Source organism: Rattus norvegicus, chromosome 19 (genome assembly GCF_036323735.1).
Source record: "Rattus norvegicus strain BN/NHsdMcwi chromosome 19, GRCr8, whole genome shotgun sequence".
NCBI lineage: Eukaryota > Metazoa > Chordata > Mammalia > Rodentia > Muridae > Rattus > Rattus norvegicus.
Genome location: NC_086037.1, coordinates 41,535,750 through 41,599,313, shown reverse-complemented (window position 1 = coordinate 41,599,313; position 63,564 = coordinate 41,535,750). Strand labels below are relative to the sequence as shown.

The window sequence follows — 63,564 nt, the reverse complement described above, 5'->3', positions numbered from 1 at the left end:
TTTATATTTTAATATGCCCTAGGCAGCACAATAGCACGGCGGCTGCCTACCCTCCATGCTGCTCAAATCTACCTTGCCATCGATAATCCCAAACCATCACTCTCTGTGTTCTATCTGGGATTCTTAGCTCCAGTTGGCCAACCAACATGGCCACATTTCCTTTACTCCTACCCCATGGCAGCTTGCTCTCTCTCCACCGTGGTCCATCTTCTTTTTTCACAGTGGCTCCTCCTCTTTCCTTCCCGCCATCACTCCTCTCACCCAAGCCCACACATCTCTCTCCTGCCCAGCTATTGGCTGCTGGCATCTTTATCCACCAATCACAATTAACTTGGGGGCAGACTCCAGATCTTGGGGCCATATTTAGCATTACAATAGGCAGTAAAAAGCAAAATCTCAACAGGAAGTGCTGGTAGAAGATGAGCCACTGTGATGGGTTCAGTGTACCATAAAACCTAGAATTCTCCAAATGGTTTCATCGGGCCAGGGAGGCTCAGTGGGTAAAGGAGGAGATAGATATCAGAGTTCCAAAGTTCTCCTCCGAGGAGATATGTGTGTGCATGTGTGTTTAAACTAGTTTTGCATTTAATAGAAACTATTCAGAATAGTCAACCCATAACTTACATTCTGGCCACCTACCTATATGGTTCTCTTCTAGATTTTGGATGTGTGTTTTACCTTTAGCATGATGTAGAGATGAAATATAGGGTGACTCAGACAACTGTTTAAATGTTTTATATTAAATAATTTACAGAAAACATATTTCCAACAATCTTCAATCATTTATTCCCAAAGCATATAGGTACCATACTTGCCTATGAGGTGATTAGGAAATGAAGCTCTTAGGTTTTGTTTGTTTGTTTTTGTTTCTTTTTCTACTGCTATAATAAGACTCCATGACCAAGGTACTTACAAAAGAAAGTTTTTAATTGGGTTTATGGTTTCAGCCAATTACATGCCACAATGGTAGAGCAACGGCATGGCGATGTAAGAGTTGGAAAATCGCTGAAGGGAGACCCCAGACAAAGGCACACAGGCCTTCTCATAGGGAACCAGGGGAACTCTCTAGAAGGGTAGGTCATCTGAAATTTAACTGGTGGATGCTAGGGGGTCACAGATGGGCAGTGGTCATGAAGGCTTAACCACAGGAGGAGATGGGCTGCCCAGCACAGACAGCCCATTCTGAGGTAAGATAGTTCCCCGTGTTTGTAGTTATCCCAGCTGTTCTTTGTGAGGGCGTTTTATGATCTTGTTCTGGATTTTATGGTCTGTCCCTGGAGCTGGTGTCTGATGGCCTAGTTTCTGGGACTTAGGAGCTGTTCCTGGAGCTAGTGCCTTATGGCCTTTCTAGTGAAATCAGACCTGGTCCTTAAATGGAGACGAATGGGGTTTATGTTGTCCTTACAGTAGCAGGCACTGCTGCACGCTCACATCCTGGTCTGCAGCAGGAGGCAGAGAACACACTGGGAATGGCACGAATGTTTTGAAACCTCAAGGCCTAGCCCAGTGACACACCTCCTCCAACAAGGTCACAACTCCTAATCCTTCCCAAACAGTTCCACCATCCGGGGACCAGGTATTCAAATATATGAGCCCATGGTGGCCATTTTCATTCAAAGCACCACAAATGCCTCTTGGCAGGTTAGATGAGGCAGGCTGATGGAGGAGAACGTGAACTTAGAAACATTGAAAGGTTTTATTGGTTTTATGTTGTTTTGTAGTTGTGTGTATGTCTGCACGGGGTAGTGTGTACCTGGGCACCCCCTGGAGCTGTGGTTATAGGAAGTTGTGAGCCGTGCATTCAAGTGCTGGGAACTTTGCAAGAATGGCATGAACTTAACCACTGAGCCTTCTCTGCGTTGTCTTTGGAAACATTTAGTGTCTCTGAAGATTCTAGTGCACAGACAGTAAGGACAGTCTTAAGTAGGCACTAGGACAACTAGAAAACCATCTTTTCATACCTACCACAGTATCTTACACATTTTGGTGTTAAATGAATACAGACTGCATTCTTTGTTATCTTAGGGTTATCTTCAAGTTTTATAGCAAACACTTGGTAATTCTTCTGTAAGCCATGTAACAAGATAAATACACCGTATGACTGATTACAGTGTGACTTCAGCTCTGTCATCACTCCTCAAAACTGTCTTAAGTCAGATACACCCTGGGCTGAGTACAGTGGCACACATTTAATCCCAGCACCTGGGAGGTAGAGGCAGGTGGATATCCCTGTGTTTAAAGCCAGCCTGGTCTACACAGTGAGTTCCAGGGCTACGTAGAGACCCTGTGGTAGAGTGACATAGCCTTTGTTATAGTGAATTTGTCGTGTAGATTTCATTAACTTCCGGCCTTAGTGGAGTGGACTGCAGTTGTTTTCCGGAAGAAGTAGCTAAGAGGCTACCATTCACATCTGTCCATCTAACAGTCCCACTCAACATCTACCATTCACAGCTGCCATCTAACAGTCCCACTCAACATCTACCATTCACATCTGTCCATCTAACAGTCCCACTCAACATCCACCATTCACAGCTGCCATCTAACAGTTCCACTCAACACGCAATTCTAAGAACGAAAGCAACCTCTGATACTTGTTGGTGGTCATCTTGGTTATGACAGCGTTGAAGAAGTTCCTAGCAACAGTCAGGAATGAGGACTAACTCAAGGCTGAAGAAAACATTATCAAACAGTAACACTTTACAGGCTCAAGAATTAAGACCCAATTTTTCTTTGCTTTTGATCATAAAACTAATGTTAGGTTCTAAAATTCCACTCTCACTTTATCCTATGGGGGGAAAAAACCACATATCAGCAGGGGAGGCTTGACCAGGAATAAGGGTGAGGTGTTATGACCTAGCTGGAAGTAGATGCATAAGTGACTCTGACGAGAGTTTACTGCTTTGTACAATTTGAGAAAGGAAAGTCTACCTCTGTTCAAGTAACTTGACAGCAAACCTCACCTAGCAGCCCAACCTGACCTCCCAGGCAGACTCCCTTTTCACCCCATTTACCATTCATTTTGATGGATTCTCACACAAAAACAAGTTGCCAATAAATCATAACATTTTATAAAATCTGGAAAATGCCAAGCTCTGGAGCATCTGGCCCTATAAGCTCCAAACAAGAGATTGTGGTGTGCAGCAAAACTGTAGTCAGCAGTGGGAACAGAGTGTCAGCATCGAAAGCTCTTCTTTGGGACCCAGGGGGAGGAGCCACCAACCAGTGGGAGGAGCCACCAACTATCTGACTGCTATCAAACTACTATAATCTAGGTGACTTCTAAACATTTATTTCCACAGTTCTAGAGGCCAAGGTGAACTAAGTGTCTTGGTGTTCTATGAAGAGACACCATGACCAAGGCAAGTCTTACAAAGAACATTTAATCGGGGCTGGCTTACAGGTTCAGAGGTTCAGTCCATTATCATCACGGCAGGAGCATGGCAGCACCAGGCAGGCATGGTGCTGGAGGAGCTGAGAGTTCTGTGTCCTTTTGTTCATCTTTTTGACCTTTGATTGTTCGTGAATCTCATATTTTGCACCCCAATCCCACTCATCTCCCCATCCCTTCATACCTGCCCTCACCCTTGCAATCTGCCTCCCCCATAAGAAAAGTCTTGTTATGGAAGCTCTAGTGTTGAGACTGTGTCCCACAGCACACCCTTTTGCAACGAGTTCTTGGGTCTGTTTTGAGGCCTGCTACACTCTCAATAATGGATCCTTACTAGGACTCCTCTCGGATATCCTGTTTTCACCCCATCTCAGAGATCCTACAGCTTCCAATCTGCAGGACCTGTCCCAAACGAGCTCCAGAAGTTCATAGATGATGGAGATGTTGCGGTGAGCCAACTTAAAGCCCTGGATTTGGGCCTGGGTTGTAGCTGAGCTGGTCAGTCCACCAGCTCTCCAGCACCCAACCCAGCAGGGCAAACCCTGGCTTACCCACTGCCACAGTCAGAAGGGGCAGAGCCAGCTCTTCTACTCTCATGCCCCTGGGTGTCAGCTCACCCACAACCACTCCAGCAGGACAGCTTTCTTGTGCTGCCCTGACAAGGTGCAGAGCCCACTCTCCCAAAGTTGCAGTTGCAGCTGGTGAGGGGCACGGCCGCCTCTGCAGCCCCGAGGGCCGGCTCTCCCACCTGCATTTCAGTTGGTCCTAAGGTAGACTCCTCTGTTAAGAGTCAAGTCCTAGAGGAAAAAAGCTTATGAGTCAGGGCTAGAAGAGAGTTTGACTATCCCTGAGAGAGTCCAAAACAAAAAGGCTTCAAAGCAATATGGCTTTGGTTGTGGTACAGCCTGACTATAAGAATTTTGGTCCCCAGAAGTCACATGGGGGAAGAGAGGGCAGACTCCTGTAGGTTGTCCTCTAACCTCAGTGCATACAAGGAAGCAGAGGGAATGGATGTAAATGAGGTAAAAGACTTCTGTTTTCTTGTTTGAGAAAGTTATACTAGCAAAAGCAACAAAAACCCTGAGCTTGACTTAAAATAATGGGAACCATGCTCTGCCAACAAGGGGACTATTTCCTCAACCTGAGGGGTGGAGGTGAGGTGGGTATGGAATAACTTTGAAGGAGGAAGTTACAGGAGCTAGTGGGAAAGGAAAACCTTGATCAGCATTGGTCTACATCAAGGGACTTGTCTGTCTCCAAGTACCATCCCACAATCACCCCAGATCCGAGTACCTCTTCACTTTCCACACTGAGAGCTTTTTACTTGGCTATCCTGTCCCATAACACTCTAGACCAGGCACAGGGTGAGAACAGGTAAGATGAGGAACCTCAAGGTTGATCTTGGATTTTGAGTTCAATCCTTGGCTGGATGGGGGGTGCTGAAATGCTTTCTCTGTGAGGGAAAGTAGTTCCAGAAACCGTGGTGAGAGGTCACGCTGCAGAGGGGCTGCTATGATAAGTCCTCCACTTCTTCCACAAGGAAGAAATCACACTGCTCAGCCAATCCAAGGCTTTGGATGTAAAGAGGCTTGGACCATTTCAAGACAGAGCCCTTAACCCCTAGATTCTGTAAACACTCACACTAGATTCCTCACCACTTTTTCCTGCAAATGCAATAATGTAACTGGTGGTGCAGAAGCCATGGCTGAAAATGACAGAGCAATCTATGCAGCAGAGCCCTCTATCCTGAGAACAGGAAGGGTAAGGAGCCCAACCCAAACACAGCCCCTTCCCTAGAACTTCAGTAGAAGGGTAAGCTTCTGCAACACTGGATTACGCCTGTAGCAGTCCGGGTGCTTAAATAAGATACGCTCTTACAATATGATACTGCAAAGGCCGGATTCTGGATACACAATGCACATGTACTTAGCAAGTGTATCCAAACACACACACACACACACACACACACACACACACACACACGCACACAAAACCTCTGAAACAGCTTTTTATTAAACAGCAAAGCAGAACTTGAACACAATTTTAAATAGTTATAACAAGGTCACAAAAGGGTTGCAAAATGTCTGCAATGTAAGGATTACACGTCCATATAGCTAAGTCACTCAAGGCTCACACTAATACAGGAGATGATCCAAGTCAAGCTGCATTAGTGGGTCTTTCCTGTTATAGACCTTACTATGATTTCTGATAGCAGCTCCTTATCAAATGGAAGCTACAAACTCAATTTTTAAACTTTGTTAAAAGAATGACTAAAATTCTGCAAACTAAGTAGTTGAGTTTACAGAAATTCTGAGAAAACAACTGAGATAAAATACTAAGGTTAATAATTATCACATATACAAAACTCTCTTATATTCATGATTCTTATACTAATATACTCTCAATTAATTTTGCAAAAGTTCATCTCCTGGGTACAAACAAACCTTGAGACCAAACTCTTAACTGGTCTCTCTTAATCCACTTACATTAGACTCAGTCCACTTTCATATATGTCCCAAAAGTGCAGCTGTGGGTCAGAGGTAACACACATCTGGAGGGAAAACATTGGGAGTTAGTTATTTCTGTTTATCCAGTTTTCCTTCCTATTTCTATCTTTCCTCACACACCAGCATTCCTATCTTTTCAACACCAAATGGACTATTTTTTGCAGTAGGGAGTTTTTACCTTCTCAATGTAACAGTTTACATTTCAAAGAAAACCCTTAATTTTTTATAACTTCAATCTATTTTCAATTGATTAAATAGAAACCAGCAATCCTATCTTATTACTAAATATCACAAATGGCAAGCCATAGATAAGAAAGTGTCTCATTGGTTAAGTGTCAATGATTACAGTTCAGGTTACTCTTGTAGGAGACGAAGTTACTGTCAGGGAGGGAGATGGGAAGGAGGAGGCAGACGGAGGAGGAGAGGCACAAGATGGTGCACAAGGTACAGAAGCTGTGCATTCAGTACATGGTTTTGGTCACTTTTTCACAACATGGTTATTTTCTTGTATATTTTACTAATTAAGCATATGATAAGACAGTGCTAAACCTATATATATAAGCAAATTGGCAAAACATTCATCTTCAAGTTTCATAAATATCTGTAATTGTAATATAAAGTCTCTACAAGTGCACACTCATAGACTACCGTATACACAGGACGCTACCTCTTCTGTTAGGCATCAGTATTACCGAGATCTGACATTCTCTTTATAAATACTCAGGGAAGCAAACAAAGGTACTCTAACTTTTGGGTCATATCCAAGCCTTAAGGGGAAGGAAAAAAGCAGCAATCCACAGAAGAGAGGGAGGGGAACCCTTTACTTCCTTTTGCTTTTTGTATCAGTTGTTTGAAAAACACTAGAAGCAGACATGAGGTTTTCTATATATTGTCCAAGAACTTGATTTTCCGATTTTAGCTTCAGATTTTCTTCCTTAACTGCATCTACTCTTGCAGAAAGATCTATATTAAAAAATAAATAGATAAAAATACAATTATCAATAAAATCATGGTAATGACTCCATGTTAGAAATGTAAGAGCAGATTAAGGGGGACACACTGCTATAGCCCTTGCCTGGTATGTGTGAGACCCTGAATTCAATCCCTAGCACTAACAATAAAATATCACAATTTGTAAGTTTTCTGTTTTTTAATTCAGATTACTTGGGGGAAAGGCTTAGGTTAAAAAAAACTTTTACTGACTACAAATCAGAAGACAGTCATTGTTAATGGTGTTTCCCATGGACTGGGGCGTCTGGAGAGCATTTATGCGAGTTAGCTCTTACAGTGGTTAAGAAAACTGTTTATAAAGTGTGCATGTCCTCCCACACAAAATGACAATGTCTTTCCTGGAAATGTTTAAGATGCACAGCTTAACACAACTGGATTCCTAAGCTGGATAAAAAAATCCAACTACCTGGTCTTTTTACATTAGTTAAAAATTCACAAGATGAAAAAAGTTCAAAAGACGCAGGTCCTTATGAACAAATAAAAAATTACGTCCATTCACATATTTAACAAATGTATATTGACCAGGAGAAGCAGGCACCATTCTAGAAACAACAGAGAACAAACTTAGTTGTGTGTGAGCACCTGTGCATTCAGTAACATGGGGTGCAGGGGTCAAGAGTACACACTAAACATGTCAACATACAGTATGTCACAACTTTTCTAGAAGTGCTGTTTTAGAGTTCTCTCTTTGGCTAAGGGTAATCTGGCCAGAGGTCTGAAGGGACTCAGGAAACAAGCCACACAGTTATGTGACTAAAGGAAGAAACTACAGCGACTGAAAGGGAACAGCAGCAGCCATGTTCCCAGATAATCTCAGGTGGAATGTATGACTGCTACAGTCAAATGAGAAGCGACTGCTCACTTTGTGCCCCAAACAAAGTAACAATACTTAATGACATTAAACATCAAAAACCAGGTTGGTGGTAGTATTAATTTTATGGAAGGAAGTTAAGAAATGAAGAAAAAACCCTAAGATCAATTTTAATCTCTAGAAGTAGTGTTTCTTTTCATTTTAATAGAGCTTTCTTGAAACAAGCTTAGTAAGACACTGCCAGGATTTAAAAAGAGCTCTCACACTAAGTCAGCACATTGAAGACCTTAAAGAAGAGACCAGTGACTGGTCTGAGTGAGGTACATGTGTCCTGTCAACCACAGGCAAACTGCAGACAACAGGAAGAAGGGCAATCAATGACTGGGGCAGCAACGTGACCCCCTGGATAGGATACCTTGACCCAAACCTCCTGACCTGAGCGAAATTCCAAGATCCAAATAATAGAAGGAATGATTCCCACATGTAAATAAAATATTAACATGGACTTTGAAGTTAGCTAGATGTCATTCTTGAAAACTACTAAATACAATCTAACCTTCAAGTGTGTGCTGGAGCTCCAACACCTGATTAATGAGTCGAGTCTTTTCTTCCAGTTCCACTTGATTTTCAGCATCAACTGCTGTAATAAAAAAGTGTTAAATTTACTATTAACAAACACTGTGCCAGCTGTGGCATGTAACACTTAAATTCTGTAGAACATTTTCAAACATTATCTTAGCTGTCTTAACCCAGTCCTCAACTGACGACAGAGCCTCTACATAAAGGCACTAAGCAGAAAGTAACACATGAACTCGCCACACAGTTACAAAATGGAAGCCACCTTGGATGCTTTCTAAAGTAAAGGGAAGAAATTAGTGAAGACCTAAAGCTCTACAGACTGTTTCTCTGCTCTTTCCATTGCTAACGAAGCACCCACAGCCCCAGAGGATGAAGACCTCACCGTCCATGTCAGCATTCATCATCTTGGGGAACAGACGTTCAGCTCCCGAATGCAAACTCTTTAATGAATGGTCTGTAGAAAGAAAAAGGAACACAAAACAGTAAAATATAAGCTTGCTTTTGAAGACAATGGAGTCAGCGTGCTCCAGAGGAAGGCCTGCTCTCCATGCTTTATGCTCTGAAGTACTAAGTGTGCACACGAAGTTCAGCAAAGGACACAGCAGCATAGCTTACAGAACCACATAAGGAAAGATGGTGCTGAGCTGCTCAGTAATCAAGTACCTGAAGCTAAATGCTGCACACGGGATTATATCATGTGGCATGTGCTAGCAAAGGGAGATGGAAATATAAATACTCAAAACAGGAAACACCTTAACTGCAATCTTGGGAAAATACGATACTACTTTTAAAGATTCAGAAACATTGTGAATCTTTTTACTAAGGACAGTCACAAAGAAGAGCAAAGGTACACAGAGAAACCTTTCAGAGGCAGAACAGCCAGGGTACAAATATGAAAGTGGCAGCTCAGTCTGAAAGGTACTGAGCATACTGAACAACTATAAGGCTAAGCCTGCTCCTGAGTGCACAGAAGCCTACTTTCTCCCGCTTTCTACCTCAGTTTACAGAGTCTCTGCCCTTCAAATAAAGTAAATTACTAAGTTTTTTTCAAAATTCTATTTTTAAGGTTATTCAAACTATTATAGTATTTAAAAATCACACTTGAAGAATTCGTCTAGTCAACCAAATGAAACAATGCAGGGTCATTTTTTGAAAGTAGTATTCCTCTCCATTTAAACAACGTTCAACTTTTAATTAACAAAGTTGTTTTATGTGCATATTTATATTTATATTTATGTGCATGTCTTTGTGCACATGTAGAGGCCATAAGTCAACCTTGGCTCTCTCAATCCTTCTCCACTGTTTTGTTTTATGTTTAAGACCTTGAACCTGGAATTCACCGGTTCAATCAGTGTTTGTGAGCAAGCTCCAGAGGTCTTACCTCCATCTCCCAAACACATGCGCACTGCCAAGCCTGTAATTTGTGGGTTCACTAAATGCAGCACACGTGTGCTCACACAACCTTACACAATTATTTTGTAACTTACCAGCCACCCTGGCTCTGAAAGAGGCATTATTCTCTGAGATCTCTATGTCAGCGCTTTAAAAGACTTTTCTTTGAAAATCACAAGAAGTCTCACTGCCTGTGTGTATCTAGCTTGTTAGTGAATGAGAACCTTTTATAACTTAAATCCAGAATGCAGAAAGGGTAGAAGAGATAGTAAGGCTTCAGGGATATGACAAATGCTAGTCCAGGTTTAATCTAAATTACCCTCACATGTTCACACTGTACCTTCTAAGACTCCTTCAGAAGACTCACAGTGATTTAAAAATCCTCACTCTCCATTAAGGCTCTGAAATTTGGTCACGTTTAAAAGTCTCAGCCTCAGTATCCTCATCCACAAAATGGAACTATTAACTGCATTTCACGGGTTTGTTCTGAGAATTTAATACATTCAATTATGTGTTTGCGTACTTAGTAAGTATTCAACAGATGTTAATGGACCTTTTCATCACCACTCACTTGTTTGGACCACAGAAGAAACTTTTAAAAAACCCATGTGGCTGAAGGCCTCATATTAGAACTCAGGCCTAATCTGAAAGCAGCTTAATTCACAGCACAGTATGCATCCAGAGTCAAGGGTACAGTCAATATCTAGTCTGTCTTTCTCATCATGGCACCTAGGCTTGCCTTAAACTCTCAGAAATGAGTTTGACATTTCCCTAATATCCATCCAAACTCAACCACCAGACATCTCTGAACCTGCAACTGATGTTTTCCACCTGTCACCCACTCATCAGAAACAGTTTTTAAAAATGGAAAGTCCAATGCACTAGTCATGCACTAAACACTTTACAGACACAGTTTTACCGAAACAGAAAGAAAATGCAATTCACAGATGTGGTACTAATTAGGCCTTATAAAGGCCAGACAGAGGCCTTGTCTCATGTTTCATACCCAAGACATAATTACGGTCCTGGGCTGGAGAGATGGCTCAGCCGTTAAAGGCTAGGCTCACAACCAAAAATATAATTACGGTCCTAACCTGAGTTGGAAAAACTCGACTCCCGTGGCGTTTCCACAAAGTAAACAAATATAAAATTTTATCTGCTTCGAGCTGCATCCACTCCATTGTGATCTGTTTCTATCCGTTCATGTTCTCCTTTGACATTTTGGAGGTTTCAAAACCGATGGAAATCGATTGACGAACTACATCGTCAATAAAGATTTCAAACTTAAGTTTAATCACTGGAGCACAGAGAAACTAGGATTCCTACGCACAGCTTTGAGTCTCAAAAATGAATAACGGTTTGGGGATCTCTGTCCTTACGGCTATTACGACACCAGTCTCTGATGGTGTAACAGAAATCTTGGTTTTCCAGAACCTATGATTCCTCCTTCCAAAACCTTACTCTTCAATATTTGTTCCGCAGGACGCTTGAGAAAAGCTGACAAAGAAACAAACCCAGGTTCTAGCAAAGACGTCCCACCCCAGACAGGCATAGGCCACCACGCCTGTAAACCAATCCTAGCACTCCAGAGGCTGAAGCAGGAGGATTGCGGCGAGCTGGAAGGTAGCTCAGACTGCAGAGCGTCGACTCCCACCACCAGGTCCCATCGCGCCCCGACGCCGTCCCTGTTCGGCAACGTCAGGCTCTTCCCACGGAGCCCAGGGCGTGTGGCCGGGAAGGCGGCTGCGCAGCGCTCGGCGGGGCGTCGGGCCTCGCGGCCCCGCGATCCAGTCAGCCGCCCGGGACCCGTTCCATCCCGCCCCGCCCCTCAGGGACTCGGAGGTCTCCCGGCCGGAGCCCTCGCCGGCCTGGGTCGCCTCACCTTGCGTTTGAGGCGCCGGGAAAAGGCGGGATAGGTAGGACGCCTCAGGCCGCGGCTCTCCGACCAACTGACAGCATCAGCCCCGCCCTTCCCGCCCACGGAGCGTGCGCCGAGCGAGGAGGCGGACTCCCACCAATCCTTACTCGAGATTGCACGCCTGCGCACTTGCTGCTGGACGCCGCGACTAGCCCTTGGCAGAGCACCGGGGTCCACCTTTGCCCTAACAAAAGGGCATTGACGCCCAATCAGGCGTGTTGGGCGTGTCCTAAAAAGGCAGCAACCAATCACGACGCAGAAGAGAAGACGCGCCAAAGAAAGAGGCTCTCGCTGCAGATCTTTTGTCTCGCCGGGATCCTGGAAAGTGAGGTTGGAAGTCACTTCACCTTTAAGAACGGAGTGAGCAGAGCAGTGTCATCGGCTGTCCCTCAATACTAAAAGCCCACCATCCCTATTTCTAAGATTAGAAAACGCACAAAGTGTATACCACTAATGGATGTTCCTCTCCGTACCCCATATTCTAGACAATTTTTTTAACTTACCGTTCACCCGACCACTTCATGATCCCTTAGAGCAACAGTCGCCTGATCTCAGGCGCAGAAAAACCAAGGCTTAATTAAAATTGTGTTTCTTACTCAAGTGTACATGTACAATGGGTTGCCAGATAGTTTTCGCGACACTTTATTATAACCTAACCTTTGAAACAAAAGTATCTTGCTGTTAGTGGTCAGTGACCACAGTATATCCCCACCTGCAAAGCACAGTATATTCCCACTTTCTGAGCTGCAGAGGCGAGCTTACAAATACTTTCTTCCTGGCTTTTCTTTTTTATATAAGATTTTATTTTTAATTGCATGAATATGTGGCGGCGTGTGTGCACGCGTGTGCAAGGTGCCTGAAGATGCTAGAAGAGGGAATCAGATCTCTGGAATTGGGGTTACAGAGGGTTGTGAACCACCTGATAAGGATGCTAAGACCCCCAACATAGCTTCCCGTGCAAGAGCAGTAAGTGCTGTTAACTGCTGAGCCATTTCTACAGCTCCCAGGTGTCTCTTCCCCCACTTAGTAGGACTTGCTAACCGTCACCGTAATCCTTTATAAATAAAGTATCTTCCATTTGGTGTTTGAGACGAATATATTTGGCTCACACTACTACTCGGGTTTGAGGGAAGAATACAATGAATACAAGAAGAGAGGGAAATCCCAGGTAACTCTAAGAGGAGTGCCAACAAAGTAACAGAGAGAATGAATAGGGGCAATAGTCAAAAAACTACGGCATTTTCCAAAGTAGTGAAGAACACACTTTCTTTTCAAATGCGAATGCGCTGGTCATAGAACTGGGCTTTTTTGTTTTGTTTTGTTTTATTTTTTTTTATTGTATGTGTATTTTACTTGTATGTATTTCTCTGAAACACTTGGGTACCTGCCTGAGGAAGTCAGACAAGAGTATTGGATCTCCTGGAACTGGAGTCACTGAAAGTTGTGAGATGCCATGTGGGGCTGGAAATTGAACCTGGGTTTTCTGGAAAAGCAGCCAGTGCTCTTAACTGCTGAGCTATCTCTCCAACCCCTTCATTTTATTTTTTAATTGTGTGTGTGTGTGTGTGTGTGTGTGTGTGTGTGTGTGTGTGTGTGTGTGTGTGCATGCGCGCATGCGCACGGGGGCCAGTGTACACATGAGTGAGTGTTGTGGCCTCTGAGTCCAGACAAGATGTTATCTGATCGCCAGGAGCTGGAGTTACAGATTTTTGTGAACCACCCAGCATTGGTGTTATGACCCTCTACCAGAGGAAACAGTTCTTGTTCATCTTTCCAGCCCCCCAACTGACAGCTTGCCTGAAAAGAATCATCATTACATTTAGAATAGCTTACATAGTTGGAATCATACAAATTATTTTCTCTGTCCACTTAGAAACTAAATTTGAAATTAGTAAGAGAAAGATATTTTGAAACTCCTGAATAATTTGGAATTAAAATACATACTTCAAACAAACTGAGTCAAGAGGATAGTCATGGAAAAATATTTTAATTAAGTTTAAATATGAACATATTAAGATATTTTAATTAATGTAAGCATATTAACACATTTAATTAAGTTTAAATGTAAACATCTAAATTTGTGGATGCAACTGAAGGGATGTTTAGGAACTTTTTTTTTACTATTACAGGCTTATTTGAGAAATCAAGGAAGCTTTCAAATTATAAATCTAAGTATTCCCTTCAAGAAATTAGGAAAAGGGGCTGGAGAGATGGCTCAGCGGTTAAGAGCACCCGATTACTCTTCCAGAGGTCCTGAGTTCAATTCCCAGCAACCACATGGTGGCTCACCATCTGTAAAGAGATCCGATGTCCTCTTCTGGTGTATCTGAAGACAGCTACAGTGTACTTATATATAATAAATTAATAAATCTTTAAAAAAAGAAATTAGGAAAAGAAGAACAATTTTAAAAACAAGCAGAAAGAAGGAAATAATCTAAAGTCAAAACCTTTTGTTCCTAAGTTTCCAGCATCTAGTAGATGAAGCAGAAGGGTTATGAGCTCCAGACCAGTCTGGGTTGCACAGAGCCTGTTTCAGTATTCCCCACCAGCCCCCATCAGATGAGAAACCCATCAAATCAATATGGGAAAAATGAAACAGAAAGACAGTATCTTAGTTACCTTTCTACTGCTGTGACCAAACACCGTGACCAAGGCAAATGCTAGAAGGAAGGGCTTCTGTGGAGCTTACAGTGCCAGAGGGAGGAGAGTCCATCACCATCATGCTGGGGAGCATGGCAGGAGGCAGTCGAGCATACCACCAGGATCAGCCACTGGACACCTATATCCCCTCCTCAAACAGAAGCATCAGGTGCAGTGGGGATGGCAAGAGGCTTTTGAAACCTCAAAGCCCACCTCCAGTGCTGCACCACCCAATGAGGCCACACCTCCTGATCCTTTCTGAAGAGTTCCACCAACTAGGAACCAAGAATTCTAACATATGAGCCTATAGAAGGCATTCTCATTCAAACCACAAAAGACAGTGTGTGCGTGCGTGTGTGTGTGTGTGTGTGTGTGTGTGTGTGTGTGTGTGTGCATGTGCATATGGTCTGATGCTGAATTGAAGTCCCATGCAAGCCAAGCACATGCTTTACCACTGAGTTACAACAGTGGGTTTTTTTGGTTTTTGGCTTTGGTTTTGGTTTTGGTTTTGTTTTTTTGAAGTGGTAAAAATTTACAATCAAGGAAGATTCATCTGGAAAGAGAGAAGAGGACTTTACAAATTACCAACATGAAGATGTCAAAGGCTATAAAGACAGCAGCCTCAGAGCAGGGTGCAGAACTTGAAGGAAACTGACGATTCTTTGAAAGAGAAAACAACACCAAAGCTCACAAGAACAGATGACACCCAGAGCCTATATCTCTATTTTAAACTGTTGGTGATCTGTATCCACAAAGAATATTCCAGATCCAGAAGGATCTGTGGAAAAAAAGAAAGAAGGAAGGAAAGAAAGAAAGAAAGAAAGAAAATCCAAATGATTTAATAAAATTCAATTCTGTAGAAAGTTTTCCAGGAAACACAAGAGGAGAGACCATTCTTCAACTCAATTTAAAAAGCCAGCCTTATGCTAAGACAGTGATTCTTCAACCTGTGGGTCACAGCCCATTTCACAGGGGTTACCTAAGACCATTGAAAAACATAGATATTTACATTACAATTCATAACAATAGCAAAAGTGCAGTTACGGGCTGGAGAGTTGGCTCAGCGGTTAAGAGCACTGACTGCTCTTCCAGAGGTCATGAGTTCAAATCCCAGCAACCACATGGTGGCTCACAACCATCTGTAACGAGATCCAATGCCCTCTTCTGGTGTGTAAGACAGTGACAGTGTACTCATCATATATAAGATGAACAAATAAAATCTTTCAAAAAAAAAGTGCAGTTACAAAGTAGCAACGAAAATAATTTTATGGTTGGGGGTCACCGCAACATTAGGAAGTATATTAAAGGGTTGCAGATTTAGGAAGGTTGAGAACCACTGAGTTAAGAGTTAACATGAAAGACACAAAGCAAAGTGAACACAAAAGACCTTAAAAGATGATCAGGAAATCCCACAGATAGACAGTCTGAGTCACTGGGATTCCTCCCATGGCATTCAAGGGGACTTAAGGTCTATCTCTCAGAACATGACAACTCCATACGATACGAAGGACACAGTGTACACAAAATAGTTTTGCGTGGGAATAGAGGGCACACCCTATATTATCTCAGTACTTATTTTTAACCTAAACTGATGAGATCAATACTGGTGTTGGTATAAAGACGGTCTCACAGAAACAAAACAGAATAGGGCCAGGAAGAAGTGCACACTCTGATTCACATAGCTAACTGATTTTCACAGTGGGATCAAAGCAGTTCCTTGGAGTGAGGCTTATCCTCAACAACAGTGCTTCAACAACTAGATATTAATCAGCACTGGATGTAAGCCTGAACCCTTACCTCACAGCATACACGAAAAATGTTAATTCAAATGAACATGGTCTAAAATGAAAGCTTAGATTATCAATCTTTTAGAAAATAGAGAAAGCATTATCAGATTTATACTGGCAAATCTTTTTTTTTTAACTTTTTAAAAAGATTTTATTTATTTTATGAGTGCTCTATCTGCATGTACACCTGCATGCCAGAAGAGGGCATCAGGTCCCATAACAGATGGTTGTGAGCCACCACGTGGTGGCTGGATGTGGAACTCAGGACCTCTGGAGGAGCAGCCAATGCTCTTAACCACTGACCCATCTCTCCAGCCCAGCAAATATTTTTTTAGTCATAAAGAATTATAAAAAACAATAATAAAAATAACTTGATAAAAACTAAAATGTTTGCCCTTTGGAAAAACACCAATAGGAAAATGAAAACTCACAGATTTTTAAGATACTTGAAGCGTTATCATTTAACATAAGCTTGAGTTCACAATGGAGGAGGCCTAAGTGGAAGCCGTTGCACAGCCATGCACCAGATGAGGAAGAAATTAATCAGAATCAAACAGAGAAGTTCTGAGATCACTGCCATCAGGGGTTGGAGAGCTGGCTCAAAGGTGAGAAGTTCCAGCTGCTCTTGCAGAGGACCCAGGTTCAGCTCCCGGCACCCGCAGGGAGATTCACAACTGCTTGTGATTCCAGCTCCAGGGAATCCAGGGATTCCCACCTCAGCCCTTCGTGGGCATTTCATGCCAGCGGCACGCAGACGCACACGCAAGGAAAATAGGTGTACATACAAAAATAACTAAACGGTTCCTTTAAACGATCACTCTGACCTTTCGGCCTGACACACTCTCGTGATGGGCACACACACACACACACAGTGCCTTAAGTATTTAGAAGGATCCCAACCACAGTGGAGATTTCAAGGTGAAATATGCAAAGAGGAGGTGTTGGGGTACCTTCAGGTGGGGCCAGTGTGTCCCCCGATACTTCAAACTCGCCAGTTCTCAAAACGCGCTTCATCCTGGTTCTCAGTAAGAAGTTAGGCTCTCTTTTCGTGCTAATTCTTTTTTCCCTCGCAAGGATTTTTAATTCACTGGAGAGTGAGGGCTGTCTTGAATTCAGTGACTGAAGACTGTACTTACTGAAAACTAAACTGAGTAGTATATTCTGGAACGATTACCACAGTGAGCCCTGTTGGCCTGTGGTAGGTTAAATCACGTCTGCGCACCTTCCTCCATCCGGCTAATTTCATAAGACATTTTCATCCATTTCTGCCGTTGCCAGAGCAAGCATGGAAGCTGCCATTGCATTAAAAAAAAAAAAAAAAAAAAAAAAGATAGTTTTTCAAAGAATTAAGGACTTCAAGATCTACCCGGTATTAAATTTTGAATAAAAATTAAATTGGGAAAAAATAGAAAAGAATACGAGGTAATGTAGATTTTTTTCCTCACAAGTGACTTCTATCCAGATTTTCTCCCAAATTCGTTTATAGCTCACACAATGTGTTTCTTTATAATAGAAAATTAAAGAATAATGTAATTAGCCCTTCGGCTGCAGATGTGGCTGCTGAGGACAAAGCCATATTCGCAAATTATTTCAGTGATTGATTTATTTCGAGAATGTCAATTTGATATGCAAATGGATGATTTGGAAACGCTGACAAGGTGCGACAGAGCCGCCTGGGTGGTATGCACCTGTAATCCCATGAAGGGAGGCGCAGGCAGGAAGTCGGTAAGATCACGCACAGCGTGGGCTACGCTGTGAGGTCCAGGTCAGCCCCGAAGCCTGAGAGCCTCTCCTTACAGGTTATCTTCTGCCTGTAACAATGTCACGATTCTATAATTCCCTGCACACAAACATCGTGAGTAATTTCAGCAGGGAAACATGCTTCATTGAGTTTTATAGAAAAAAAAATCTTTAAAATCAAGACCAATCATCTGAACGTTGTAGCATTAAGAGACTTCTGTTGTGGTTTGCCCTGAAGTTACTGTATTTTGATGCTAATTCCACTGCCCCAAGGACAGCTGCCTAGTCAAGGACTCAGAACTCAGGTGACTTCACCAGAACCACCTCCCCGTTGAATTTGTAAAGTACAGGTGAGGGGCAGGTACAGGATAGAAGGAGGCCTGTCATTGGAGGAGAAGGAAGGATGGGCAGGAGAGAAGTTTGAAGGAAGAGGAGGAGACTAGGAGAGAAAGGAAGAGACAGGACAGAGGAGAGAGAGAGGGGACAAGCCATGGCAGGTGATAAGATTCTGCTCTGTATATTTACAGGTTGTTATTAATGTTCCTAGGGATGGATGGTACCGGGCTTTGTATGTTTAAGTGGGCAATTATATCTTACCAATTGGGTCAAAGATTATTGTGTTGTGTGTTCTTTATGTGAGGGTTTGAGTGTAGGATGTGTTTCCGCCAAGATATCTAGATATCTTGATATCCAGAGCGGGTAAAAGACAACTATACCTTTTTATTTTTATATTTTTACAACAATAGACTTCTGTTTTGTTTTGCTGCTGGTGCACGCCTTTAATTCCAGCACCGGGCAGGCAGAGCCGGGGAGAAGCCAGCCTGGTCTACATACTGAGTTCCAGCACAGCCAGGGCTATGTAGAGAGACCCTGGGTCTGAAAACATTTTTGAAAAGGAAAATTCTGTTTTTAATACCTGTGAAGCGATGCTTTGAAGAACACAAAGAAGCCAGGGTTACAATTTTATAACAGAATGGTCCACTGGGCGGCAAAGCTTTAAAATGCTGGGTTGCTAAAAAGGTTTTCTTCAAATTGTCCTAATTCATAGTTATCTAAGAGAGGAGATAAACTCCCCGTAACCCTTGAACGTAAACGAGGTCAGTTCTTGGAGTTCCCTCAGCTTCTGTCAAGATCTGGGATCCCAAAACACTTGCAAGCTGGTGAGCTTCTTGTTTTATGGTTGCTGAGAGGCCTGGGTCAGAGACTCCAGCTTCTACTCCTCACACCCCCTGCATGAACTACATTTTGGGCTCCCCCTCCATGTCTCTGGGTGCAGGGAGGCTGCAGCATGTTAAGATACAGGGGCAGAATGTTGCTCTTGGAAATCTATTGCTTCTACAGAGAGTGAAGCAAGCTTCTCTTGGACCAAGAGTGGTAATTACCCAGGCACTGAACAGTGCTCTGGAAACACCATCCATCAAAGTCCAAGAAAGGGGTTCACACTCTTGGTGTGCCCACCAAAAATACAGTGGCCCCCCAGGGTCCATGGCAAAACCTCTCTCAGGAACCTTCTACCTGAGCTGTCTTCAGTCCTGTCGCAAACTCCTGTCCCCACTCCTCCATTACATATCGATAGGGAAATTTCTCCAGATGTCTCAACCTGCGAGGGTTCCTTCAAGTTTATAAGGGAGGAAGAGTCCACTGGCCAGAGGCTGGTGAGACAGCAGCAGGAGTGATGGCAGCTTAGGAATGCCTGGGGCATGACTCAGGTGCATTTTGTAGCTCATTCCTGACCCTTCGCTTACACTATTTAACCTAACTTCTCCACACTTCCGAGTAAGAGTCCAGGCTGCAGTGGAAGTGCATTACCATGCTAGTATGAGGACCTGAGTTCAAATCCTATGACCGGTGGGAGACAAACCCATGTGTGGGGGTGAGAACTTTTAACTGCCTTACTGGGGAGGAGAGGACTACAGACATCCAGAGTTTGCTGAACTGGTGAAGTCCCAGGCCAGGGAGGCATCCGAAGGAATGTCTCCCAAGGTTGACCAGTGACCTCTACACATTTACACAGGTGTGTGTGCACTAACATAGAAACACATACACACAAGGAGGGTGTAAATAAAAACCTACATGTGATTTGTTTTAAACAATTTCTAATCACAGGGAAGCAGGGCCCCCTCTGCTTGTCCTGGCAAAGGCAGAAAACCCTGAAAAGCCACCAGGGGGCCAAGGCTGGCCTAAATCCAGTGGCAACCAGAGACCTGAAGAGACCTTAAGCTACAGGGGAATTCCTGCAGTTAACCACAGAACCCAGTATTTCTCAGGTTCATTCCCGACAAGAGTCATGAACCCAGGTTTCCCTTGTGACAGTGGGAACAGATCACAAGCAAGCAGCTCTCGGTGGGAAGAAACGTAACATGTCTCTTCCATGCACAGATGAGGACGTCTTGGTGATGGTCATTGGTACAATGTCCCTTCCATCCAAAGAGCTTTGTGCCAAAGTAAATGTCACTAGATATTTGCTGACAGCCCTCATAGACCACAGTCCGATCGGCATTTTAACATTTCATGTTATGTATTTGTGGATCTTTTAGATTTGGTGTAAATGGCCTGTCATGTCCTCTTAGTATTGTAGAAAAATGACAGCCCCAGACACAGGCAGACACACATTATAATCCCAGCACTTGGGAGGCAGAGGCAGGAGAGTTTCAGATTCGTGACCAGCCTGGACTGCATCGCAAGACTCTGTCTTAAAGAAAGCACATGGACCTTCGCTCGCTGTGCCGCCTCAGACTACAAAACCAGAATTCCGGTTTCGCCTTTTATGTCTGCAGGGAAGATGAGATAAACAGGAGGGAAGTGTTTTAGCCTGCATGAGTTCCAACTGGAGCTGAACAGAAATCCCTGCATCTGGTTTCTTATATCCCTTGAGGACAGCCACTGTGTTCTGTCCAGAAATGGAGCTCCACTGCCCAGCACCTACATGCAGGTCCGTAAATTCCGTCTGGACCGGTATTCCCCTCTGAGGTCTTCACTTTCCTGGGTTGAGAGAAGCAAGTATATTTAGCATGACGTCCATGTTGGGGATGGTACACTACTGACCTCTAATGGTGACACTGATTTAAAGTAAGTTTCTCCACACTCGAAACTTTATGTTTCCTAATTTACTCATGATTTATGTGACATTTTCTGCTTGTTAAATGACCTTACCGATACATGACAATTTGTGTCTGTTCGTAATCAAAAGGCTTGATTTTGGCATTTCTTGTAGAACATTTTAACTGAAGAGTTGTCAAAAAAGATCTGTGGGGTCTGGGAGTTTTGTTTTTTTTTTTTGTTTTTTTTTTTCCATCCTGTATAAAAATGAGCTCAGGAGAATAAAGTCCTCCCTGACTCTCTGCAGGATTGAGACTGAAACTCTTAAGGGTCTAATCACTCTTCCGCTGTGGCTGCCACTTGCCAGCTGGCATAAGCCCCCTGCTGAGGAGAAACAACCTTATTTACAGCTCTAGTCCGAGCATGCACATGGCCACCATCCTCGCCTGTGGCACCATTGTATGTGAGTGTGAGTGAAGCCAAATGTTTCTCTAAATCACACATCCCCTGGTGGATCGATGGGTGTTCTTCAGGACTGAACAGAAGGGGCTTTGTTATGCCTGTGGATCTGCACCAAGACCCCACATCTGGAGCCTGCACATGGCATCATACTAACTGAGACTTCGAAGGGGAGATCTTTGAAGAAGTCGAGTGTATTCTGAATTTGGGAGACTGTAAACAGCCTTTTCAGCAGGTCCAGAAGACCAACTGACTAAATAAATGGACGGTGAATTCTTCGGAATCCTCCCAGGCATCAATACCCATATTCCGTCCCACTTTGAATCTCAACGGGGTTGAATTGCTTCCTCCCGGGGAATGTGACTTGCTCTGAGGAAAAGTCATCACCAAGAATAAACAGGACTTCCCAGAGACCCTTGTCCTGAAAAGGCCACGTTTGGGGCTCTGATTGACAGCTCCAGCTGAACAATCAGGCTACATCAGCATCCAGTACTAGCTGTGTGGAGACACCATCATGGACGCCTACTCATCCAGCTTCCGGTGACTGCAGCCACAAGTCCCACAGGGGAATCAACCACCTACACAGCTACCGGATCTCTGAACGCCACCCGCAAGGGTGTTGCTTACAATGCTACGGAATATGTTGCCACATGGAAGTAGTGATCAGAACAACAAGGAAAAGATTATTTATGAAAGAAATGTATCTCATTCTATAAGCATACATGAAAAACGCAGAATACTGTGTGCCTCTCAAGCACCGGCAGAATCTGTTGACATAGGGCTAGGCAGTGTTATGATCAGACCAAGGAGTGGCGCTGTTACGAGGCGTGGCTCTGTTGGAGTAGGCGTGGCCTTTCGGGACAGTGTCGCAGTGGTTATGGGCTTTAACATCCTCATCCTAGCTGCCTGGAAGTCAGTCTTCCACTAGCAGCCTTCAGATGAAGGTGTAGAACTCTCAGCCCTGCCTGCGCCATGCCTGTCTAGACGCTGCCGTGCTTCCCACCCTGACGATAATGGACTGAACCTCTGAACCTGTAAGACAGCCCCAATCAAATGTTGTCCTTTCTAAGAGTTGCGGTGATCATGGTGTCTGTTCACAGCAATGGGAACCCTAAAGACAGTCACCCTGCCTTATTCTTACTGGAGATAAATCTGGAAGATAGTTTACAGAAATGGCGTGAATGCAGATGAAAGATTCGAACAATTCAAGGTAGTGGGATTAGAATCTCTGCACACTTCTTCAAAATGTTGTCTAAAATTTATGAAGCACTAGTTTATACATTAAAACCACATATAAAAATTTAACTAGGAAAAATACACATGAAATACATCTTTTTTGGAAAGAGAGAATTCCTTTTAAAATACTTGTAAATCTTCCATAAATTGATCTTTTCAAATATAATTTTAAAAAAAACTGGCAAGACATGATTGCTTTTAGAGGAGAACTTTCAGCCTACCCTGTATCACCTACTTTCTCCTCATACCTCATGCTGAGTTCCCCGCTTCCTAGCATTTTTTCCTAAGACAACTGTTACATGCATTAGTAAAATGCCAGATGAATATAACATAAGCACCATTGCTTTGTTTCTCAAAATCTGATCACATGTTAGAATTGATTCCCTGCTCCCATAAATCAGTCTTGATTTTTTTTTTTTTTTAAGGAACGTGTTGTGGTCTGACACCACCACCACCGCCACCCCCATCGTAGCTGTAGATCTTTTGTTCCATGCCTGCCAGCTACTTCATATTGCTGCTGTAATATGCCTGCCAGTCGTTGACACAGAGAAATAGCTTGACTCAGAGCAAGGCCATGCTGATCACGTATTCTGTTAAGTTCTGTATGGTAATCTTATGAAATCCCGCAAAGCTTTACATAGGTCACATCAATTCAAGGTCAATATGAACTGTTTATGAATATGTCTAAAATGGCTTGAGTCAATCACCAAGCAGAATGTTTTGTACCTGTGTATGACCTCATTGTGTTTGTGGGCTTTTTCCTTTATAAGCTGACTGAAAAAGATGCTTGTTGTCATAGCTCAGATAATTCTGAGCTATGTCCCTGACACTCAGTTTTAGGATGTGCATTCAATAAGGCATCCCTGTCTGACTGAGATCGGTGTTTGTATGGTTTGTGGAGTGACTCTCAGACCACAGCACAATGTAGATCAGGCACTAAGAACAAGAGCTAATGAAGGAGATGTCGTGAAAAGGAAAAACTTCTCTACAGCAAAGGGCACCATCATTCAGACAATATGGCAGGCTACAGAATGGGAAGCAATTTTTAACCCACCACACATCCAATAAAGATATCTAAGATATATAAAGAACTCAAAAAAGTGGACATCAAAAAAAAAAAAAAAACCCCTCACAAATAACCCATTTAAGATTTATTTATTTATTTTATATATAGCATTCTGCCTGCATATGTGACTGCAGGCCAGAAGAGGGCACCAGTTCTCACTACAGATGGTTGTGAGCCACCATGTGGTTGCTGGGAATTGAACTCATGACCTCTGGAAGAGCAGTCAGTGCTCTTAACCGCTGAGCCATCTTTCCAATCCAATAACCCATTTAAAAACAGGGTACAGAACTAAGCAGAGAATTCTCAGTCGAGGAAACTCAAGTGACTGAGAAACACTTAAAGAAATGTTCAACATTCTTCGTCAATAAGGAAATGCAAGTCAAAAATACTTTGAAGATTTCGCCTCACACCAATCAGATTCAGCAACATCAATAAGACAAATGGCAGCTCATGCTGGTGATGGTGTGGAGTAAGAGAAACGCTGGTCCATTGCTGGGGGGAATGCAAACTTGTGCAGCCACTGTGGAAACCTGTGTGGCTGTTCTTCGGGCGCCTGGGAATAGACCTACCTCAAGATCCAGTTATATCCAAAGGACTCTACACCCTACATCCTACTGCAGAGACATCTGCACAAGGTTCATTTCTGCTCTATTCATAATAGCCAGAAACTATAAACAATCTAGACGTACATCAACAGATGAATGAATAAAATACGGTATGTTTATATAATGAAATATTACTCAACCACTAAAAAAATGAAATCATGAAATTCACAGGTAAATGGATGGAACAGAAAGAACAGAAAAACACTACTCACTGAGATGGAAACTGAAGGGTTCTTTGGAAAGTCAGTTGTGTCAGGTGGGATTTTGTTGGGGTAAACACGTGAAGGAACATTTCGCTGAAGCAGACACACGTGAAAGAATGTTCTGTTAAAGCAAGCATGTAAAGGGACATGTGATAAAAGTATTTTTTGCTAATGACATGTATGTGTTGGTCTGCCTTACATTGCCTATTTGAGCTGCATTTGTTGGGACTCCATAGAGAAAAATGCACCAAAAAACTTCTGGTGGTGTGTCAGCACTTTTTGTCATTTTTGTACTCAGGCTGATTGGCAGAGTGATGTCAGCTGAGACAGGCTCACAGACTGAGACAAGACCTGTAACAAACACATGATGTTTGGAGGGAGAATAAATAGGACTCAACAGACAATAAAGAAGGCAGAGCTTGGCTTGTTTATAGAGCTAGCTGTGCAGTGCTTGTTGGTCTCGTGTCTTCGCTGATCTTCACTTCACTGAGAGAGGCACAGCTGAGAACTTCTCTTGAAGTTCCTGTTGACCTTGGTCCCTCCTGCTAACTTGTGATGAGGCAGAGGCCTGGATATTTCTGCTAGGTTCTGTCACTGCGGTGGATTCATGTTTGCTATCCTAACTCTACCAAATGGAACTAGACCGTTGGTATATCCATGAAGTGTCTGTGAGTGGATGGAGCTGTCACTGTTGTCCTGTGAACTGAACTGTCAATTTCCTGACAACACGGATGACATTTACTCCAAAGAATCATTTCTAAAGAGGCCCACTTCCCTGTAACCTTTCTTTAACAATACCTCTCTCTGTTGGGTGGTAGACAAGAAGGGAGGTTAAAGCATTTAAGAACCATTGTTAAAAGTAGACATTTAAAAAATTAAAGTTATGGGGTTGGGGATTTAGCTCAGTGGTAGAGCACTTGCCTAGCAAGTGCAAGGCCCTGGGTTCGGTCCCCAGCTCTGAAAAAAAAAAGAAAAGAAAAAAAATTAAAGTTACAACTCACTATCCTGAATGAGGTAACCCAGACCCAGAAAGAGAAATATGGTATGTATTTACTTATATGTAGGTGTTAGATATCAAGTTATTGATAAGCTACAGTGTGTATAACCACAGAGGTTATGCATATAGGAAGGGGTTGGGAGGATGGATGGATGGATGGATCTTGCTAGGAAGGGGAAATAGGCTAAATAATTATGTGTGGAAGGATTTGGGAGTGGTGGTGGCTGCAACTGAAGGACCAAACACTGAGGGGAAGAGAAGAGGGATTGAGGGAGGGAATGTGGGAAGAGACAGCTAAAATTAAAGGCTACTTGAGGAGTCATAAGGTATGTCAATACAGTAGAAGTTTCCTAAAATATACACATATGTGAAGGTGGTCTATATAAAATCACCAAATCCTGGGGAAAACAGGGCCTCATCTGGAGATCTCTTCTCACCACAGGAAGCTTCCAGTACCCAGACTGAGCACTACCTGACTGAGTTGTTAGCCAAAGGAGTTCCGTGAGAATCTCCAAGCGGCCCAGATTAAGGTTTCCCTCAAGCTGACAGTAAGGTCCTATTGCTCAAGACAACACCTTCACAACATGGAGAAGTCGCAAGGTACGCCAGTGGTACCGAGCTTGCAGGAATAACCAGCCAATAAATGATTTGTGTTAATGCCCACCCCATGGGGTGGAGCTCACATCCACAATGCTTGGGTGACCGACAACCTGAAACTAGATAAGACAGGAACCTAAGGTAAAACCAAATACTACTGTTCTGCTAAAGGAATATAACAATAAAATGAGTCCTAGTGACATTCTGCTCAACGGATTGGTGCCTTGCTCAGCCATTATCAGAGAAACGTCCTCCTGCAGTGCATGGGAACAAGCATGGAGACCCACAGCCAGAAAATATGCCGACAGTAGAGACGTTAGGACACTCAGCCCTAAAACGTTTAGGGCTTTTAGGCTAAAAAGGATGTCTCCATCAAATCCCTTCCCTCTGGGCTCAGGGAGCTCTGTGGAAGACGAGATAGAAAGAGTGCATGAGCCATCTCCAGCCCCATGCACGCACTTCCTAGCAGCCATTTCTCATTATCCGCATTTATCTTGCAGACATATATCTCGCTATAAAACATGGGCTTATTTCCAATATTTACTTTAGTGACTTTCTTCATTTTGTGATAATAGTTTCTTTTCAATATAGGAACAGTTATATGCATTTCTAAAGAAGTCAAGGGATTTCCTAATTGTCAGGAGGACCAAGGACCTTCAGGGGAACCACAATGACACTAGATGGCTCATCTTTCTGCAAGGCCTGCCTGGATTTTTCTGCCTCATAGGAGTTTATTTTAAAAAAATGGCCTCCAACATACAGTCATAGGAACATGATGACATCTGCCAGCTATGACTTCACCTAATTTTTCTTCAACAAATGATTATACATTAAGAAAAAACGTCCCAAATCACAAAGTGTACAAATAAAAGGATTAGAATTTATGTTAGCTTTAAAATAACATGAGGTACCAAAATTGTTCTTGGAGAAACCCTTTGAAATACAGGTTCACCCTGGACAATTTTCTATAGACACACTGGCTGAGAAATTTACTTTTCTGAGATCAACAACCACTACCAAGTAAAGAGTCCCTCAGATTACCCACCGGAATCAATTCTGTGAAAGGGCTCAAAGCAAGAACAGAAACCCACTGTGCAAGCGCTGTCTGAGGAGGCTCATACTAGCAAGAGGCTCAAACCAGTAAGAACTTCAAAAGATTTTTAAAGTGCTAAGAAACATGGTTGATAAAACGCCTTCTAATTCTTTTGTAGTAAATGAAGCCTTCTGCGTAGAACATGATCTCTTCCGTGGTTGTGCTGGGGTGAAAGCTAAATAGTAAACTTCTCTCCCTTCCACTCTCCTCTCCCCTTCTCCCTTACACTCTCCTTTTCCTCCCCCTCGTCCCCCAGGACCCTGGTGCATGGTTAGCCAGTATATTGAAGTAAATAAAACTACAATCTTTGCGGGTCTCCCCTGAGAGAAAAACTGTACCGAAATTATCAAAGAATATGAATCAGTCAACACGAAAAGAAATCTAACTCTGCTTCTGCTTCTGCTTCTGCTTCTGCTTCTGCTTCTGCTTCTGCTTCTGCTTCTGCTTCTTCTTCTTCTTCTTCTTCTTCTTCTTCTTCTTCTTCTTCTTCTTCTTCTTCTTCTTCTTCTTCCTCTTCTTCTCCTCCTTCTCCTCCTTCTCCTCTTTCTCCTTCTTCTTCTCCCTCTTCTCCTTCTCCTTCCCCTTCCCCTTCCCCTTCTCCTTCTCCTTCTCCTTCTCCTTCTCCTTCTCCTTCTCCTTCTCCTTCTCCTCCTCCTTCTCCTCCTCCTCCTCCTCCTTCTCCTTCTTCTTCTTCTTCTTCTTCTTCTTCTTCTTCTTCTTCTTCTTCTTCTTCTCTTCCTCCTCCTCCTCCTCCAAGTACTTCCTCTTTTTCACAGTCATCTTCTTCTGCTTCCTTCTTCTACTACTACTGCTTCCTCTTCTTTTTCTTCCTCCACTTCCTTCTTCTCTTTTAGAAACATCATCATGTAGTCCCAGAACTGGCTCTGTAGACCAGCTGGCTTTGAACTCATGATCTGCCTGCCTCTGCCTCTGCCTCTTGAGTGCTAGAATGAAAGGCTATGCTACCATGCCAGATCCATGGCTGGGTTTCTACATACGTGCATGGGATCAGAGTACAGATCCTCATGCTTGCATGGTGTATTATTTTCTATGATAAAGCAAGAGCATCTTGGGGAAAAGGGGTTTTTATTTCATTATATTCCTACACCGAAATGGATCACTCAGGGAAGTTAGGACAGGAATTCAAGGAAGAAACTTGAAGCAGAAACCACAGAGGAGTGCTGCTGACTGACTTGCTCTCCATGGATTGCACAGCTTACAGGCCAGCCTAAGGGGGCCACCAGCCACAGTGGTCCCACATCAGTCATTAGTCAAGAAAATGCCTCCACAGACTTGTCTACAGACCAATCTGATGGGGGCGATTCCTCAATTGAGGTTCTCTCTTCCCAGGTGACTCTAGTTTGTGTCTCTGGTTGACAAAAACTAACCACTCCATGTGTGGCAGTGACTAAGTCATCTCCCCAGCTCCCTGAACTACCTTTTAAGTTACTGTTCACGGACAAATTCTATAGGGGATGTAAACAGACACAACACAAGGGAATTCCACTAATTCTGAGCAGTATCCCACCCCAGCAGACATATGGATGACATTCTCTGCATACCTAAGTTCTTGTTCAATCATATGTCCATTCTAGAATGCTCCTTAGCATGCTGACTCCCAGGGTGCCCATTGTAACCCAGCAAAGCCATTTACAGCCACACAGTAGACGTGGGAGTGAGGTGTTGGCTACAGATGCTGGCTCCCTTTAGCGCCAAGGCCTCTTCATGAGCAGGATTTCTGTTAGTGCTCAGGGTCTCTTTAGGCCAGACAGCCACAAATCTATTTCTTAGCTCATGTTATGTTGATGAGATGCAAAGGAATCCAGGCCCTTTCTACCTTGTCCTTGGAATGCTAACTGATCTTCAACTTAGCAGAGGAAACAGGAGACGGTTTTCTGAATTTCAAACCAGGGTCGTTTTGAGCCATAGTGGGGGGACTCTAGTTACACTTTCTGAATGGTGGAAGAAAGCCGTACTAAATAAAAAGCACACAGCCATTATGCCACTTGCCTGAGAAACACATTGCAACCTGACAGTGGGGGCCAGTTGGCTGATACCAACCACAGCTTTGAATATAATTAAAGAGAGGTTTCAGAAAACAGTCAGGAAGGAAGTTGGAGCATAGCAGAAGGGAAGGGAAGGGAAGGGAGGGAAGGGGAGGGGAGGGGAGGGGAGGGGAGGGGAGGGGAGGGGATTGGGGCTGAGCACTGAGCATAATGATGAAGAGAGGAGAGAAGCTTTATTGTGAGAATCAACCTATGCTCCTGTATGAAGAGCTGACACACATCCACCTCTCCCAATCCTCTTCAGCAGGACTACATCAACAGCAACTCCAGGCTTGCAGCACAATGAGACCCCACACTGCAGTTCCCATGAAAACTGATGTGCCCTCTTCCAGCCTTTTAGGAAACGTTGGTGTTGCACCTTGAAGGGAGAGTGGAGGAGCTACAATGTGCTCGCTGGATGGCAGGCTGCCTCAGGACACCTCCTTAGGTAGCTCAATCTTCAGAGGGATTCTAGGGCATTTTTTAGTCATTTTGCATTGGTGAGTCCAGGCTCTGCAGTGCCCACTAACTACTCAAAGCCTCACTGACTCAAATCTTGGAATCTCCTACTCCAGAGCTCGGGCCCTTCCTGCCACCCCACCCTGTGCCAGGTCTTTAGCTAAGCACGACCCATCTACTGCCTGGCAGATGACAACAGATAATCAATATTTCCTGAAAGCGAAACAAACTGATCCAAAAGCAAGTATAGGAAAAGGCTCTCCAATAAAAATGCAGAAATAATTTAGGAATGGCTACCTGACTTGTTCTCAGTTGAGCAAACACAAATCCAGTCAGAATTCTGCAGCAAAAAAAAAAAAAATGTATTAAGGTCCCATTGTGTGCCTGACTCTGTGCTACACGTCTGAGGGACAGACATGTGAAGCCCGTGTTGTGTCTCCTAGATGAATGCTCATAATCTATTGAGTGGGAGATACATGCATGTCATATGTATGCACAACATGCTTACATTGCTGAAATTGTGTGTGTGTGTACAACACCCTGGCATTGTGTACTTTCCTTGTTATGAGCAAATCCCTGGGAAGAAGCAAGTAAAACAAGGGTGTTTGTTTGGGTGCACAGTGTCCAACACGGTAGAGAAGTCATAGCAGCAGAAACGGAGGCACCTGCAGTCAGGAAGCAGAGGCCTGTGCTCAGCTCACCTTCTCCCTTCTATTCAGTCTGGGACTCCAGACTGTGGAAGGATACCACCCACATCCATTAACCCACTCTACAGATCCCCTCACAGGCAAAGGCTTGCCTCACAGGTGGGTCTAGATCCTGGCAGTTTGACAGGGCTATCACACTGTTACCCAGCAATACTGATAAGGAGCATTCAAGGTCTTTAAGGCGGAAAGAAGAAAGTCGCCCAGTCTGAGACAATCAAGGAGGGCTTTCTGGAGGAGATATTGCCTGAGTGAAATCTTATGGGAAAGTAGGAATTAGCCAGCTCAAGACAGGTCAAGCAATAAGAGGAACCACTTGAAGCCCAGAGACATGAAATAGGCATCATGTACAGGGAATATTAAGTGTTCCCATTGAGCCCGTATAATGTGGCAGGAAATGACACTGAAGAGACAGGTGGAACCAGGAAATAGAAACTCTGAATAATAATTAAATGTCTTGAAGATTAGTCAACAGAGATGGAGAAGCAGACACTGTAAGTGAAGAGATAAAACTTGGACTAAGAAGAGCTGAAAAGCTGGTGCTGTGGCTACCCAGAAATGGGGGCAGTGTGGGAGAAGGTCATATCTAGTTATAGCTAACAGGTTGGGTGGGGTAGGTAACAGGGTGGGCACAGAGACCTTTGCTAGAATTCGTATACAAATGTGGGAATAGATTTGAGAGATGGAAGATAAGTTAACACCTGTGTCTATTGACAACCAAATTAACAAAGGTCTTGGTTAGGGTTTCCATTGCTATAAAGAAACACCACGACCAAAGCAGCTCTTATAAAGGGCAACATTCAGCTGAGGCTGGCTTACAGGTTCTGAGGTTCAGTCAATTATTATCATGGCAGAAAGCACAGCAGCATCCAGGTAGTCATGGCATTGGAGGAGCTGAGAGTTCTACATCTTCATCCAAAGGAAGCCAAGAGCAAATTGCTTTCCAGATGGCTAGGAGGAGGGTCTCAAAGCACACATTCATGGAGACACACTTCCTTCAACAAGGACATACCTACTCCAACAAGGCCACACCTCCTAGTAGTGCCACTCCCTGGGCCAAGCATATTCAAACCACCACATTCCACTCATTGTCCCCATAGGCTTGTTCAAACACGTGAGTCTGTAGGGGTCATACCTAGCCATAACATAATGCAAAGTACATTTATTTCAACTTCAAAAGTCTCCACAGACTATAGCAGTCTCAACAATGTTAAAAGTCCAAAGTTCAAAGTCTCTTCTGAAATTCATCCAATCATGCAACTGTAATCCCTTATAAAAATCAAAATCAAAAAAAGGTAGATCACATACCTCCAAACATCTCAAGATATACATTACCATTCCAAAGTGTCATGGTGAGAAAATATTGGACCAAAGCAAGTCCCAAACCAGCTGGGCAAACTCAAAACTCTGCATCTCCATGTCTGATGTCAAAGCAAGCTTTAGATCTCCAACTCCTTTCTGCTTTATTGACTGCAACACAGCAGTTCTTGCTCATTGGCTGGTTCCACTCCCTGATAGCATCTCTCCTCAGCAGATATCCCATGGACCCCTTCAGTCCAGAGCCATCAACTACAAATGAGGCTGGACCTTCACTAATGGCCTTCCCTGGCCTCTCTCAGTGCCAAGCCTCAAGGAGCTCTCTATAACCCCTTCATGCCTTCAAAACCAGTATTACCTGACTGATTTTTACAATTACCAAGTCCAGCTGTAGCACAAGGTACAACCTTGGCTATCTCTAGAACACTGCTTCTTTGTGTTCTCAGGAAACACTTCCTAGAAGGTTTCACCTCAGTGATGCTGGTCTTGTCTTAATCACCACTAATTTCTTAGTTCCAGCTAGGCAACATAAATTGTTCCTGTAACCCCTTCTATTTCTTGATTCAAAAGCTAGAGCCATATTGCCAAAGATGCCAAGTTCTGCTGCTTGCTAAGGCTGGAACATGGTACTCCTTGCTCTATTACATCCTCGGCAGCTTCATTGTTGTCTTCAGTGACTTCATTCACTGCCTAAGCTTGGCTGTCCTGGAACTTGCTCTGTAGACTGACCTTGAACTCAGAGATCTGGATGGCTCTGTCTCCTGAATACTCGAATTAAAGGTATGTACCACTCACCACCATTGGACTTAAGCTTTTCTTCACCTAGAACCTGATCTGTTCCCGGCTGGCCTTTAACTTAAATATCTGCTTGCTTTTATCTCATGGAATTAAAGGTGTGTACCACCATGCCTGGGCCAAAGCTTTTCATGGCCGCTATTCCTCAAGATCCAGAGCAAAAGCCTGTATCTTCCAGCCTCAAGATCTGGATCACAAGTGTGCCTTCCATTTCTGGATTTTAATAACCAGGTAATAATACCTAACAGGGTATAAGTATCCCTTGTTCAACTGCTAACACAAACAGTAAGCTTATCTGGGTGGGATCCTGCCCTGAGATCACCACTCCCTTAACCTGTTCATTTCCTTGAACACAGGACTCAGCTCCATTTCACTTCCTGGTGCCCCTTTCATACATGAACCATACATTTGGCATTTTTTTTCATAAGCTTGTTACACTTGATCAAAATGATCTTCATGAGAGTAAACCAGAAGACAAAGTCTATGCTGGGCGTTTCTGAGACTTTCTTTGTCAATGCAGTTAATCTGAATCTCTTTACATTAGCCTCAGGCAGACTATTCAGACAAGGGCAAAAAGCAGCAATATTCTTCACCAAAACATCATTAGAACAATTTCCAGAGTTCAAATCATCCTCAGCACCAATGTCTTTCATACTGTCTCACTTAAAGCATTCCATGGTTTTCCAAATCCAAACTCCCAAAATCTACATTCCTCCTAACAAAAAATGATCAGGCCTATCACAGAAATACCCCAGTCCCTGGTACCAACTTCTGTCTAGGGTTTCATTGCTGTGAAGAAACACCATGACCAAGGCAACTCTTATAAAGGACAACCTTTAATCTGAGTTGGCTTATACTTTTAGAATTTCAATCCATTATTATCATGACAGGATAATGCACAGCAGCACCCAGGCAGGCCTGTCACCTGAGAGTTCAACATCTTCATCCAAAGGAAAACAGAAGCAAACTGTCTTCCAGGCAGCTAGAAGGAGGGTCTCAAAGCCCACTCCCACAGTGACACACTTCCTCCAACAAGGACACACTACTCTAACTAGGCCTAATAGGGCTACTCTGTGGGACAAATATAGTCAAAGCACCACAGGTAGTGTACAATCACAGTGAAATAGTGTTCAGCCTTAAAAGGAAGCTGTGTTAACATGGGTGAGCTAGAGTGGGTTTGAAATGTTCTCATCATTAAGAACAGAATATGTAGCTGAATTTTTTAACATGTTTACATAATACTTTATTTGTATATTTGTTTATTTGTTTATTTGTTTATTTGTATATTTGTAATAACTAGAGTGTGAATGAGTGGGGTGAAGAAAGAGGGGGAATATTTCAGAAAGTCTCCCTTCTCTCAGGTTCAGCCCCTTCACAATGCACAGAGAATGTGGCCTGGCTTCATCCAAGGAGTCTCCCAGATCAGAGTACTGAGACTTGGCACGCACCATCTGTTCACCCAACCCTCTGGAAGCCAAGAAATGAGCTTCCTCTCTGTCTTCATGTGCTGCTTTCCACTGCGAAAGGCGGTGAGCAGTGCCCCACTCTGTCCCCAGGCCTGCACCTTGTTTCTTTCTCTCAGTAGGAAGGTACAAAGTACTCTGAATTCCCAAGAGCCCAGCATGTTTATAGCAGGCTTCCCATGCTGGACTGGTGCCCTGTGTTCATTGTCTGGCTGCACTTCAGAAAGACACTTTCTGAATTTGAGTATTCAGGGAGAAAGTGAAGAATACTTAATGTTAAGTATTCAAGCTTTTCATCCAAGCTAAACACAGTAACCACCATGGCTTAGCTGAGGTCCTGCTGGCTTTCTTACCATGATTGTGCTAGAGAAACTTAGAAAGCCATTGCATCTCACACACACACACACACACACACACACACACACACACACGCACACGCACGCACATGCACGCGCACTCAGCAGATTGTATTTCTGGATAGTTCCAGCAATATACAGTTCAGCAATGTCTCTTTTTCTCTGAGAAGTTGGGTGAGTAACAGTTCTGGGTTTCCCCCTCCCCTATGTTAAATTTGGCAAACTTTGCCCTTGCTTAACACTAAACATTTCTGACACAGGTCTTAAAGCTACTTGTAGGATATTCAGACATTTTTTCAGAAATAATAAAAACTATTTGAAAAAGTAGAGAAGAAATAATCAAAAGAAGAATAATATCACAGACTTAACAGCAACTTCGAGATCATGTTTCCTGAACCAGGAAATGAACACTTTATAGTTTGGAGATTTTCTTATTTATTTTTCAAAAGTCCATCTAATAAATGTAACCACGGGAAACAGGGCTATCCGTTCATTTGAAAGGAAAAAGAAAACCTGCTCTTAATTAAATGTTGGCTTTTATAGCTATATTTTTCAAGTATTTTCCAATGAGTATGTTTGGCTGCTGTAATTAGGTTATATATATTTTTTAAAGGTTATATTTTTAACCACCTAGCAGTCACAGAACTTTCTGTCTGAGCATCTATCTACGTGTTTCTTACCTGTGTCATCCGTGAGAGAAATGCTGGTGAATGCGCTGTCTTCCTCCTCCCCTGTGTTCAACCCGTCCATCTTGTTCATGAGCAATGCCAGCCAGGACTGGCGGCTGTCCCTTGTGCTCGCCCTTGAGGAGCGGCAGCTGCCCCGTGTGCTCGCCCTTGCTGAATCATTAATAAGTACCCTAGCAGGAGCTATCTGATCCTCCACCCTTCTCAGCCTCTCTCCGCTTTCGACTTGAGCTTTGTATTCTCAACCAGAAACCAGTCCCGAGTTAAAGAGTTACAGCGCTTCTTCCGGCAAAGCTGATTGGCCCTGCTGACATAGCCTAGCAGACAGTGGCACCCTGTCTTCAATCCCACAGTGTAGTTTCCGTGGGCTGGATTGTGGGTTGGTTACAGAAATTACCCAGAAAGCTTTGGAATGAAATTGAAGGAAAGAGATTGAGTTAGTTTGATTGATGTTTTTTGGACACCTCTCTAACAAGAAACTTCTCAGGGACCTGATAAAAGAACTTGGCTGACTTGGGGTGTGGGGGATGTCAACCTGCTTGTGCTGGCCAAAGACCAGTATTGACTGTCTTTCTCAGTCCGTCTCCATCTTACATTTTTGAGGCAGTCTCTTACCAAGAGCCTACCTGTTCACTAGAGGGGTGACCAGTGTACTCCTGGGACCTGCTTACCTTCACCCTATCCCAGTTGCATGCTACCATAACCAGATTTTAGGGTGCTGGGATTCCTAACTCAGGTCCCTATGCTTGAAAGCAAGCACTTTATCCACTGAGGCATTTGTCAACCCTGGAGGCAATATTTTTTACAATGGTTTTTCCTAGTCCACGCCCGTGTACGTAAACAAACCCAAAACTATTTTAGAATTCAAACCATTACTCTTCCCCGGGGCAGGGAATCAAACAAATTTAGTGAAGCATTTTTCAGCAGATATTCAGATAGAATTGCGACATGCTGTCTTCCGCACCAAGTGTTTTGATGCATAGAATCTTTTTCACTCTGGTGCATTGTTGCTCCATCTAGTAAAATGGAGGTGTGAGCTGTAGGAAATCGTAAGTGTGAAAAATTAAATTCACTGGAATAGAATTCCCTGGAATTTTTCAATTACATTTTCCAACTATTGAGTTGTCTAGTCTATATGAGCTGAAAACATGAGGACTCACAGAGAGATTTGTTTGCTGCTATTAATAAGCCCATGAAGGAGTTAGAAAATATGTGCCCTGGAAATTTAAAAAGAAAAAGTTCAACAAGTCTGCCAGCATTTCTACCCTCCTGTGCTGCTTTGAATATGTATGCCCCCCCGCACCCCCCCCCCGTAGTCTCCTAGTTTGAATCTTTGACCCATGGGGAGTGGTGCTATTAGGAGGCCTTGTTAGAGTGGATGTGGCCTTGTTGAAGGAAGTGTGTCACTGTGGGGGTGGGGTTTGAGATCTCCTAAACTCAAACTCAAGTGTGGAAGATAGTCCTCTTCTGCAAGAAAGTAATCTTGCAACAAACCCAAAAGAAGAGAGCCACGCAAACATAACTCCACCCCTAACAACAAAAATGACAGGAAAGGACAATCACTATTCCTTAATGTCTCTTAACATCAATAGACTCATCTCCCCAATAAAAAGACATAGACTACCAGACTGGATATGTAAACAGGACCCAGCATTTTGCTGCATACAGGAAACGTACCTCAGTGACAAAGACAGACACTACTTCAGAGTAAAAGGCTGGAAAAAATTCCCAAGCAAATGGTTCCAAGAAACAAGCTAGAGTAGCTATTCTAATATCAAATAAAATCGACTTTCAACCAAAAGTTATGGAAAAAGATAAGGAAAGACACTTCATACTCATCAAAGGAAAAAAAAATCTACCAAGATGAACTCTCAATTCTGAACAATACAAGGGGACCCACATTCATAAACGAGACTTTACTAAAGCTCAAAGCATACATTGCACCACACCCAATAATAGTAGGATATTTAAACACCCCACTGTTACCAATGGACAGATCATGGAAACAGAAACTAAACAGAGACACAGTGGAACTAACAGAAGTTATGAACTAAATGGATTTAACAGGTATCTATAGAACATTTCCATCCTAAAACAAAAGAATATACCTTCTTCTCAGCACCTCATGGTACCTTCTCCAAGATTGACCATATAAGTGGCCACAAAACAGGCTTCAACAGATACAAGAAGATTAAAATAATCCCATGCATACTATCATATCACCATAAACTAAGTCTTGTTTTCAAAAACAACAAAAACAACAGAAAGCCCACATATACATGGAAGCTGAACAAGGCTCTACTCAATGACAACTTGGTCAAGGAAGAAATAAAGAAAGAAATTAGAGACTTTTTAGAATTTAATGAAAATGAAGACACAAGATACCCAAACTTATGGGATACAATGAAAGCTGTGCTAAGAAGAAAACTCAGAGCTCTAAGTGCCTCCAAAAACAAATTGGAGAGAGCATACACTAACAGCTTGACAGCACACAAGAAAGATCTAGAACAAAAATAGGCAAATTCACCCAAGACGGCTTAGGGTGGCATGGTGTGAAAGGAACCCTGATTCCTGGTCAAGATAGGTCGAATCCCCGGGATGAACCCTAAAAGAGATGGCAGGTGCATTACCAGTCTCCCAGGAGATCAGGGCCTTCTCAGTCCGCACAGACCCCTGTAAGAAAGGTTTGAGACAGATCAGTCACAAAGGACAACACCCCACGACCCTCTTCCACAGGCGAGGACATGACCACAGGTCACATAGGCTCAAGACGGATCAAAGAAGCAGGATCACACCCCCAAATATGTAGATGAAGTCTTCCCAAGCTCTCAAGCCAAACCATTAGGAAATACCTGCTGTCAGACACTGGCACATCCAAAAACTGTATTTAAGGATCATGTTCAGGATTAAAAGTATGCAGGAATTATTTCATCCTCTGACAGCTTCTGTCATAAGAGCCTCTTGGGGAAGAGATCTGCTCTCCTGAAATTGCCACAAGAAGCTACTCTGCACCCCCAACTGGCTGGTCAGTCTCCTGCTGGCTGAGCAACTGGTGGGAAAGAGAACCACCAGCCGCAGGGACAGCTAAAGCCATTCTCACTCCATGCCTGAGTTCTCTCACCAGAACCCAAGTACCTAGCCAGGCCAGAGATCACCATGGAGACCCTGGGGCACCAAAGTCCCACAGATGGCAGGAAATAATCAAACTCAAAGCTGAAATCAACCAAGCAGAAACAGGAAGAACCATACAAAGAATCAACAAAACCAGGAGCTGGTTCTTTGAGAAAATCAACAAGATAGATAATCCCTTAGGCAGACTAACCAGAGGGCACAGAGACAATATCCAAATAACAAAATCAGAAATGAAAGGGAGACATAACAACAAAATCTGAGGAAATTAAAAAAGCCATCAGATCCTACTACAAAAGTTTATACTCAACAAAACTGGAAAATCTGAAGGAATGGACAATTTTCTAAACAGATTCCAGGTATCAAAGTTAAATCAGGATCAGATAAACCATCTAAACAGCCTCATAACTCCTAAAGAAATAGAAGCAGTGATTAAAAGTCTCCCAACCAAAAAAGAAGCCCAGGACCAGATGGGTTTAGTGCAGAATTCTATCAGACCTTCAAACCTTCAAAGAAGATCTAATACCAATACTCTCCAAACCATTCCACAAAATAGAAACAGAGGGAACACTACCCAATTCGTTCTATGAAGCCACAATTATACTTATACCTAACCACAAAGACCCAACAAAGAAAGAGAACTTTAGACCAATTTCCCTCATGAATATCAATGCAAAAATACCCAATAAAATTCTCACTAACCAAATCCAAGAACCATCAAAACAATCATCCATCATGATAAAGTAGGCTTCATCCCAGGGATGGAGGGATGGTTCAATATATGGAAATCCATCAACATAATCCATTGTGTAAACAAACTCAAAGGAAAAAAACCCGCATGATCATCTCATTAGATGCTGAAAAAGCATTTGACAAAATTCAACACCCCTTCATAGTAAAAGTCTTGGAAAGATGAGGAATTCAAGGCCCATACCTAAACACAGTAAATGCAATATACAGCAAACCAGTAGCCAACATTAAACTAAATGGAGAAAAACTTAAAGCAATCCCACTATAGTCAGAGACTAGACAAGGCTGCCCACTCTCTCCCTACCTATTCAATATAGCACTCTAAGTCCTAGCTAAAGAAATCAGACAACAAATGGAGATCAAAGGAATACAAATTGGAAAGGAAGAGGTCAAAATATCACTATTTGCAGATGATATGATAGTATACTTAAGTCACCCCAAAAGTTCCACCAAAGAACTATTAAGCCTGATAAACAACTTCAGTAAAGTGAATGGGTATAAAATTAACTCAAACAAATCAGTAGCCTTCCTCTACTGAAAGGATAAACAGGTCGAGAAAGAAATTAGGGAAATGACACCCTTCACAATAGTCCCAAATAATATAAAATACCTCGGTGCGACTTTAACCAAGCAAGTGAAAGGTTTGTATAACAAGAACTTCAAGTCTCTGAAGAAAAAAAAATTGAAGAAGATCTCAGAAGATGGAAAGATCTCCCATGCTTATGGATTGGCAGGATTAATATAGTAAAAATGGCCATCTTGCCAAAAGCATGTACAAATTCAATGCAATCCCCATCAAAATTTCAACTCAATTCTTTATAGAGTTAGAAAGAGCAATTTGTGAATTCATTTGAAATAACAAAAAATCCAGGAGAATGAAAACTATTCTCAACAGTAAAACAACTTCTGGGGGAATCACCATCCCTGACCTCAAGCTGTATTAGAGAGCAATAGTGATAAAAAGTTCATGGTATTGATACAGAGACAGGCAGGTAGATCAGTGGAATAGAATTGAAGACCCAGAAATGAACCCACACACATATAGTCACTTGATCTTTGACAAAGGAGCTAAAACTATCCAAAGGGAAAAAGACAGTATTTTCAACAAATGGTGCTGGTTTAACTGGAGGTCAGCATCTAGAAGAATACATATTGATCCATTCTTATCTCCTTGTACAAAGCTCAAGTCCAAGTGGATCAAAGACCTCCACATATGTGGAAGAGTGAAAAGACAACCTGGTTCCTAGTTGAAGAGGCTTGAGACCCCAGTGACCCTGAAAGGAACAGTAGGCATTTCCCCTGACTCCCAGGAAACCAGGCTGGTCACTGCCCCACAGCCCTCCATATATTTGTGGCCATCAGTCACATAAGGGCAATGCCCCACGCCCCTCCACAGGGACACGACCACAGGCTCAAGACAGATCTCCATTATAATGAGATACCTAAAGGCCTGGGGGCTTAACCAATGAATTTCCCTTTCTGGACACTCCTCCCTGCAAAAGGTATTTAATCTCAGGCCCACTCTGAGAAGTGAGGTGTAGTTTTACTCTTTATCCCCTTTCCACCATGACAATAAACACCTTGAAACCATGGACTGTTCCTGTTCATCGGAATCCACCATGGGAAGCCACAGGGAAGGCCTTTGCCTACAGAGCCGCTTTCTAATCTCCCAAAGAAAGCCTCCCAGCACTACCAGGGACCACCACCAAGGCCAAGCCAGCTGAGGTCCAGCCAAGGACTATCCCCCTCTCCTCTGTGGGACAAGCCAGAGCTTCCCTTCTTTCCCCCTTGTCCCCAGGCTAGATCCAGCCCCGAGGGCCTCCACTCAGTTCTCAATTCTTCCTCAGCATCCCAGCGGTGCCTGGATGCCCAAGAGCCTGAGAACCAGACTTCCCCAGACTCCCTGCAGGCCAGCAGACATCTAAGCCAGCTCTGGCTATGTCCTGCCTCAGACTGCACTTCCCCACCCCCAGAGCAGTGTCTCATGGCTGCCCTACCCCTATGGCAGAGGGGACATGGGATCCCACTATAACCCTACAACTGGTGCCAGTTATAACCTACACACATAAAACCAGATAAACTGAAACGAATAGAAGAGAAAGTGGGGAAGAGCCTCGAACACCTAGGCACATGTCATGTTAACTGATCACATACAAAACTGTACATAACTGAGAATAAAACTTAAGCCATCGATGTGTCCTTAAAAAAAAAAAAGCTTTTCCTTAATTATACTCTCTTTGTTTTAAGTAAATTTACATTTGGGTTTTCACACGTTCTTAAATCACAAGTCATTCAAACCATGCCTTCAAGTTCAGTAAATATACTTGGATCTACTAACAGCTTACTTCCTGCCAGAATCTTCGCATAAACAATTAGCTTTGGCAGTCAGGTAAGAAAGAAATCCCATTCCTGACTTCACCAGGAGATATTCTTTCCTGAAATCTCAATCTGGGTTCTTCCACATCAACAATTAAACAATTCCAGCTGTGCCCTCCATTTTGGGTTCTAGTTCCAGAGGTAGTCAAGCTGACAACCAAGAATAGTTGTCTTGCCTGAAAATCTTGGCTTGGGGTTGATAATGGTCAGCTTGTTCCTATTATTCTGGCTTTGCTGGCTCCCTCTAGTGGATAAATAGTGTCAACATTAATTTTGGTTCTTCTTTAACAAAAATCTTCTAGGATTTTGAAGCATTGGGAAGCTTTACATATTCAAAGTAAATGACACAAGATGCCCAGATTCTATGATACATGGGTAGGGTCACCTGAAAGAGATAGACAGAGACAGAGACAGAGAATAGATGTATGTAGGGGTGTGTGTGTAGGGCTGTGTATATGTTTAGGGTGTATGTGTAGGTCCGTGTGTGTGTGTGTGTGTGTGTGTGTATGTGTGTGTGTGTGTGTGTGTGTGTGTGTGTATGTGTGTGTGTGTTGTGTGTGTGTAGGGGGATGTGTATGCATGTGTATGTAGGAGTGTGTAGAGGTTTGTGGTGTGTGTATATATGTGTGTATGCTTGTAAGGTGTGTGATTGTTGTGCCCAGATTGTGAAAACCCCAAAGAGACCACGGGGAACCACAACTCTGATGCAAGCACATGAGAGTCTTTATTCAAGTTTGAGTTTGGGCCACAAACCTTCCTGATGCAACAGGATAGGAGAGTCATCCCAAGGTCAAAGGGAAGGGGTTTATAAAGGACAAAAACAAAAGCAGGGGCTTCTAAGGGGGATACATGAGAGGATAAGGGAATGTTGGCCTTTAAGCTAATTGGTTTAAAGCCCTGGTTAAACCATAAGGAGGAAGCATACATCAGAAAGGAGCATCTTGACCTGGGAATGACTTATGTTTTCTTAGAACACTTGTCCTCAGCTAGTTGCAGCTGCTGTGTTTATTTTGCAACTACTAGGGACATTTCATGATTTTTCTCAAAACTTCAAGGGTGGGAGCCATGCCTTTCCAAGAGTAAGTTAACTTATAATGGAGTCTTAAAAACAAAATGGAGTTTACTCTTCTACTCTAATTCCTACATGATGTGTGTATATGTGTAGAGGTGTGTGGTTTGTGTGTATATGTGTGCATGTGTGTACAGGTGTATGATGGGTGTGTATGTAGGGGTGTATAGTGTGTGTGTGTGTGTGTGTGTGTGTGTGTGTGTGTGTGTGTGTGTAGTGGTGTTTGAAGTGGAAACTTAAGGATTCTTTGGAAAGTCAGTTGGATGGTGGTATGGTGGGGCATACACATGAAGGAAGGCTTCATTAAAGTGGACACAGGTGGGAAAGGCTGACAGACTTATGAAGGAACGTTTCACTGAAGCAGACATAGGAGAGAGGATGTTCTGCTAAAACAAGCGTGTGAACGGACATGTGATGAAGGATTATTTGCTAATAACATGAATGCATTGGTCCATCTTACATTGTATAGTTGAGCCGCATTTGTCAGGATGCCTTAGAAACACACCAAAAAACTTCTCATGGTATACTAATGTTTATTGCCACTTCCAAGGACTCTTGCTGATTAAATGCATGTGCTGGGGCAAGGCATGTGGAAGACACATGATGTTTGGAGGGTATAAATAGGACTTCACGAAGTGATGGACATAGAGCTTGGCTTGCTGGTACAGCTAGCTGTGCAATGCTTGGGTGATCTTCGCTTCCCTGAGAGAAGCACAGCTGACAACTTCTGGTGTTCCTATTGGTCCATCCTGCTGACTCAAGCTGAGGCTGAGGCCTGGCTGTCTCTGCTAGGTGATGTCACTACTGTTGCTAACCCAACTCTACCAAACTGGACTGTTGGTGTATCTATGAGGTATCTGTGAGTGATTCAAGCTGCTGCTGCCTGCTAACCTCTGAACTGAAGTGCCAATTTCTAGACAACACAAACAGGAGTTGCTCCAAAGAACCTTTCTCAATAGGCCCACTTCCCCCATATCCTTTCCTTCCAACTACCTCTGGTGGATCATGGGTTACAAGGAAGGTTAATCCATTTACAAACCATCATTAAAAATAGGATTTGAGCCTTCTGGTCTTCATCTGTGCCCAGAGCTAAGGCTGTCCCATAGCCCTTCAGACTCAAAACCTGCCCAGAGAGAGCTGGTCTCCCAGGAGCACTCTCACTCCTAAACCCACAGGTAAGACCCCACTTTCACTCCACTGTCTGTCCAAAGAGGGACATGCCACGAGTATACAGGGCACAGGAACCACAGAGCAACCTGGGACAGGATCCTTCAGGTCTCCATCTGTACCCAGAGTTAAGGCTGTCCCACAGCCCTTGGGACCCAAAGTGTACTCAGAGAAAGCTGATCTCCCAGGAGTTCTCTCACTTATAAGATCACAGGCTCATAGGCCCACAGGAGGGACAAGCTCCAGTAAGAGACAGCAAGACCAATTAACATCAGAGATAACCAGATAGCAAGAGGCGAGCTCAAGAACATAAGCAACAGAAACCAAAATTACTTTGAATCATCAGAACCCAGTTCTTCCACCACAGCAAACCCTGGATACCCCAAAACACTGAAAAAGCAAGATTTGTATGTAAAATCCCATCTTATGATGATGATAGAGGACTTTAAGAAGGACATAAATAACTCCCTTAAAGAAATACAAGAGAACGCAGGTAAACAGGTAGAAGTCCTTAAAAAGGAAATACATAAATCCCTAAAAGAGTTATAAGAAAACAAAACCAAGCAAATGAAGGAATTGAACAAAATCATCCAGAATCTAAAAATGGAAATAGAAACAATAAAGAAATCACAAAGGGAGACAACCCTGGAGATGGAAAACCCAGGAAAGAGATCAGGAGTCATAAACAGAAGCATCACCAACGGAATACAAGAGAGAGAAGAGAAAATTTCAGGAGCAGTAGATACCATAGAAAACATTGACACAACAATCAAAGAAAATACAAAATACCAAAAGCTTGTAACCCAAAACATCCAGGAAATCCAGGACACAATGAAAAGACCGAACCTAGGAATAATGGGTATATAAGAGAGGAAACATTCCCAACTTAAAGGGCCAGTAAATATTGTCAACAAAATTATAGAAGAAAACTTCCCTAACCTAAAGAAAGAGATGCCCATGAACATGCAAGAAGCCTACAGAACTCCAAATAGATTGGACCAAAAAAGAAATTCCTCCCATCACATAATAGTCAAAACACCAAATGCACAAAACAAAGAAAGAATATTAAAAGCAGTAATGAAAAAAGGTCAAGAAACATATAAAGGCAGACCTATCAGAATTATATCAACTTCTCAACAGTGTCTTTAAATGCCAAAGGATCCTGGGCAGATGTTATACAGACCCAGAGAGAACACAAATGCCAGCCCAGGCTAATATATCCAGCAAAACTCTCAATTACCATAGATGGAGAAACCAAGATATTCCATGACAAAACCAAATTTATACAATATCTTTCCACAAATCCAACCCTACAAAGAATAATAGATGGAGAACTCCAACACAAGGAGGGAAACAATACCCTAGAAAAAGCAAGAAAGTAATCTTCTTACAACAAACACAAAAGGAGAAAGACACACAAACATAATTCCATCTCTAACAACAAAAATGACAGGAAACAACAGTCACTAGTCTTTAAAATCTCTTAACATCAATGGATTCAATTCCCCCAATAAAAAGACATACACTAACAGACTGGATACATAAACAGGGCCCAGCATTTTGCTCCATAGAAGAAACATACTTCAGTAACAAAGACAGACACTACCACAGAGTAAAAGGCTGGATAAAATTTTTCAAAGCAAATGGTCCCAAGAAACAAGCTAGAGTAGCCATTCTAATATCAAATAAAATCAACTTGCAACTAAAAGTTATCAAAAAAAAGATAAGGACACCTCATACTCATTAAAGGAAAAAAATCTACCAAGATGAACTCTCAATTCTGAACATCTGTGCTCCAAATACAAGGGTACATTCATAAAAGAAACTTTACTAAAGCTCAAAGCATGCATTGCACCACATCCAATAATAGTTGGAGATTTAAACACCCCACTCTAACCAATGGACAGATCGTGGAAACAGAAACTAAACAGAGACACAGTGAAACTGACAGGAGTTATGAACCAAATGGATTTAACAGATATCTATAGAACATTTCATCCTAAAACAAAAGAATATACCTTCTCAGCACTTCATGGTACCTTCTCCAAGATTGACCATATAATTGGTAAAAAAAAACAGGCCTCAACAGATACAAGGAGATTGAAATAATCGTATGCATCCTCAGTTCACCACAGATTAAGGCTGGCCTTCAATAATAACAAAAATGACAGAAAACTCACATATACATGGAAGTTGACGCTCTACTCAGTGATAACTAGGTCAAGGAAGAAATAAAGAAATTAAAGACTTTTTAGAATTTAATGAAAATGAAGGCACAACATACCAAAACTTATGGGACACAATGAAAGCAGTGCTAAGATGAAAACTTATAGCTCTGGGTGCCTCCAGAAAGAAATTGGAGAAAGCATACACTTACTGCTTGACAACACACCTGAAAGTTCTAGAACAAAAAGAAGCAAATACACCCAAGAAAAGTAGACAGCAGGAAATAACAAACTCAGGGCTGAAATCAACCAAGTAGAATCAATAAGAACTATACAAAGAATCAACAAAACCAGGAGCTGGTTCTTTGAGGAAAAAAAACACAAGATAGATAAACCCTTAGGCAGACTAACCATAGGGTACAGAGACAGTATCCAAATTAACAAAACATAACAACAGAATCTGAGGACATTCAAAAAACCATCAGATCCTACTACGAAAGCCTATAATCAACAAAATTGGAAAATCTGGAGGAAATGGACAATTTTCTAGACAGATACCAAGTACCAAAGTTAAATCAGGGTCAGATAAACCATCTAAACAGTCTCATAACACCTTAAAAATAGAAGCAGTCATTAAAAGTCTCCCAACCAAAAAAAAAAAAAGCCCAGAATCAGATGGGTTTAGTGCAGAATTCTATCAGACCTTCAAAGGAGACCCAATACCAATACTCTTCAAACTATTCCATAACATACAAACAGGAGGAACACTACCCAGTTTGTTCTTTGAAGCCACAATTATGCTTATCCTTAATCCACACAAAGAGTCTACAAAGAAAGAGAACTTCAGACCAATTTCCCTCATGAACATTGTTGCAAAAATACTCAATAAATTCTCACTAACTGAATCCAAGAACACATCAAAACGATCATTCATCATGATCGAGTAGGCTTCATCCCAGCGATGCAGGGATGGTTCAATATTCAGAAATCCATCAACGTAATCCACTATATTAAACAAACTCAAAGGAAAAAAAACCCACATGATCTTCTCATTAGATACTAAGAAAGCATTTGAGAAAATTCAACACCCCTTCATGATAAAAGTCTCGAAAAGATCAGGAATTCAAAGCCCATACTTAAACATGGTAAAAGTAATAAACAGCAAACCAGTAGCCAACATTAAACTAAATGGAAAGAAAGTTGAAGCAATCCCACTAAAATCAGGGACTAGACAAGGCTACCCACTTTTCCCTACCTGTTCAACATAGTACTTAAAGTCCTAGACAGAGCAATCAGACAACAAAAAGAAGACAAAGGGATACAAATTGGAAAGGAAGAAGTCAAAATATCACTATCTGCAGATGATAGGATAGTGTACTTAAGTATCCCAAAAAGTGACTCACATGAAGGAGTGTTTTCCTGAAGTGGACATAGATGTAGGTCTAGGACAGACTCATGAAGGAACGTTGCACTGAAGCAGAAATTCGAGAAAGCATGTTCTGCTAAAGCAAGTATGTGAAAGGACACCTGATGAAGGATTCTTTGCTAATGACAAGCATGTATTAGTCTGTCTTACATTGCATAGTTGAGCTGCATTTGTTGGGACTCCATAGAGAGAAATGCACCCAAAACCTTTTGGTGCTGTGCTAGACCTGTGTAGGACACATGATGTTCGGAGAGAGTATAAAAAGGACTGGACAGTTAGTGATGGAGGCTGAGCTCAGCTCACTTGTAGAGCTAGCTGTGCAACACTTGTGGGTCTTGGGTCTTCACTGATCTTTGCTTCCCAGAGAAAGGCACAACTGAGAACTTTTCTTGGTGTTTCTATTTTGGCCTTGGTCCCTCCTGCTTACTTGTGCTGAGGCCGAGGTCTGGCTGTCTCTACTAGGCAGTGCCACCACTGCTGATTATTGTTTGCTATCCCAACTCTACAGAACTGGACTGCTACCACGGTGGCTATCCTGACACTACTGAAGGGGACTGCTGGAGTGGTTATCTATGAAATGTTTGTGAGTGGCTTGAGCTGCTGTTGATGACCTGTAAACTGAACTGCTAATTTCTAGATAACACAGACTGTAGTTGCTCCAAAGAACCTTTCTTTTTTTTTTTTTTTTTTTTTAGATCCAATTGGTAAGATATAATTGCACACTTAAACATACAAAGCCCAGTACCATCCATCCCTTGAGAACATTAATAACAACCTGTAAATACACAGAGCAGAATCTTAACATCACCTGCCATGCTTCTCCCCTCTCCCATCTCCCTTCTCTCTCCCCTAGTCTCCTCCTCTTCCTTCAAACTTCTCTCCAGCCCATCCTTCCTTCTCCTCCAATGACAGGCCTCCTTCTATCCTGTACCTGCCCCTCACCTGTACTTTACAAATTCAATGGAGAGGTGGTTCTGGTGAAGTCACCTGAGTTCTGAGTCCTTGACTAGGCAGCTGTCCTTGGGGCAGTGGAATTAGCATCAAAATACAGTAACTTCAGGGCAAACCACAACATTTCACCCTTTTTGTCCAGTTAAAAAGCCTTTTCACTTATATATTGAGTACAATTACCATTCTACAATTTATAAAGCATATGATATACTCAACACCCAGTCCATCACTATATCAGTTACACAGAACATTCCATTCCATTCCAGCTTAAGAAAGGCTTAAAATCTGTATTATATCCTGGCTAGCTTGTATACTACCTGATAACTATCCTATAAAATATGTATATTTAGAGTTAAACAGCCTGATAGGCTATGAGACTATAATGTCTTCAACCCCGTCAGAAATCTGGGAATGACCAAATATCTATACACATAGGAAGCCTAACACGGCTTCCAGAACTGAGAGGTTATAGAGACAAATCTCCACTAGCACAGTCCCCTGTTAGCAACATGTGAGCACAAGTCTTCAGCCCTCTGGCCCAAAATCAACTGACAGACTCTTGAAATGTAGATTTTGAAGGACTGATCACCCTGTCTTGGCAGAGTTTATCAGTCAACTATTCTGCATAATTTGTCCTTTTCTGGACAGTATTAGTCTGTAGATGAAACAGGCAGTTTTGTCTTGTGGCTGCCACAAAGTATTGCCTCACCTGGAGGTCGAGATGTTCAAATTCTTCATTAAATCCACCAAAGGGGAACTGTAGGAGCAAATATGTCTCAACAAAAGATAAATAACTTTAAATCTCAAATCTGACGCTTTTGAAAACCATCTATCTATATAAGACAATCTGGACTGTTGTCTTTATATCTTAATAATATCTTGAACGTTCTCTCACAAAGTCAGTAATATGTTTGCTATTTGGCCCTTAACTCACATGTGTAATCAACTCATAAGTTTGTAATGAAATCAATAGAAGGACTGGCTCTAAACCTTGTACTTTTAATCTCTTTTAACAAATAAATTCTATATCAAAACAAAGATATGATTTTAGCTTAGTTAACAAATAAGATTACAACTCTATAACTCAATCTACCTAATTCCTCCCTGTTAAATTACAATCATTTCTAAATTTCTCATAAAAACAACTTTAGAATAACCACTTCCAGCCCCCCCAAAGTCCAGGGAATTGGGGTGATGACTCTTCCATAACTTCTTCAAGCTGTACAGGGGCGTTGAGATATCCTTGGGGGTAGGGGGTAGGAAGAATGAAGCAAATGCTGTAGCAGGATGTATCCTGACTGGACCCAGCTGAAAGTCCTTGAGACCAGGATTCCAAGTAGGCACACTCTGTATAATACAACTCTCAACACAAAAGTTTAGAATCAAGATATCTTTTTGTTTGATTTTCCTAAATAAATTTTTCAGGCGGTTTACCTCTATCAAATCTGATCAGTATGATTCTGTGAGGTTTCCAGAGCCTAATCACACTTTTTAAAAGCACAAAGACAAAATCTTTCTCCCAAAATACTGTGTACCTTAGTCTGAAACCAGAAAAGCTTGTATCTTGTACTCTCTCCCAGAGTAATAATATAACCATAAAACTCAAAGTCACACCCATCATGTAGACTGAACAATTTTTTTTAAAAAGGAAGTAAGCTGGGTTGGGGATTTAGCTCAGTGGTAGAGCGCTTGCCTAGGAAGCGCAAGGCCCTGGGTTCAGTCCCCAGCTCCGAAAAAAAAGAACCAAAAAAAAAAAAAAAAAAAAAAAAGTGATTTAAAAACATTGACTAAAAAAAAAAAAAAAAAAAAAAAGGAAGTAAGCTAAACAATGAGCCTGATAGGCTTTTGTACTCTATGATATCAGGAAATTAACCCAAAATTCCCATGGAGCCCACGTTAAGAGAATTTGAGCTTCTTGTTGTGGTAAATATCAAAAGTAACCCCACAAACCCTCGCTAGCCGGCATCAATGAGACATATGGCCTTTAGCGGGGTAATTCATAAAACAAACCAAATACCTTTTATCAATTCTAGTATCAATAAGGAACATATCAAACCAGGACTTTAGCCCAAAATATCTCAATCTGTTAAGCTCTCTACCCGGAGCCACAGATTTTTCTTTAACCTTAATAACTTCTAAAATATATGTCTGTATTCACTCTCCCTGGTGATACAGACATTCATCACAACTCTCTACTTGGAGTTAGTGACTAATTTTTTCCTATCTAAGTTCTGAACCGTGGATGAAAATCCCCACCTGATTCAGGTAATCTCTTTACTCTCTTCTTTCTAAAAACAAACTCAATCACCTTTTAATAATATCTGTAATTAAGAAGTAGCTTGTCTAACTAGGATTTCAACCCAAAATTCCCGTGGAGCCCACATTAAAAAGAATATGAGTATCCTGAAAGACTTTCTAAACAACTTTCTTTAAAAAGCAGCTTTTAATCTCTGACTCTCTGATCTGCCATTACTTATCACACAGCAGGAGACCTACAGCCTGCCAGCCCAGGTGGCTTCCCCTTTCTTTGTTTGAATTCCCGAGCTTAAGATATCACATGACTTAACATGGCGCCGGCCTCCTCTTACTTAGAAAATAAAAACTTTCTCTCAACTCTCAGGATTACTAGTGGATTCTTGACCATCACTTTGGCGGGCCATCTGTTGTTGTAAAAATATAAAAATAAAAGAAGTATTGTCTTTTACCCCGCTAGCTCTGTACCAAGGTGCCCCAAGATATCTGCTAGATACCACAGAACCTTTCTAAACAGGTCCATTTTCCCTGTTTTCTTTCTTTTCCACTGTCACTCGTGAGTGGTGAGCTACAAGAGAGGTTAAAGCATTTAAGAACGTCATTAAAAATAGGTTTTGAGGGGTTGGGGATTTAGCTCAGTGGTAGAGCGCTTGCCTAGAAAGCACAAGGTCCTGGGTTCGGTCCTCAGCTCCGAAAAAAAAAAAGAAAAAAAAGTCATCAAAAATAGGTTTTGAAAAAATTAAAGTTACAATTAGAAGATCTTGCACCTCTATGTCTTATGCAAAAGAAAAAATATTTATTAAGCAGTAAATCACCTTGGGCTGGAAAGATGGTGCAGTGGTTAAGAGCACTTGTTTCTCTTCCAGAGGACCTAGGTTCAATTCCCAGCATCTATGCAACATTATGAAATATTGAGAAATAGAGAGAGAGAGAGAGAGAGAGAGAGAGAGAGAGAGAGAAGAAGAAGAAGAAGAAGAAGAAGAAGAAGAAGAAGAAGAAGAAGAAGAAGAAGAAGAAGAAGAAGAAGAAGTAGTAAAATCTCTCATACAATGAGACAAAGTCAGCAGGAGGCTAATCCAGCAATCTTGCACAAGGGAACATGGGGTATATCCAGAGCATTACAGACTAAACAGGCAGCAGCCTTGGGACTGACAACTCCAGACTCTCAGGAGGAAAAGCCAAGTTCCCAGGACAAACCTTAACTGCTTTGAGGCTTCACCTTCAGCTCCAGACTGGCCTTGCCATGTCTGCTCCTGAGCAAAGACACAGAACTAGGTCCTTTTGTCCTCTCATCAGGACTGCTGAGAAAGCCTTGGATAAATCAATACATATGAAAGCATAAATACCCATATGTACACACAGAAAAATTTCACATATCAAAAGCACATAAAAATGAGCATATGAACAAACACAGGTGCATGCATCTCTAAATATGTGCATGAACATGTGAACACCCATATCCCCATTGTCTTAGTCAGTAAAGAGACACCATAAGCATAGCAAGTCTTATTTGTTAAAAAAGGCATTTAAGTGTGACTGGCTTACAGTGTCAGAGGATTAGTCCACTATAATCATGGCTGGTTGGTGTCCTGCATGGTGCCTTGCAGGTAGACATGGGCTAGAGAAGTAGGTGAGAGTTCTATATCCAGAATTGCAGGCAGCAGGAAGAGAGACTTTAGGCTTAGAATGGACTTTTTGAAACCTCAAAGCCCACCCACAGTGATACATTTCCTCTAACAAGGCCACACTTAATCCTTTCAAATAGTGCCACTCCCTGGTGACCAAGTATTTAAATATATGAGCCTACAAGAGCCATTCTCATTTAAACCTCTACACCTATGTACATATAAATATATTAACACACATATGCAGGCATGAATCAAATAATGCACATGCACAGATACATATAAACACACACCTGCACATATAGACATATACTTATATATGGATATGCAAACATGTACACATAAATGTAAACACATTCACTTCATATATGAACATATACAAGCACATATGATACATACACATATAAACACATATTGAATTGCACATATGAGCCCACACACTTACACTTTTAAATCAAAACATACACATATGAATGCACATATGCACACATGAAAATACATATGCCTGAATGAACACACATGCACATAAACACAAACATACACATGCTCATATAAACATACACATGAGCATATGAATACAGATATATTCATTCACATAAACATATGTGCACATGTGAAAATACACATGGAAGCTAAACATAAAAATGCACATACACATATGAATAAAAACATACATGCACAAGTGAATACACACTTGCTTATGAATGCATCATGAACATGCACATAAGAAAAAACAGTCTTATCCCCAGCCCTGTCGGACACCACTTGAGGGCCCTGTTCCACTCTGCCTTCATTCCCTGGGAACTCCACGGCTGCTTAGGGCATCCAGCCTTCCTCCCTCACCCCCTGCCTTTGTGTCAGTCATCACTACCTGGAGGCACGCTCTACCAGGAAATATGCTGTCTACTGTGGCATGGGAATTAGGTAGATGATCTTCATTCTGCTTCCCGGCTTCCATTTTATATTCTCCAGTTTCACCCTATCCCTGTAGCAGACCATTTGCCTGGGCATGTGCTGTCTCTGACTCTAGACTCTAGTCAGTCTCCTCGAGAACATCATGGAAAAGCCACCTCTCCTCCTTCCTGTGACTTGTTGCAGCCACCCCCAGCTCTACCCCCACCCCGCCCTACCCCTGCTTCAAGCTCATCCCAATTCTTTGGGCCATTCCTCAAAACCTAGAAACAAGTTCTATCCAGGAACGCCAGTGTCTACATCTTTCAGAGACTCAGAAGCACTCTCTACCAGGCAACCCACAGACACCATACTTCTCTAAGATCCTGAAAGACCAAGACAAAAATGAGGAAAAGAACACCCACCTAACATAGACAAGACCATCTATGAACACCTAGAATCACCTTCAACCATTGTGCCTAGACAGCAGCACAAAAATACAGTCATAACAGCCAAGACAACATGCCTGCAGAAACCCCACTAGAGTAGGCCCTGCGAAACGCAGGGTAGCTGAAGCACAAGACAAGGATTTCAGAACAGCTATTATGAATATGCTCAAGGACCTAAAAGAGAATATAAACAAATCTTAATGAAGTCTGTGGAAATACAAGCGGTGGAATGAAGAAAACCCAAACTGAGCTTAAGCTGGAAATGAAAAATGTAGGAAAAAATCAAATGAAAATTTCAGAGGTAAGCCTCCCCAAGAGAATACAAGACGTGGAAGAGAGAAACTCAGGCATTGAAGAAAAAATAGAGGAAAGAAATATTTTTGGTAAAAGAAAACATTAAACCTAAAAATTTCAGACAAAAAAAAATCCAGAAAAAATCTGGAACACAAAGAAAAGAAGAAATTAATGAATAATAGGATAGAGGAAGGAGAAGAAATCCAGGTTAAAGTCACTGAAATTATTTTCAACAAAATGAAAGAAGAAAATTTCCCTCACCTAAAGAACAAGAATTCTTTCAAGGTACAAGAAACATACAGAACACCAAATAGTCTAGACCAGAAAAGAAATTACCCTCAGGACATAATAATCAAAACACTAAACATAGAGAACAAAGAAAGAATATTGAAAGCTGCAAGGGAAAGTTGGAAAGGCAGGCTCTTTAGAATAACACCTGACTTCTCAATGGACATTTTGAAAGCTGCGAGGGCCTGGAGAAATGTTCTACAAACTGAGAGGCCACAAATGCCAAGTCAGACTACTCTACTCAACAAAACTATCAATCACAATCAACAGAGAAGGAACATTCCACTATAAAAACAAATTTAAACAGGATCTATGTATAAATCCAGAGTTACAGAAGGTTCTTGAAGGAAAATTTCAGCCTAAAGAGGTTAAGCATACAATCCAAAATGCAAGGAATAGATAATCCCAGACTAGAAAATAAAAAGGGGAGACCCCCATACCATAAAACAAAATAATAGGAATCAACAAGCCACAGCAATGTAGTTGGAACCTTTCTCAAAACAAGCAAACCAACAAAAAGAAACAGAATTACAGACCATGAACGTAGATGCAGAAATACTCCATAAAATACTTGCAAACCAAATCCAAGAACACATCAGAAAGACAATCCAACATGGTCAAGTAGGCTTCATCCCAGTGATGCACAGATGGGTCAACAGAGATAAGTCAATAACGTAACCCACCACATGAACACACAGAAAGACAAACTACACAATCATCTCATTAGACATAGAATTGGCCTTTGAAATCCATCCAACACCCCTTCATGATCAAAATACTGGAGAGACTAAGGATCCAATGGACATATGTCAACATAATAAAGGCAATACAAAGAAAACCCACAGCCAACATTAACAGAAACAGAGAAAAACTCAAAAGTATTTCCACTAAAACCAGGATCAAGACAAAGATGCCCAGCCAGAAACTGAGAGATGGCTCAGTGGTTAAGAGTACTGACTGCTCTTCCAAAGGTCCTGAGTTCAAATCCCAGCAACCACATGGTGGCTCACAGCCATCTGTAATGAGATCCGATGCACTCTTCTGCTGTGTTTGAAGATAGCAACAATGTACTTATATATAATAAATAAATCTTTAAAAGAAAAAGAAAAAGAAAACCCACAGCCAACCCCAACCAAAACAGAGAAAAATTAAAAATATTTCCACTAAAATCAAACAAAGATGCCCATTCTATACCTATTCAATATGGGGCATGAAATCTTAGCTAGAGCAATAAGGCAACAGAAGGAGATCAAGGGAATTACATATAGGAAAGAAAGAAGTCAAAGTATCTTTATTTGTAGATAATATAATTGTATACATAAATGACCTTAAAAGCTCCACCAGAAATCTCCCAAAGTTTCTATCAGGAAACTCCTGATAAACACTTTCAGCAAAGTAGTACAATATAAAATTAAGGCCCGTAAATACATACAAAGGCAGACCTTTCAGAATTACACCTGAGTCCATAACAGACACTCTAAAAGCCTAGACAGATGCCTTGCTGACCCTAAGAGACCACAGATGCCAGCCCAGGCTACTATACCCAGCAAAATTTTAATTACCATAGATGGAGAAACCAAGATATTCCGTGACAAAACCAAATTTATACAATATCTTTCTACTAATCCATCCCTGAGGATACTAGAAGGAAAACTCCAACACAAGGAAGGTAACTAAACCCAAGAAATTAATCGTCTCACAACAAAACCAAAAGTGAATCATACACACACAGAACCACCACAAACATCAAAATAACAGGAACTAATAATCATTTGTCATTAATACCTCTCAATATTAATGGATTCAACTGACCTATAAAAAGACACAACTAACAGAATCCATGCAAAAACAGAATCCATAATTGTGCTGCATATAATAAACAGCCCTTAGCAATACAGATAGATACTACCTCAAAGTAAAGGGCTAGGAAAAAGTTCTCCAAGCAAACAGGCCCAAGAAATAAGCTGGAGAAAGGATTAGCTATTCTAATAAAATAAACTTTCAACCAAAAGTAGTCAAAAGAGATAGATGGGGAGAGACACTTTATACTCATCAAATGAAAAGTCCACCAAGACGATGTCTCAATTCTGAACATCTATGCCCCAAATGCAAAGGCACCCACATTCATAAAAGAAACTTTACTAAAGCTCAAGTCACACAATAATAGTGGGGGACTTCAACACCTCACTCTCAACAACCAACAGGTCACTGAAACAGAAACTAAACCAAGAAACAATCAAACTAACAGATGTGATGAACCAAGTGGACCTAACAGATATTTACAGAACCTTTCACTCAGCACTTCACGGAACTTTCTCCAAAATCAACCAGATAATCAGGCACAAAACAAGCCTCAACAGATACAAGACTGAAACAATCCCTTGCATTTTATCAGATCACCATGGATTAAAACTGGACTTCAACAACAATGGAGACAACAATAAGACCACATACTCATGGAAACTAAACAACTCTCTACTTGATGGTCACTTGGTCAAGGAAGAAATAAAAAAAATTAAAGAAACTCTAGAATTCAATGAAAATGAAGATACAGCATACCCAAACTTATAGAACACAGTGAAAGCAGAACTAGGAGAAACATTCCTAGCTCTAAGTGTCTTCAAAAAGAAATCTGAGAGATCTGTTACTAGTAACACCTGAAAGCTCTAGAACAAATGAAGCAAACACAACCAACAGGAGTGGACAGCAGAAAATAGTCAAAATTTGGGCTGAAACCAATCGATTAGAAACAAAAAGAACAATAGGAAGAATAAAAAAAACAATAGCTGGCTCTTTGAGAAAATCAACAAGATAGATAAACTCTTAACCAAACTAATTAAAAGGCACAGAGACCGTATCAGAAATGAAAAATGGAGACATACCAACAGAAACTAAGGAAATTTTTAAAACCACTAGGTATTTCTTCAAAAGCCTGTACTCCACAAAACTGGAAAGTCTAAGTGAAATGGATGATTTTCTAGACAGATACCACTTACCAAAGTTAAATCAAGATCAGGTAAAGCATTTAAGCAGTCCTATAACCCCTAAGAAAATAGAAGCAGTTGTTAAGTCCCAACCAAAAACAGTGGAGGGCCAGATGATCTTAGTGAAGAATTCTACCAGACTTTCAAAGAGCTAACACCAATACTCCTCAAACTATTCCACAAAATAGAAACAGAAGGAGCACAGTCACCCTGAAACCTAAACCATGCAGATTCAACACAGGAAGAGAATTTCAGACCAGTTTCACTTATGAACAGCAATTCAAAAAATATCCAATAAAATTCTCACAAACTGAATCCAAGAATAATCAAAAACATCATTCACCATGATCATGTAAGCTTCATCCCAGGGATGCAGGGATGGTTCAGTGTAACAAAATTTATCCATGTAATCAATATATAAACAAACTGAAAGGAAAAAAATCACATGTTCATCTCATTAGACACTGAAGAAAAAAAAACCTTCAACAAAATCCAGCACCCCTTCATGTTAAAAGTCTTGGAGAGATCAGGAATTCAAGGAACATACCTAAATATAATAAAAGCAATATAGAGCAAGCTATCAATCAGCATCAAATTAAGTGGAGAGAAACTTAAAGCAATCCCAATAAGATCAGGGACAGGACAAGGCTGCCCACGCTCTCCCTGTCTATTTAATATAGTACTTGAAGTTCTAGCTAGAGCAATAAGACAACAAAAGGAGATCAAGAGACTACAAATTGGAAAGGAAGACATCAAGATATCATTATTCATGGATGATACGAGAGTGTAGGAGTTCTCTGGTAGAATTTTGGGGGTTGCTTATGTATACTGTAATGTCATTCAGCAAAGAGGCTGGATATAAAATTAACTCAAAGGAATTAGTAGCCCTCCTTTATACATATGATAAATGGGGCTGAGAAAGAAACCAGGGAAATGACACCCTTCACAATAGCCACAAACAATAAAATGTCTTGATGTAAATCTAACCAAGCAAGTGAAAGATCTGTATGACAAGAGCTTCAAGTCTCTAAAGAAAGAAATTGAAAAAATATCAGAAGACGGAAAGATCTCCCATGCTCATGAATAGGTAGGATTATTATAGTGAAAATGATTGTCTTATAAAAAAGCAATCTAAAGATTTAATGCAATTCCCATTAAAATTCTAACACAATTTTTTACAGACCGTGAAAGAGAACTTCTCAACCTCATATGGAAAAGCAAAAAAATCCTGAACACTAAAGCATCTTCTGGAGGAATCACCATCCCTCATCTCAAGCTGTACTGCAGAAAAATAGATTTTTTAAAAATGCATGGTATTGGTATAGGAACAGACAGATTGACCGATGGAATTGAACCCAAGTTCCAGAAATAAACCCACATGCCTATGGACTCTTGGCATCTGACAAAAATGTCAAAACTATACAATGGGGAAAAGAAAGCATCTTCCACGAATGACGCTAATTTGTGTGCATACTTACTGTTTCAGAGGTGAGTCCATCATCACCGCGATGGAAGGCGTAGGAGCAGGCATGGCACTGGAGCAGTCAGTGAGAGCTTTACATCCTGATCTGTAGGCAGAGTGACACTGGACCTGGCATGGGCTTTAAAATGTCAGCCCACCCCCGAGTGACACAATTCCTCCTAAAAGGCCACACCTTGTAACCCTTCTAAGCCTTTCAAACAGTTGCACTTCCTGGCGACCAATCATTCAATTGCATGAGCTCGTGAGGGGCCATTCTTATTGAAACTATTTGGTTAGTTATCCCAAGGTACTTTATGTAAATTTTAAGGCTATTGTAAAAGTTATTTTCTTCTGCTTTCTTTCTCAGTTCATTTGTCATGTGTGTATTGGAAGGCTTCTTAATTCTGTGTCTTTTAAAACAATTAAAAATTAATTAATTAATTAGTTCCTCCCCTGATCCCCCCTTACCTTTTCCTCGGAGAGGGTGGGCTTCCCTGGGTATCCCCGACCCCGGTGCATCAATTAGGCACATGCTCTATCATTGCAGTCAGACAAGGCAGCCCACTTGGGGAATGGAGTTCAGAGTCAGGCTACAGTTTAAGGCATAGCTTCCACTCCAGTTGTTGGGAGACCCAAGCGGAGACTGAGCTGCATGTCTGCTACCCATGTGCCAGGGGCCTTGGTCCAGTCTGTGTACGCTCTTTGGTTGGTGGTTCAGTCTCTGGGAGCTCCCAGGATTCCAGGTTAGTTTACTCTGTCCGTCTTCCGCCTTCCTGTGGAGTTCCTATCTCCCTTCAGGGCTTTTAATCCTTCCCCCAACTCTTCTATAAGAGTCCCCGACTTGTATCCAATGTTTGTATCTGTTTCAGTCAGGGGCTGGGTGGAGCTTTGGTCATGGTATCTCTTTGCAGCAACAGAATAGTGACTAAGAAACCAAGCAAGTGAAAGGCTTATGTTAATAAATAAATAAATAAATAAATAAATAAATAAATAAACAAACAAACAAACAAACTTTTAGACACTGAAGAAAGAAATTTAAAAGCTTGTCAGAAGAGCCGCGGCTTACCGTGCAGATATAGCCAAGTCCAAGAACCACACCACAAAACTAGTACCACAAATGACAAAGAAATGGCATCAAGAAACCCTGGTCACAAAGATAGAGGCCATCGAGGCCTTCGTGAAGCCTCAGGGCGTCAAGCCCAAGATACCAAAGGGCTCCAGCCGCAAACTCAGCCGTCTGGCTTTCACCGCTCACTCCAAGCTTGGGAAGAAGATTCGAAGCTACATGGCCAAGGATCGTAGGCTCTGCCAACCAAAGCCCAAGGTTCAAATCAAGGCAGAGGCCAAAGCTCCAGCCCAGGCTCCCAAGGTGCCCAGGCCCCTGTGCAGGCTCCATAGAAAAGGCACCTGCCAATGTGAAGACAGACGGACCGCTGTGCACACCCACCTACATACTATTTGCAGATGACAGTGTCCTGTGCTGTTTTTACAAAACTTGAGACAAGAAAAAAAAAAACTTGTCAGAACATGAGTATTCTCTGGACAAAAAGGGGACAGAAAGCATATTCTACAGAAACAACAAACATGTGAGAGTCAACCATATTCAAAATGGTGAGCCCAGGCAAAGGGGCACAGGCCTTCTTAAAAGGAATTAGGAGAGTTTTCTAGAAGAATTAGGGAATCTAAAATTTTATTGATGAGTGCTGGGGGGTGGGTCACAGAGATCAGCTTCTGATTGACTTGTGCCAGGTGGTCCGTGATGTGCATTCCTATGTTGTGAATGGTTAACCCCAAGATGAGATGGGGCTGCCCCACAGATGGCCCACCCTGAGGTAAGATAGTTCCCCATTCTTGTGGTTATCCCCATGCTGTTCTTTGGGAGGGCGTTTTATGACCTTGTTTCTGGGTTTTATAGCCTATTCCTTGAGTTGGTGCCTTGGGGTCTTTTTTAAATCTGGCCTGGTCCTTAAAATGGAGACTCATGGGGTTTATGCCATCCTTTCAGGGAGATTATCGCCTTTTAAGATGGAAAATAGGACTCCAATCTTTTGTAGTAAGTTTCAGGGACGATATAAACCAAATAATGTCTCCTGGCATAATTGAGAATCATTGTTAGCAGTTGACCCATATGGATCTGGACCTTTTGAAGGCAAATGGTGTGTGCTACTGCGATGGGACCTAAATAAGAAAAGGGAGCTTTAAGCTGTAATTTTTTTTTCTGGAAAAATTTCTAGCTGTGCATGTTATGAATAAACCTGGACAGTGAGAGATAACTGAGTTAAGGCCAGGTGCTGGGGTGTGTGCCTTTATTCCCAGCCCTTGGGAGGATCTCCGTGAGTTCAAGGCTAGCCTGGTCTACATATTAAATTTCAGGACAACTAGGTTTGTGTGGAATAACCCTGTCTCAAAGCAGCAGCAGCAGCAGCAGCAGCAGCAGCAGCAGCAACAGCAGCAGCAGCAGCCCCTGCCCCCAATGAATAGATGCTCAACAGGTAAAGCTAAATCACCCAGGTCATGATCAACTGTGAGAGGGGACAATTCTCTAACCAGGAGGAAATTTTGAGCAATAAGTTATTGACATAACGTGGGGCTGTGCCATACCTCGAAGCTGTGTCTTCCATTTATATCTCTTCATGATTTTCTGAGAATTAGAAGGAGGGCTGAAAACACAATGAGGAAGATCCTGAGGTCGAAGCAAAATAGTAAGAAACAGATCATTCACGTCATAGGGTGCCGAGCAAAAGACACAGCAAGGGAGACCAGGCTTCAAAGCCCCCGTAGGCTGCATCACCTCATGATAGCTTACAGTGACCTTCATTTTCCAGACCTTGTCTTACCGACAAAACAGGAGTATTCCAAGAAACGAGAGCTGGGCTCCTGATGTGCAGGGAAAGCCGTAACAACCAAACACGTAGTGGCTGGGGCTTCACCTTCTGTAAGCAGACACCGACCCACCCAGACTGGCCGTTCAGTGAGGCTGTATACTAAGATCTCCATGCTGGGGTGGAGAAACCGGTGCCCTGTGAGAAAACCTGAGCCTTTTCTTCAAGAATCAGAGGAAGGCATAATAGGAAAAATCATTACTTGACCATCTCCGCCTGCCACTCCACCCACCACCCTATCCCCTCACTCCCCACCACTGTGGGTCAGATCCATGCTGGAACATTTGATCAGCAACAGTGGGCACTTCTTCATCGATTCTTAGTTATCTGTTATATACAAAAGGCATGATCAGAGAAACCAAAGCGTTTTGCTCCTGTGGGACCACTAATCACTTGGTTATTTTTCTTGGCCGGGGGGACTATGAGCAATTGAGTTATAGATTAGAGCAAACCATAGAGATCCCTTGAGGAGGGTGAGCCCTAACTTCAATGTCTCCTTTAAGAACAGCATCAGTGATAGCAAGCAGAACAAAAGTACAGTGAGACTAGATCTATGTTGTATAAAATATTTAATAAATCTGATGGTGGGTTTCTTCCTGCCTTTAACCATTTATGTTCCAGGATGAAAGGACATCCCCCCTTTAGATAAAGCAATTTAGATAAAGCACTCCGTCATCTATTCTAACTTAATGACTTTACAATTCCGTACCTCAGTCATGTTTGACATCAACTTGCATTACCATCTGAAAATCGTCCTCTCCAATCTGGAACATCCTTTCAAGTCCTTTCAAATCTCTAATGCTAAACGACCTAAATTCAACTGTGAGACTATAACTTCTCTTCAACCCCAGCAGAGAGCTGAGAAGGTATTAAATATTGCCTTAATATGCACAAAGACACTGCTTATGTCTCCCTTTTCATTTACGGTTTTCTTAGTTTGGATACTGTCTCTGTGCCCTCTGGTTAGTCTGGCTAAGAGTTTGTCTATCTTGTTGATTTTTCTCAGAGAACCACGTCCTGGTTTTGTTGATTCTTTGTATCATTCTTTTTGTTTCTACTTGGTTGATTTCAGCCCTGAGTTTGATTATTTCCTGCCATCTACTCCTCTTGGGTGCATTTGCTTCTTTTTGTTCTAGAGCTTTCAGATGTGCTGCTAGTGTTTGCTCTATCTAGTTTCTTTTTGGAGGCACTCAGAGCTATGAGTTTTCCTCTTAGCACTGCTTTCATTGTGTCCCATAACTCTGGGAATCTTGTGCCTTCATTTTCATTAAATTCTAAAAAGTCTTTAATTTCTTTCTTTATTTCTTCCTTGACCAAGTTGTCATTGAGTAGAGCATTGTTCAGCTTCCATGTATATGTGGACTTTCTGTCATTTTTGTCATGCTAAATCCTGTTTATGTAGCCAGTCTGTTCGTCTATGTCTTTTTATTGGGGAATTGAGTCCATTGATGTTAAGAGATATTAAAGACCAATGATTGTTATTTCCTGATTTTTTTTTTGTTAGAGGTGAAATTGTATTTGTGTGACTATCTTCTTTTGGGTTAGTTGAAAGAAGATTAATTCTTGCTTTCTTCTGTATAGTTTCCCTCCTGTGTTGGAGTTTTTCATCTATTATCCTTTGTAGGGCTGGATTTGCAGAAAGATAATTGTGTAAATTTGGTTTTGTCATAGAATAACATGGTTACTCCATCTATGGTAATTGAGAGTTTTGCTGGGTATAGTAGCATGGGCTGGCATTTGTGTTCTCTTAGGGTCTGTATGACATCTGCTCAGGATCTTCTGGCATTTAGAGACTCTGTTGAGAAGTCTGGTGCAATTTTGATAGGTCTACCTTTTATATTACTTTTTCCTTACAGCTTTTACTAGTCTTTCTTTGTTCTGTGCATTTGGTGTTTTGATTATTGTGTGAATTTCTTTTCTGGTCAAATCTATTTGGCATTCTGTAGGCTTCTTATATGTTTATGGGCATCTATTAAGGTTAGGGAAGTTTTCTTCTATGATTTTGTTGAAGATGTTTACTGGCCCTTTGAGTTGGGAACCTTCACTCTCTTCTATATCTATTAGTCCTGGGTTCAGTCTTTTCATTGTGTCCTGGATTTCCTGGATGTTTTGGATTAGGAGCTTTTGGAATTTTTCATTTTTGTTGACTGTTGTGTCAATGTTTTCTATGGTATCTTCTAAAAAATTATTTCTTCTATCTATTGTATTCTGTTGGTGATGCTTGCATCTATGACTCCTGATCTTTCCTAGGTTTTCTATCTCCAAGGTTGTCTCCCTTTGTAATTTATTGATTGTTTCTATTTCCATTTTTAGATTCTGGATGGTTTTGTTCAATTCCTTCACCTGTTTGGTTGTGTTTTCCTGTATTTCTTTTAGGTATTTATGTATTTCCTCTTTAAGAGCGTCTACCTATTTACCTGTGTTCTCCTGTATTTCTTTAAGGGAGTTACTTATGTCCTTCTTAAAGTCCTCTATCATTATCAAGAGATGGAATTTTAGATCTAAATCTT

The 63,564-nt window shown here is 41.9% G+C and overlaps 1 protein-coding gene across 6 annotated transcripts; it reads right to left on the bottom strand.

The window, feature by feature from the left end:
• Positions 1 to 5,381: 5,381 nt before the first annotated feature.
• Scoc (short coiled-coil protein) lies at positions 5,382 to 35,148 on the bottom strand. 6 transcript variants are annotated; one of them, NM_001393861.1, is made up of 4 exons: positions 11,571 to 11,667; positions 8,679 to 8,750; positions 8,274 to 8,357; positions 5,382 to 6,858 (listed from the first exon to the last, which is right to left on the bottom strand). In NM_001393861.1, exons 2-4 carry the CDS (start codon positions 8,698 to 8,700, stop codon positions 6,716 to 6,718), a joined length of 249 nt encoding a protein of 82 aa, NP_001380790.1. In that variant the 5' UTR covers positions 8,701 to 8,750; positions 11,571 to 11,667; the 3' UTR covers positions 5,382 to 6,715. The 6 variants fall into 6 exon arrangements, with proteins under 6 accessions (NP_001380790.1, XP_006255354.3, NP_001013253.1 ...); XM_006255292.5 differs by lacking the exon at positions 11,571 to 11,667 and adding an exon at positions 34,888 to 35,148 and having other exon boundaries at positions 5,384 to 6,858; positions 8,274 to 8,354; NM_001013235.1 differs by lacking the exon at positions 11,571 to 11,667 and adding an exon at positions 34,888 to 34,967 and having other exon boundaries at positions 5,384 to 6,858.
• Positions 35,149 to 63,564: the final 28,416 nt, after the last annotated feature.

Excerpts from the sequence above, each read along its gene's own strand:
- Scoc (XM_006255292.5), bottom strand. The coding sequence starts at position 34,966 with ATGAACAAGATGGACGGGTTGAACACAGGGGAGGAGGAAGACAGCGCA. Across the intron at positions 8,751-34,887 it reads TTCTCTCACGGATGACACAG|ACCATTCATTAAAGAGTTTG; the intron begins GTAAGAAACACG and ends TTCTTTCTACAG. Across the intron at positions 8,355-8,678 it reads GATGAATGCTGACATGGACG|TTGATGCTGAAAATCAAGTG; the intron begins GTGAGGTCTTCA and ends TTATTACAGCAG.